At 38.1% G+C, this 72089-nt stretch overlaps 1 protein-coding gene across 1 annotated transcript; it reads right to left on the reverse strand.

The window, feature by feature from the left end:
* Nucleotides 1-10530: 10530 nt before the first annotated feature.
* ube2e3 (ubiquitin-conjugating enzyme E2E 3) lies at nucleotides 10531-56788 on the reverse strand. Its single transcript, XM_084421987.1, has 6 exons — nucleotides 56256-56788; nucleotides 54523-54729; nucleotides 53466-53516; nucleotides 18975-19107; nucleotides 14050-14197; nucleotides 10531-11344 (listed from the first exon to the last, which is right to left on the reverse strand). The coding sequence occupies exons 2-6, from the start codon at nucleotides 54720-54722 to the stop codon at nucleotides 11247-11249; spliced, it is 630 nt and encodes a 209-aa protein (XP_084278113.1). The 5' UTR covers nucleotides 54723-54729; nucleotides 56256-56788; the 3' UTR covers nucleotides 10531-11246.
* Between the last annotated feature and the right edge of the window lie 15301 nt (nucleotides 56789-72089).

Genomic DNA, 72089 nt, shown 5'->3' on the forward strand with positions numbered 1-72089 from the left:
TGCCATAAAGTACCTTTTAGTAAACCGCTCTTAAAAGAAGCTCTTCTTAGTGTGAAAAACATTTAAAAAAAAAAAAATCGCAAGAACATTTTTACTATAAAGAACCTTTTGAGAAATAGAACGGTTTCATAGACAACCATTAATGGGAACCATTGTTGCCAATAAAAAACCTTAATTTTAAAGAGTGTATTGAACTAACATTTCTATTTAAATAAATGTTAAATAAAAAATTTGTGCACACTGTGCTTAACCCTAGGTTATCGTTATTCTAAACCCAGCTTTTTAACCCTGGAACATTTCACACTTGTAATTTAGTTTAGCACCGCTTTTTACCCGGGGTTATGAAACGCTGTGACATGAATATAACAGCTTATGAATACCCAGGATTAATACCCCAGGTAAATTACAAACAGAGTAAAACATAACCCAGATAACCCAGGATTCCGTTTACCTGGGGTTTAGAATGGCCCAGGGTTAACTATTTCAAGTGTGAAAAGCCTTCATGTGGTGTTCATTTTTGACTGAACTGTTTAAGTGGCAACATTTGAACATAATATATTCCGATTTTATAGAAGGAAAATGCATATGAAACTGGGTGAAAGAATCCAGAGTGAGCTCAATCATCACCCTGCATGACACTTTGACTTTTCCTCTTCATGATGGATGTCATAAAAACACACAAGCTTGGAAACTCCCACCATTTTTGGTACACTTTTGGTACCAATATGTACTTTTGAGGTACTAATATGCACTCTTTAGGTACAACGATGAAAGGGTAACGCCCCAGTGACGGCTTTTTTTTGTCTGAGAGTGGAACATAGTAATACAGATATTTATAATTACTACATACTCACCCTAACCCAAACTCTTCACTCTTAAAAATAAAGGTTCCAAAAAGCACGTTCCGCAGTAATGCCATAGTAAACTAGGTGAAAGAATCCAGAGTGAGCTCAATCATCACCCTGCATGACACTTCGACTTTTCCTCTTCATGATGGATGTCATAAAAACACACAAGCTTGGAAACTCCCACCATAAGACACAAAGACAGAAAGAGAGAGTGAGAGACGGTGTTGTTGCCTTGTTTTGAATGCCAATTAGGGGCTAAAATAATTAGGAGGCGACTGTCTGCCGACTGGTTCCTCACCACAAGCAATCTGTGTGTTTGAAGCCCAGATGAGCCTTTTTACAAGTTCTCACAAAGATCCATTGTTAGGGACATTCTGGACAAATGTGCCCTGACTAATTTGAAACATACTCTTTTAGGAATAAGATGCATTGGCTTTGAGTCTACAACAATGGGATCTGACCACAAGAAGTCACTTTGGTGTCAGAGATGATGTGTGTCATCAACACAGATACTTTCTGACAGATTCATTTTGGAGTCTAATTCCTCAAAGCCTGAGGATCAAAGTGGGACGGGTGATATATTAAGGTTATGCAGACAGACAGTTTTGTGTGTGAGAGGAGAAGTGAGAGGGGAAGGGTGTTTACTCTCACATTAACTATCTCACAGAAGGTGACATGCACACCATTAAGCAATGGATATGTTTTTAGTATAAGCAAAACCAATCTGAATCTGTATTTTAGTGAACATCATCAAAAACATGTCCAGGTTATATTACACTTTAAAAGCAAACTAAAGAAATGGGAATTTATTTGTAGATAAAAAAAATAAAAAAATAAATGTATTTATTTATTTATATAGATATAGATATAGAACATTTAAGTGCAAAACAGTCCTAAAAATACGATGTGTTTTATTTTATTCATTAACTCTTTTAAGTTGGACACATTCTTGATGGGTTTTGTGCGATTCGCCCATTCCCTCTTTGCAGTAGGCCTAATAAACATGTCATAAATAGATTCATGTTGTTCAGTCAAGACCTTCAATGATGAACATCTCTGGCGTCGAGCGTTTTGCCAAGAAACCGAAGAAGGATTTCTAATAGTTGCGCTGATGATTTTTCCCTGGCATCTTTCCTGCAGATATAGAGAAAGGGGATCGCAGGCACTTCTTAAAGTTGACAGGTTAACAGTGCAGTAATCCCAGCAGCAGCTGCGATCTGTGGAAGCATCTAGTGTTGGTGTGTGACTGCTAAAAACTGCCATTACAATAACCTCCCCGAGGAGCTACTTAGCGAGCTATCCGAGCATCATCATGAAGACAAAGGCTCTCCAATCTGTGGGCCAGAAGCCTCACGCATGTGGAATCAGTGCCATCTGTTGGCTGCGACAGCTTTACACTTAAAGCTCGCCCTATCGGCCAGGGAGAAGACAGGAACAAAAGCATTAAGAGTCTTAAGACTCATGTCAATAACAAACTGCATATTAGGAATTTTATTAAAGATAGGCTGGTCCAGATTTCCAGTCCAAATTATTTATAGCTGCACCATAAAGAAACCCAGCAAAATGCACACATTTGCAAAGCTATCTACATAGAAAAAAAGATACAAGATCTGCCACTGGGACGGTTCCCTTTCAAAAGGTTGTATTGTCCCATTTATGTACTAATATGTACACTTTTGGTACCAATATGTACTTTTGAGGTACTAATATGCACTCTTTAGGTACAACGATGAAAGGGTAACGCCCCAGTGACGGCTCTGAGAGTGGAACATAGTAATACAGATATTTATAATTACTACATACTCACCCTAACCCACACTCTTCACTCTTAAAAATAAAGGTTCCAAAAAGCACGTTCCGCAGTAATGCCTTAGTAAAAGAACCATTTTTGGTTCCCTTGAAGTACCTTTTAGTCAACAGTTCTTAAAAGAAAAGTGTAAAAATTTCTCAGTGTAAAGAACATTTAAAAAATATATAGAACCACTATATATAAAAAAATATATAGAACCACTATATATAAAAAAATATATAGAACCACTATAAAGAACCTTTTGTGGAATGTTAACGGTTCTTCATGGAACCATGCATGTCAATTAGGACACCACACATCTGAAAGACATAAAAATGTAAGATTAAGAAAGTGGTTTAGTGTGATTTAGCTAGCTTTTAAGAAAATTTTCAGCATTATTGATAAAACAATTTTAGAGAAACTAACGCTCTATGCGATCAGCTGTCTCAAAACACACGGTTGGTCTAAATATTATGATTCTGGAACATACTGGTTCGAGTGGGAGAGTTTCACACCTCTCAGTGCCTAAAATCAGAACACTTGTTAATGAAAGAATGTGCTGAGACTTAATTGGGGTCTACAGGGATTGTACTTCATCTCAAATTCCTCGAAATGCTTGTGTCGTGCATAAAAATAGAGTGAGGAGTATTACTGGTGCTGGAACACACAACTTTTAAATGTACTAATACAATATTATGTAAAAGCCAACTGTACTTACCTAACCTAAAAAGCAAAGTAGATTTGGGCTTGCCACACTTTATAGGGACATTTTAAAGGGATAGTTTACCCAAAAATGAAATTTCTGTCATTATTACTCACCCTCATGTTGTTCCAAACCCGTAAGACTTGCGTTCATCTTCAGAACACAAATGAAGATCTTTTTGATGAAATCTGAAAGCTTTCTGTCCCTCCATTGACAGTGTACTCAACTACCGCTTTGACTCTTCAAAAGTTCATAAAGAGATGGTAAAACTAATCCATATGAATAGAGCGGTTTAGTCTAAATTGTCTGAAGAGACACGATCGCTTCATATGATGAACAGATTGAATTTAGGCTTTTATTCATTCGGGAAATGTCTCGCCCCTCCATAACTGCGAGTTCTTGTGTTCATATGAATAAGGAAAGTGTCAATTTCATACCGATTCAGACCCTGACAATGACAAATAGTTTGCAACACTATTTATTTCTTTACTGTTTCAAATAAATGATGCATGCCTTTTGAACTTTCGATTCACCAAAGAATCTTGAAAAGAATGTATCCACAAAACTATTAAGCAACTATTAACCATTTTCAACATTGATAATAATAAGAAATGTTTCGTGAGCATTAAATCAGGATATTAGAATGATTTCTGAAAGATCCCCCTGTTTTTACTGTATTTTAATCAAATAAATGCAGTCTTGCTGATCATAAGAAACTTCATTCAAAAACATGCGAACAAACTTTTTGAATGTTTTAAAACTGGACTATTTGACTCAATCCCTTATAGCTGAAATACGACTTTCTGTGTGACAACCAGCCCTGGTCTATCCTATACAAATTATGGTGGCCAACTATAAACACTCATTTTCCTCTCGTGATATTGCATTTGTCTAAACAAAATTAGATTTCATATCTTTAGGAACATTGAGTTTTCCCCTCTATTTGCTTACTTAAAACCCAACAAACCGAATCTGATGAACACGCTCACTCACATACAGCCTTTATTTAGAGACGGTTAAAACACTTAAGAATGTTCTGCTGGGCAAATGCTGTGTGGTTTGGAGGAGGCAAGCACACAGGTCCTTGAAAAACAAAAGAGGAGGCTGGATAGTGGCAGGCGACGGGCCCCTGTCAGAGCGCCTCTATTGTCAGTCAGGATGAGGGCAGTCATACTAATCCACGGCTCACTTCATCTCAATTAAGCCTTTGTGCTCTCCACTTGTACCCGCACACAAGAGGCCTGTGACGCCCCTATCACTGCGGCTCGCGTTCATAGGCCTATACACACTTGAACTCACTGACGGAACGCCTCCACCCCCATTCCTTTGTCTCAAAGGTATTAACTAGCACGGGAAAAGAGGGGTTAATAGCCAGAACACTGCTTATGAGAATGTAATGATAGCTTAAGAAAATCAGCTTAAAGGACGTTAACCCTTATTATAAAACAGATAGTTCTTTGATTGGATGAGCCATCATGAAATAGGGATAAAGGCACACTTGTGACTGTAAGTGAATGTTTGAACTAGTAGAAGAACTGCTAATTCTGATGATGATGATGATAATAATAATAATAATGTATAATTCATTCATATTAATAATAACAATAATATTAACAGCAATAATAACAACAATAATAATATTAATAACTTAATTAATAATCATTAATATTACCAATAATAAAATATTTTTTAACTAATTAAATGAATTCATAATAATACAAATAATAAATGTTTATTTTCACTGAAAGTAGTTCATTAAAATTATTATTAATAATATTTTAACAATAAATAATAATAACAATAACACATTTTTATTTAATTCAAATCAATATACTCCATTAATATTAAGATAAACTAATTCAACTAATATAGTTCATTATTAATAATAATAATAATGATATATTAACAATAAATAGTATAACAACAATAAATAATCATTAATAATTATTAATAGTAATAATATTATTAATAATAAAATGTTCGAATAAACCGTTTAAACCAGTTGTATTCATTAATAATAATAATAATAATAAATATAGCTGTAAGCAGTGATTATCGGGGCTACGCCCAGCAAGCGTAGTGCAGAGCTACAAGAACGAAAAGGAAAAGAACAGAATGTACCAAATGTACACTTTCATGACCAGCGCAGATGAGATTTGTTTGCATAGCCTTCTGCAATACGGTTGAAGGAAATAATTGAATAACTGAAATTACACAACATTACACACAATTTTATAAAGTTGTGCCACACAGGACTCGACCCCACAGTCTCTGGGTCAGGTGCCTGTCAGTCATCTCATTGCACCACTGGGAAGACATGTTTTCACTCTATAGTTCAAGTGAGATTCAACTGTATAGATGAAGATGTAGTATATAAATGCACTGCATGTTTAATAAGTTCAGATGAGATCATTCTCAGAAAGACACCATGTCTGGGACAGAAGCAACTTTTGCACCACTTCTGGCCACTGTACCTGTTGTGGTCTGCGCATGTGCCACACAGGATTCAAACCCAAGACCTGAATGGTTCGGGGCTCGTGGCACGTGGTATTGCAGATTGAGCCACTCAGTTGACGCTGATTCAGCAGGCTGCCGAGGAGAGCTTTCAGTGTGAGAATGAGCACACAAAAGCATTACTTAGCATGTTAACCAGATTAGCATGGTAAGCTAACTTAATGCTAAGATGGATTATGGTTAATTGATAGCTGAAGAGCCACATTAGAAAGATTGGCAAATGGTTAGCATGATAACCAATTAGCATGCCAAGCTAACTAACAATAAGACAAAAAAAAAAAAAACACAGGCACAATCGACTTGGGAGATATGATTCAGGAACTGTAGCAAATATCAAAATTCAGTCCAAAAATCATCAGTACATTTTGGACAAAACTGAACAAAATTTGTAGGAGTAACAGCAAAAAACTGTTTTTTATTTACAATATGGCAGACAGGCACATTGATGGAATATGACGAATGACACATTGTCAGAATCGGCATAAGCCAGGGAATGAAACGACAGGAAACTACATTTGGACAATGTTTTCAAAAGTTTTGGGAAAAATCCTTATATCTCTGGAACACTAAGTGGCGCTGTGTTCAAACTTCTCAGGTACCTTCAGGACATGCTTTTGATGATCCTACTAATGCTGTGCCGATATGTCAAATTGTTTAAAATATATTGCAATTCATGATTCAAGCGGACTGATGGTTCGTCTTATCCTGGCAAAATCGGTATCCTCGGATTCGGCATGACACAAGTAATACATAGATCGTGATTTCTGACAAAGTAATCAAAAGTTATGAGCAAAAATAGCAATTTTTCAGATCTTATGATCAGTTAGTGGCGCTGTTCCCAAATTTGGCATGGACCCTTCAGATCATGGTTCCAATGAAGCGTTCCAATTTTCGTTTTGATTGCTCAAAGTTGGTCCGAGATACAGCCTCTGAACTCATTTTGAGTCGATATTGTTAAGTACATGACTTTGTAACTTTTGAACAAAGAGGAAAAAAAACAATTCTGTTCAGTCATTTCGTTGCGGCTCAGTTCAAAGATCATCTGAGCCAATTTTCATAAGAATTTGACTAAATTTGCTTGCGAAAAAAACCAGAATAGTACTTTTCAAAATGGCCACTACTCTAATGGGCCGAGTCTTAATGTAGGATATTGAATGTGATCAGCATGTTGAGAGGAACCAGGTGTACTAAGTTTAATTTTTTCTCGAACAAAGAGTTCAAAAGTTATAACCATTTGAAAAGTGACATTTTGAACTGGTGGTGCTGCTATAGAGTTGCTCCTAGAAACCCCAAAGTAGGCCAGATTACTATTTAATTACCATCAGTACAAGTGTGCCAATTTTCATAATTTTCCTACATACAGTTCATAGGGCTGCCATTGTCTCCCATTTGTGAAGAACAATAATAAAATGAACAATTACAGTAGGGGTTACAGCCCCTAATAATAATACAACAATATCCCATAGTTAATGCATTAACTATGGGATATTGTTGTGTATATATATATATATATAAGTGCTAACATTTTACAATAAGGTCTCATTTGCTAAAATGCATTAAAACTACATTAGAGAACATGCACTTTCAATGAACAATACTTCTACAGCATTTATTAATCTTATTTAATGTTAATCTCAACATTCACTAACACATTAAGATCAAAAGTTATATCTGTTAACATTAGATAAAGCACTGTGACCAAACATTTTTATTAATTAAAATTAACATAGATAATGAATGCTATAAAATATTTCTCATGGTTAGTTGACGTAATGCATCAACTGTTAACAAATGAGCCCTTATTGTAAATTGCCATCATATAAGTTAATGTATCATGAAAATGAATTAACATCAAGTAGTAGCCCTATATTTATCAACTGCCATTATCAGTGCTGTAGAAAGTGGTTCATTGTTAGTTTATGGTAGACAATGCATTAATGTTAACAAGCTGAACATTACCGTAAAGTGTTGCCAATAAGTTTTAAGCTATTTAACAACGTTGTCTTATTATCCTTCTTTCTATTACTGCCTTTTTAAAAAGCAATAAGCCACTTGTGACTGTCTGTTACAATGATTTTTACCAAGGAGGAGTTTTCTTTCACAATAACACACAGTCATGAGTGGGTTATTGCTTTGGTAAACTTGATTAAACTATAGGACACATCTGAGCACAAATGGATCCACGTGCAAGCCATCCCACATTAATAATGCCACAAAGAATACATCTGATAAAGAAAGCACATTCATTCATAACACCTCAAGGCCAAGGGGATTTGTGCAGGGATGAAGCGAGGTTAGAGTGAGATCTCCTTTTGTACTCTAACAGACATAAATCATAACGGAGGTCATGTCTGTCCTCTCCGCCCTGATCACAGCAGAGCGTCCCGTCTCATTATTCACAGAATCTGAGGCTGTTTGACACACCGCTGGTTTTGTAGTGTGTGTGTGTGTGCTTCATCAGTATTCCACCCCTCTCATCAACCATGGACGTAAAACTAATCTTTTCCTTAATGCACTATTTCACGTTCTACCTGCCGCAGGTCATTTGATGAGACCGGTCCCTGATGGGATCAATCAAATGAATAAATAATCAAAGGCAAACTCAAATAACAGCCACACTAAATATATAGAACATCGTCGGCGAGAGGAACGGACGTCATGGTTTGTCTCCCTCGTGTGGCCACGTGATGTTCTGTCTCCAACAGGTTCTTCGTTAACAATTAATTACCATTTGACATATTTTAGAAAAATAGTGAAGTCATCAAAATCCAAAAAGGAATTCCCTGCTGGACACGTGTTGACTTTTTTTTTTTTTTTTATCCAAACCAACTCATCTACTAAAATTAATAAATATGATTAAATATTAGGGGGAAAAACTGCAAAAAGAAGTATAAATGTATATAAAGTTAAATAAATGTAAATAAATAATGAAAATATATTTACAAATAATAATAACAAATGTATGCATATAATTTAAACTCTTCATATTTAGCTTGTGTGTTTGTTTAAATTCTAAGATTTTTAGACCAAAAGAAACATGAATACAGTCCAATGTGTGTGTGTGTGTGTGTGTGTGTGTTAACTGCTAATCTCTGTTACTGTAATTTCCTATTATCACTTTAAAGCTGCTTTGAAACAATATATATTGCTAAAAGCGCTATATAAATGAAGGTGACTTGACGACTTAATTTTGCTGTGCAATATTTTTGTGGAAATCATGATATATATTTTCTTTGATGATAGGAAGTTTTAAAGAATAGCATTTATTTCAAATATATATACACTTTCTGCTATTTGCACTATATAAAATGTACCTAAAAATGGCGTGCATGTGTTGCACTCACATGCAACACGAGGCCATGTGCATTAATTGTTGCATATAATGCATAATAAAGGTGTAGTATTCAGGTAAGAAAGCTAGTACTCCAACACAGCCTCAGAGAGTCCATTGAGACTCACAAAATAATAATAATAAAAAATTAAAAAAGCACCACACATCATAAAACGGATGATTAACTGATAACTGACAAACAATAAAATAATCAACCCCTGCATGAGACTGGATGGATCTCGATCACCTCCCAGCTAAGTGTGATTAAGAAAGGTGCCACCAGGGGGCTGCAAACATTCAAGTTGGGACAGGCAGCAGTTCGCATTCCCCTGCCCTCCTGGGTGTAAATCTGACACTATCAACACAGGTCAGAATGAATCTCAGTTCACTCACAGCCAAAGAGAAAGTGAGTCGAGACCAATGTTCTTTTGGGAGCGACCCTAAAAAAAAAATCTCATCTCACTCTGACTACAGAAACATCCAGAAGGCAGAGCCAATATGAATGTGAGATGTACACAAGAGACCAAGTGACCCCTTCATGGATGCCAAAAATGACATAACAGTGCTAATGAATGTCATACCCACGTGTTTTGCGGAGTGAGCAACTCTACAAGTCAGCTGTGGACTAATATGACCCTAAATGAACAGGAAGTATTCTCAAAATGGTAGTTTTTGATGGACATCTGCTTGTGTCAGTCATACATGAGTGGAAACTAAAGAGTTCAGGGTTTAGCTGAACATCATTATGTAAGCTGGGTTCTCCATTGATGGCCATTGAAAAAACAAAACATATTCTGATGAAATGTTTTGCAAGCAATATGCAAACTGTATGCAATATGCTTACAGTAGGTATGTTGCATACATCTTTAATTATATGATATATACCATTTTAAAACTGTGTAAACAACTTAAACTTAAACACAATTTAAATTGTGATGATTATAAAGCTGTGGAATAACACGCCCCCCGATGAGATGCAGAAAACACAATTTTTTTTTACACAATCAATGATTTAAAAAAATTATTAGTTGCCAGCGAAAAGTGGAAATGAACCAAAATGTCACTGAACACAACAGAAAATGCCTAATATTTAACAAACGTGAATAAAATGCCAGGTCAGTTATTTTATGCAACCTTAAAGGGGGTTAAAAAAGCCCTAAAAATGCATTCATAAATGTAAGGAAAAAGATCCAAATAAGAGCCTTTAAAAATCTAATAAAGAATTTAAGTAATAAAGTAATTATGACCTGTTTACAAGCGTCCATGCGTCACTTTTGAGCTGATCGGATCTTAATGCCGGTGTAAGCGGTGCAGCGGAGAACACAGAACACACACAAACACTTGACCCGGGGGACAGTTTTTTTTATTGTGTTTGAGGGGATGTTACAGTGGTTGCTCATTTCAGCTGAGCTACAAAACGTTCAATGAGATCGCTTCATTACAAACTGACAAAGGTATAACAGATTCACAACAGCATGTACCACAGAACTGGAAATGAGTGTGGGTCTCATATAAATGACATCATTTCTAATAATCTACAGCTTGTTTTTTTTCTTTTTTTGTCATTTTTTTGTCATTTTTTTGACTTCATACAGATAATGAATTAGGCTAAAATGCACCATAATATTTGGTTGACTTTAGGAACATTTTCCTTATTACATCACAAAATACATTTTTTTTTTATATCCCAAAGAAGCAAGACTTGCAAGTAGGCTTTTAAACAGAACTAAATCTACAGCTACAAAATTCTACTCCGGCAGCCTTTACACCTTGGCGGGTCCTGTCTGCGCTCCCAGTCCGTATCGGGTAAAAACACGGGGTAGAATCAGTATGACATTTACACAGAAGTCCGTATTGTAAAGGCTATAAAGATTTGTTGCACGTTGTAAAGTTGCCTCTCCTGGATCTTTACACTCCTGCGGGTGATGGAGACTGGGGCGGCGGAGGAGGAGAAGAGTGTGGGAAGGAGGGGTGGACAAAGGGAATCTGGGAAGAAGGGGGTGGGGTGGGTGGGGTGGATGGGGGGGGGTGATCGGGGTCTAGGTGTCAGCGGCCCGTCGTCTATGTGGCGTATCTCTTGGTCCACTGTCGAGCTATCCTGTCATGCTCTGCTCTGTTGGTCAGGTACTGAGTAGCTATGCTTCCCACCAGAGGATCCGCTGAGAGACGACAGGGGGAAAAGAGAGAAGAAAAGAGAGAAGAACAGAGAGGAAAAAAAAGTGAGACGTTCTTATACCCAGGAGTCAACGAGAACACAGTCTTCTGAAAGATGCAGACAGGCGCTGGGGAAGGACACAGAGAGAGAGTAGTGGGAAGCGAGCCATCTTTGAGAGTAAATGAAAGAGCTGTGTGGGTTTCAACAGTCACATCTGTCATGTGCTGACTCAGCTGACACAACAATGTCAGAGATGTTTGAGTTCGCAGAGGATTCCAAACTGTAGGCCTGTTCCGAAAGGTCGGTGTTCCCTTACTTCAAGCAACACAACGATGAAGACTTTAAATGAACGTGACTAGACAAATGCGACATTAAGCATAACGTTTAGTCATCAGCTTCTAATTCATTCATAGATTAATGTGATCAATCTTTTCTAGATTCAAGCAATTCACTTAACAAAATGTAGACTATATTAGTATTATTTATATCCTATTATAGTATTAGGTCATATTTTGAATTAGCCTTTGTTTTTATATTTTCATTTCCATTTAGTTTAAGTTTTAGTCATTTTATTATGTGCTTATTATGTGTTGTTGTTTTTTATCTTTTTGTTTATCTTTCATTTGTTTTTATTTCAGTTGAAGTAAAATTACTTTAGTAATTTCAGTATTTCAGCAAACTTTTATATTTGAGTTAGTTTTACGAGTCAAATATTTTTGAGTTCAAGTTTTTCGGCTAATATTTATATTTTATTTTAGCATTATTTCAATTAATGTAGGACATGTTTTTAGGTCGAGACACTTTGCCATTCAAACAGTTATTTTTCATTTGATTTTAGGGTTAGTCGACGGTAAACTCTCTGCTGGCATAACGGGAATCAAATTAAAGAACTATTTTTTTTCCAGTTTAATTTTAATTTATCTTTATTTGCCCATGGACAGCAATGGCCAAAAGTGATGTCCAGAGGGGATATTTGTTTTTTATGATCTTAAAAGTCCGATTAAATTATAAAAATATGAGGAAAATATTTTATATTGGTTAAGGTATTTATTTGACAAAATTATCTGAAAAAAAAAAAAGGCAATCTAAAGCAACAGGTTTAATTTTTCTATGAAAAAACAAAACAAAAAACACAAAAAAACAAAGCTCACAGGAGAAAAACAAATACATGCATTGACTTAATCAGTTATTGAAATTTTGTTGATTCTCTCTTATTTTTGCATGCGTTCATAATTTCTTTGTATGACAGCCTGGTCAAAAATGATGTCCGCACAATTTGGCATATTTTACGGTGTTATCAAAAATGAAACAATTGACTCCAAGCACAACTACGCAATATGCTTGCAAAATCATCAAAACGTTCATTATATTTGAATAAATGGATAAGTCAATTTTCCAACTTTTAGCCAATGCTGTATTTTCGATCACTCTTTGCTCCTGATTCTGCCCATTTAAGGCATTGTCAGTGTAAAAGCAAATACATTGCGGAATATATCCTGCCGAGTTTAACCTTAACCATTGTTTAACACAGCTGAACTGACTAATCAGTGTTTCTCCAGGAGCAGGACTGGACACACAGGGGTCTTCAGTCAAATAAATAAGGTAAATCTATCAAAAGTGTAAATGAATTTGAAAAAATGTCACATGGTCAAATTCATTATCTAATCAAATGATCTGGTGGGTGTAGTCTTCCAGATGTCACAGTGACTGAGGCCTACTAGTGAACCTGAGTAATGTAATCATGTACTAAATGAGGTACGAAATAGAGAGTGAACGTTGTGACTGTCATTTAGTGTATATACCAGGTAGGGAAGTTATTTAAGGAAGTGTGATTGTGTTAGTTGCTCTCTCTCTCTCTAGCCTTTGTTGCCAGGCGTGTGGGTTATTCCCGGTTGAGTGCTGTTGGAAGGTTGTTGTAGCACCGCATTGAAAATGAGCCGCTAATGCTACATGTAATGGCACTTTTTTTATTTTTACTTTTGATGCTTACGATTATTATTTTTGAGGAATATGTTTTCTCCTCATTGAATTTCGTAAAGCATCGGAAAGTTGTGTTGCGAGTGATTCACATGTAAATGGAGCGTTTTGTGAGGGAGCTTTTCCCAATTCGGTGAGGTAATCTTGTGGTTTAAACACTAATTGGAGACTAAACTAATGAGGAGGATTTTGGAGTAGGGAGTTCCTGGAGAGCTCGAGTTGCTGATTTATTTTGTAAATATTGCTTGTGTTTAAGAATATTTTGTTAAAATAGTAGATTTTTATGGGGTATGAATTCAAAAGTTTTTTTTTTTTTCTTTTTTTTACTTTGTGAACTTTGGAATCCATGTGATTATTTTTTCTTATGCCTGTTTTCCTCGTGTGGTTGACTATCATTTTTTTGTCTGTAACAAAAAAGATTTTGACCCAAAAAATTACAATTCAATCATCCTTCCCTCACGCTCATGTCATTCCTAACCTGTTTCAATCTTCTGTGGAGCACAAAATATGGTTTGAAAATGGTTTGGGTCCAAACTACATATTTATTTATTTCCATTCACAGAGAAAATGTTCAAAATATCTTCTTTTGTGTTCCACAGACAAAAGCCATACAGGTTTAAGGCAGAGTAAATGATGGCAGAATTTTCATTTTTGTTGTTATGGCCCGAACAACACTCCTATTATCCAATTATTGGAAAAATTTTCTTGTCAGCCTTGAGTTGCGGTACTCACCTGGATTGCAGTCTGTCAGCAGAGAACAGATGGAAAGCAGGACCTTCGAGATGGTCAGAGCTGGGCTCCAGTTATCCTTCAGGATGTCCAGGCAGATCACACCCTGACTGTTGATGTTGCAATGATAGATCCTCGTACGGAACGTGACCTGCACAGGAGGAAACCGACACGGTCACAAAACAAGTCTATCTGAAAAGGGATTATGTTAGCTCACCAGTCCAGAACCACACTTTAATACTCTGGATGCGTTTTAACAGGGCTTGTTATATAGGGGGCTTTTGAGAGCTGGATCACAGCTTTCATTCTCATTAACAGCACTCTCAGAGCCTGGGCTGAATCCTGAAAGCTATTGATCCATTGAGACATCGAGAGCCAAGCAAGCTTAACCTGACCCAGCTTTCCAACTGTGTCAGTAGCCCTTATCTAGAGTATTGGCGACTTATAGCCCTGGCTTACAGGACCAGCGGGACACCGCTGACTGCAGTACTGTGGGACGGCCCGTGTCTGCCGGATAAGGGTCAAGGGATAGTCCGGGTCATGCATTAGTATGTTCCCTTTGCACATAAAGAGTGCTTCTTGTTTGTCGACTGCATCTCACTCTGCCCCCTGCAGCAAATACTAAGATGTCCGTCACATGATGCAGCATAAACAGAGCGACCAAAATAACCATGCCTGCCTGGCACAATGTGGGTATTGTATGAACACGGTGATCTAGGAGTCCGACTCGTTCGAAAACACAGCCAGCATGACACGGGCAGCCAGTGTCAGGCCTCACGGACAACGCTGGGAAACAAAACAAGAGAGAGTTCATGACACTTCCCTATGAAGAGAAAACCTAGTGAGCTGCCTAGCATTTTAAAGCACACAACCAATGCAAAGACTGTTCCTGAAAGTGGCCAGCTGTCTTCTAAGATGGTCACATTTAGGCAAACAATACAGAGAAATACCTTGCACGCATAAAAAAATAAAAAAAATAAATATGAACTAATATCATAAACAGACAATAAAAAAAAAAAATTCCACACACTAACATAGCTTGAAATAACATAATATTTACTGTTTTGGTCATCCCTTCGTGAAGCATTCCTGAGCCGCATTTAGGCAGAAATATTAATCCAAGATGCTTGACAAGTCAACAGAAATGTTGAATGTAAATGTAAAAGTAAAAATAAATGTAAAATGTTCTGCATAAAATATTTACTATACAACAAAGCCATACACTTAATAAATATATATAAAAAAATAAATAATCTAATATAATGATAAAATAATAACAATAATTTAATAATACCATATTAAAATAATTCGTTTTTTAAATAAACATTTATATTAATTTGATATCGCATTTGTCATAACAAAGAATAACTATCCCTAATACTGCTCTCATTACCATTATCCAAGTCATTATGGTATTTTAGAGAATATATGTATACACACACATGAGTGTTTCTATAATTGGAGATACATTTTGCATTTCAAAAAGTTGAGGGAAAATTTGTTCTCTAACATAAATTATTTCCATTATCTTATTAAAAACATATACAATTTTATTAATTTTAGAAAATGTTATAGCCTATAAGTTAGGCTGCTACTTTTTTTTTTTTTTTTTTTTATGAAAAAAAAACATTTCTTTATAGTATTGTTGGTCAACTCTGTTGCTGTCAACATTGTTACTCTTCCTTGGCAAGTAACAGAATTGACAATTTATAACTTTTTAGCCCAAAACTCGACTTGCTAGCATAAATGCTAAGAGCACATAGCACTAATGAAATCATGATTAAAAGAAACAATGATAAATTCTGTTTTCTTTTTGATATTGTAGTAACAATTTTGACGTTTTACAAAATAACTCTTGGTGTAAGAACTTTTTAGATTAAAATGTTTTCTCAGAGAGAGCACACATGCCTTTCAGTGCTTCAATCTTATCAGTGAGGGAAAGTGACATCATTTCCTGTATCTTACATAGTTGCAGGAGATAATTCCACCAAGTATGGAATGGTAAAAGAAATGACATTTACATTTTTAAAATGTTTAACCGATTTAATGTTGTAGAATTAGGAAAATGAATATTTAAGGCTTTTATAAATAAAATAAATTAAATATTACCAAAAGAAGAGTAAAATAAAATATTTATTACACAATGATGCATGATGGAAAAAATACATGACTAATTTGGACAACAAGAAATCATGATTTTCAGCTATTTAAGACACTTTTTACAGGAAATATTGTATTATATTATGGCCTGTAACATCTTGTGATCCATGACAAATGACCATTTGAAAAAAGCAGAAAAAAATTACTTTGGACACCAAAAATATGTATTATGCCCACACACCACTATTTTTTTTTTTTTCATCTGATCAGTCAGTCTGATAATTTTATTTAAAAAACAACTTACTTCTAAGTTCAAAGGCATATGACTGCTAGAAAACTTGCTGAAGGTTGAATCCGTTTGAAAGTTGGCCATGATCAGATCTTTATTGAATTATCAGCTTTTATGCTATTAGGGAATAGCATAATTAGCTAAGCAACAAAGTCATCTATCTGTGCAAGTAGACAGTCAAGTGGGGTTTTGGAGATTCAAACAGACAGACAGAAAAAAAAAAAAAAAAACAAGACACAAGCTAAAAGACAAATAGCTCTTTTTAAAAACACACAATGACCCAACCAAACCGCTCTGTAAACAAGCCAATGCATTAGAGCCTTTCACAGATCGAGTTAATCGATACTCTTATTTCTAGATCTACTTTTAAGAAGAAACGCCTGTCTCTCTGTCTTTTCCGCCCTGCTTCCAAACACAGAGAGACTCATTCACAAAAGCACAGATTAGTGGACCACAAACCAAGCCACAGCGCTCAGCGAGCGAGAGCAGGCAGCGACTTCACAGAGCACAGACCCTAAACCAACGTAGGCGAGATCGGCCCCCAAGTTACCCTGCGTTTCATCTGGTGACAAAAGAATGAGGGGGTGTGGGCCGCTGGCTCTGCCCAGCATCCACCGCAGAGGATGAATCCTGTTTATAATTAGTGGATTAGAGCTTTGCATTGTCTTGATCTGAACAAAGAGCCCCCACCAGCCCATGAGCTTTATATAAACTTGTTGTTTACAGATGACACTGACGGTTGAGATGAGGGCCAGACTGAGGCGGAGAGCCGCTCAGTTCATAGAGGCACAAATTCACAAACATGCTGAGGAAGGAGATTCGGATGCTAATTAATCCGAGATGGCGTGGTTGACACTTCACGTTTATAGCCCGAGCAGGAGTTAACCAGCTTCCCTAAACCACATTTACATTGCGGCATCGGGCTAGTTTACGCTGGAAATAGCCGGTGCTCTGAAGGAGTATGTACAGCCATCCAGCACACAAAATAGCAGACAAACACAATCGTTCAGCATCACATTATCCTTGAGGCATTTTTAACAGAGGTCAATACCTGTTCTGAATGATCCGTTACAGAGTGTCCTTGGTAGACCTAATAAATCTTAATTAAAGGCCACTGCTCTTTTGTTAAACCGACTATAGGCTAATAATAGCACACGCAGTTAGGTGTCTACTTGTGAAAATGTATAATAGTTTAATTGCTTTTTCCACTGCAAATTACACTACTGGTCCAAAGTTTGGAATAATTAGGATTTTCTTTTTGTTGAAATACTTTAATACTATTCAGAAAGGACACATTAAATTGATGAAAAGTGACCGTAAATACATTTATAAATGTTACAAAAGATTTCCATTTCAAATAAATGCTGTTCATTTAACTTTCTATTTCTATTAAACTAAAAAATGTAATACAGTTTCCACAAAAATATTAAGCAGCAAAAAGGGTTTTCAACATTATTAATAACTGACCACCAAAAATTATTGATAATAACTGAGGACCACATCGAATATTATTAACTTATATAATGCTTAACTGATAATTTACATTCATATATGTTAGAAATGTCATGGGACTTATAAGCTCAAAAACAGTATCAAATGGCTGATACAGCCGTTTTAAGTTCTGCCCCATATTCAAGAACAAATCTGAAGTATTCACTTTGAAGTGCTTCCAAATACATTCCAATCCATTTGATTTTGCATTTAGATTGAGAGCTTGTTGTGAAGCCTAATGAGCTGCCTATGCAGGTTCTAAAACCATGATTATGCTGCATTCTAAAACGCAGCGTTTTGGCAAGTATTTCACGCATCATACACTTATGAAGTTCCATTTCAGTCAGGATTCTCCCTTAGAAAGCAGCAGCCATATGTAGGCACTACACACTAGACAGCATTGCAGCTCACTAGCTTTTGAAACAGAGCCTAACCTCTGCCCTGGTACACTTGCCTGTAATTTTCAAGTGAGCTCAAAAACATGAAGGTAGATCTATTAGAGCAGGATTGAGAATCCCCCCTTTTAAAGGTGCAGTAAGCGATTTCTGAAAAACGCTGTTAAAAGTGGAAATAGATCACTGGAAATATCACTGGAAAAAGATCAGGCAAGAGCTTTAGGACCCGTGTTAATATCAGAAAAGCTTTCCAGCACTGAAGAGACAGAAGCGGGAGGGCCTAAAAAAAAACAGATACAGAGATTACGTTGTTTCTGGTTTTGAGTGTTTGCTGCTGGGCGACTAACAACCAACTCTTGCTTGCAAATACTTGTGTACTGTATGTTTGTTTTTTGTTCTTTCTTGATGTTCGTTTGTCATCTTTGCTTTATTTTTCACAAAGCTTTATTTTGCTTCGCTGCTGCTATGATAAAAAGACATGCATTTTTGCACTGCGTGTTTGTTTTGGGGCGAAGCAATGAAGATATGGGTGTGTTTGTTTGGGTTGATTTCAAACATTAACAGTATTCAAAAACAATTCTCAGAAATCGCTTAATTCAACTCTAATACCTAAAAATAGTGAATAAAAAGGAAGAGATGCTTCCAGACTGTACCTTTGGTGGCTTGAAGGGGTAATCGGAAGAGAAGGTGATATCCAGAAAGAACACGCCCCCCTCATAGACTGAGCCTGGAGGGCCCAAGATGGTGGATCTCCATTCATAGATATTGTCGCCCTTGGGTCCCGCACTGAAAAAACACAAACACAGACCAATATGCTTTAGTGTCATACATCCAGACTAAAATGTCGTCCGATATTTGGCCATTTTGAGAATACAGCTCTGGCAATTGACAGATTCATCCCTTATGTCAGTTCCAATGTCTACCAACATCCAAACGGATAATAATAAATGATAACATGTTATTAACAGACTCTAGTATTAGAATAGAATAGAATAGAATCGGGCATTTATATAGCGCTTTCATATGTACTACTGTACACCCAAAGCGCTTTACAATCATGTCAGGGGATCTCTCCTCAACCACCACCAGTGTGCAGCATCCACTTGGATGATGCGACGGCAGCCACAGTACAACGGCGCCAGTGCGCTCACCACACACCGGATATAGGTGGAGAGAGGAGAGAGAGTGATAGAGCCAATTCAATGTAAGGGGATTATTAGGAGGCCATGATTGGTAAGGGCCAATGGTGTGTGGCCATGACACCGGGGTTACGCCCCTACTCTTTACGAGAAATGCCATGGGATTTTTAATGACCACAGAGAGTCAGGACCTCGGTTTAACGTCTCATCCGAAGGACGGATTACATGCATGACACCACAACACACTTTTTAATGCAGCACAGAGGTGGCATGAATATATGTGCAGATGGACAACAATCGCAGGACACAATGTATCACTTGAAAGGTGATCATTCTTGGCCACAGACAAAGAAAACAAGACGTGCACTGATTGACAATGACACATTTAGGGCCCTATTTTAACGATCTGAAACGCAAGAATCAAACGCAAAACGCAAGTAACTTTGTGGGCGGATCTCGGGCGCTGTTGCTATTATACCGGTGGGATAAATGACTCTTGCGTCTGATGAAAATCTAAAATGGGTTGGTCTGAAGTAGCTACATTACTCATAGGTGTGGTTTGGGCGTAACGTGAAATAAACCAATCAGAGCGTCATCTCACATTCCCTTTAAGGTACTACTCAACCGTTTGGTAGACCACACTTTAAGTCACTATATTTTATTGAAAAATGCATCAAGCTTAACTCAACCTGAATGAGCCATCTCTATCGTTTGGTGTAGTTGTGCAATGCTAAAAAAATCCACTAGATGGCACTGTGTCTGTGAGCAGCATGCCTTTTCAGTGTTCCTTCAAACAGCACGTGACACAGCGAAAATTTACTCATCCTTTGATGACGCATATCGGCGGGACTTTTAAAGGTAAAACTATTTTGTTGACATATTATCGTTTCAGAGGAGTTGTTAAACAGAATTATGTAACTTAATTAAACAAAAATAAGTCTTATAAGGGTCAAATAATTTTTTCAAAACATGCTCTACCAAACGGTTGAGTTGTCATTTTATGGTAGAGAAGTTAGCTAATGTTGGTAAAATTAGCTAATGTTGGTAAAATGAGCTATTTACAATGAACAAAAGGGTTAGTGTTGTTAAAATGATTAATTTTATATTATTCAATTACATATTTGATGAAAAATATTTGATCAATATAATTTTTTCACTATTTCTGGGAGAGCGGGCACAAAGTAACACTTTTTGACTTTCTCAGTTTGTGTAAATCTACTTATGGTTCAGAGTATTTATTTTTCCCCAAATTAATTTCCCACATGTCTAGTACAATTATGTGGTTTTGTTTTATTAATACAGTATATACTTTTTTCTTGATAAGAAAGAAGATACCCCGAAAGAATGGAGGTGAAATGTGACAACATGCCCCATAGGTGGGGTACATTGTAACATGTGAGGGGCACATTGTAACATGACCATAAAACAGCTTAAAATGTTATCTGATCTAATAAAAAAAATATACAAGACAGACTAAAATATTTTCTAAATAAAATACAATTATTAACTTTTTCATATAAAATAATGGCATTTATTACGGAGTCCCTAGTCCCACTTTGTCAAAAAAAAAAAAAAAACTATCTTGTGGTCTCAAGATAGTAACTCGTGGCCTCAAGATAGTAACTCGTGGCCTCAAGATAATAACTCGTGGCCTCAAGATAGTAACTCGTGGCCTCAAAATAGTAACTCGTGGCCTCAAGATAGTATCTCGTGGCCTCAAGATAGTAACTCGTGGCCTCAAGATAGTAACTTGTGGCCTCAAGATAGTATCTCGTGGCCTCAAGATAGTATCTCGTGGCCTCAAGATAGTAACTCGTGGCCTCAAGATAGTAACTCGTGGCCTCAAGATAGTTTCTCGTGGCCTCAAGATAGTAACTCGTGGCCTCAGGATACTATCTCGTGGCCTCAAGATAGTAACTCGTGGCCTCAAGATAGTAACTCGTGGCCTCAAGATAGTATCTCGTGGCCTCAAGATAGTATCTCGTGGCCTCAAGATAGTAACTCGTGGCCTCAGGATACTATCTCGTGGCCTCAAGATAGTAACTCGTGGCCTCAAGATAGTAACTCGTGGCCTCAGGATAGTATCGCGTGGCCTCAGGATACTATCTCGTGGCCTCAAGATAGTAACTCGTGGCCTCAAGATAGTAACTCGTGGCCTCAGGATAGTATCTCGTGGCCTCAGGATAGTATCTCGTGGCCTCAAGATAGTAACTCGTGGCCTCAAGATAGTAACTCGTGGCCTCAGGATACTATCTCGTGGCCTCAGGATAGTAACTCGTGGCCTCAAGATAGTAACTCGTGGCCTCAAGATAGTATCTCGTGGCCTCAAGATAGTAACTCGTGGCCTCAGGATACTATCTCGTGGCCTCAAGATAGTAACTCGTGGCCTCAAGATAGTAACTCGTGGCCTCAAGATAGTATCTCGTGGCCTCAAGATAGTATCTCGTGGCCTCAAGATAGTAACTCGTGGCCTCAGGATACTATCTCGTGGCCTCAAGATAGTAACTCGTGGCCTCAAGATAGTAACTCGTGGCCTCAGGATAGTATCGCGTGGCCTCAGGATACTATCTCGTGGCCTCAAGATAGTAACTCGTGGCCTCAAGATAGTAACTCGTGGCCTCAGGATAGTATCTCGTGGCCTCAGGATAGTATCTCGTGGCCTCAAGATAGTAACTCGTGGCCTCAAGATAGTAACTCGTGGCCTCAGGATACTATCTCGTGGCCTCAGGATAGTAACTCGTGGCCTCAAGATAGTAACTCGTGGCCTCAAGATAGTAACTCGTGGCCTCAAGATAGTAACTCGTGGCCTCAGGATACTATCTCGTGGCCTCAGGATAGTAACTCGTGGCCTCAAGATAGTAACTCGTGGCCTCAAGATAGTAACTCGTGGCCTCAGGATACTATCTCGTGGCCTCAAGATAGTAACTCGTGGCCTCAAGATAGTATCTCGTGGCCTCAAGATAGTAACTCATGGCCCCAGGATACTATCTCGTGGCCTCAGGATACTATCTCGTGGCCTCAGGATACTATCTCGTGGCCTCAAGATAGTAACTCATGGCCCCAGGATACTATCTCGTGGCCTCAGGATACTATCTAGTGGCCTCAAGATAGTATCTCGTGGCCTCAAGATAGTATCTCGTGGCCTCAAGATAGTAACTCGTGGCCTCAGGATACTATCTCGTGGCCTCAAGATAGTAACTCGTGGCCTCAAGATAGTAACTCGTGGCCTCAAGATAGTATCTCGTGGCCTCAAGATAGTATCTCGTGGCCTCAAGATAGTAACTCGTGGCCTCAGGATACTATCTCGTGGCCTCAAGATAGTAACTCGTGGCCTCAAGATAGTAACTCGTGGCCTCAGGATAGTATCGCGTGGCCTCAGGATACTATCTCGTGGCCTCAAGATAGTAACTCGTGGCCTCAAGATAGTAACTCGTGGCCTCAGGATAGTATCTCGTGGCCTCAGGATAGTATCTCGTGGCCTCAAGATAGTAACTCGTGGCCTCAAGATAGTAACTCGTGGCCTCAGGATACTATCTCGTGGCCTCAGGATAGTAACTCGTGGCCTCAAGATAGTAACTCGTGGCCTCAAGATAGTAACTCGTGGCCTCAAGATAGTAACTCGTGGCCTCAGGATACTATCTCGTGGCCTCAGGATAGTAACTCGTGGCCTCAAGATAGTAACTCGTGGCCTCAAGATAGTAACTCGTGGCCTCAGGATACTATCTCGTGGCCTCAAGATAGTAACTCGTGGCCTCAAGATAGTATCTCGTGGCCTCAAGATAGTAACTCATGGCCCCAGGATACTATCTCGTGGCCTCAGGATACTATCTCGTGGCCTCAGGATACTATCTCGTGGCCTCAAGATAGTAACTCATGGCCCCAGGATACTATCTCGTGGCCTCAGGATACTATCTAGTGGCCTCAAGATAGTATCTCGTGGCCTCAAGATAGTAACTCGTGGCCTCAGGATACTAACTCGTGGCCTCAAAATAGTAACTCGTGGCCTCAAGATAGTAACTCGTGGCCTCAAGATAGTAACTCGTGGCCTCAAATAGTAACTCGTGGCCACAAGATAGTAACTCGTGGCCTCAAGATAGTAACTCGTGGCCTCAGGATAGTATCTCGTGGCCTCAAGATAGTAACTCGTGGCCTCAAGATAGTATCTCGTGGCCTCAAGATAGTAACTCGTGGCCTCAAGATAGTAACTCGTGGCCTCAAGATAGTAACTCGTGGCCTCAGGATACTATCTCGTGGCCTCAAGATAGTAACTCGTGGCCTCAGGATACTATCTCGTGGCCTCAAGATAGTAACTCGTGGCCACAAGATAGTAACTCGTGGCCACAAGATACTATCTCGTGGCCTCAAGATACTATCTTTTTTTGACAAAGTGGGACTAGGGGGGCTCTGTACTAATCAAATCTTGGGTGAGGTTTTACACACACACACACACACACACACACACACACACACACACACACACACACACACACACACACACACACACACACACACACACACACACACACACACACACACACACACACACACACACACACACACACACACACACACACTTGATATGTTTGGAGCCATCAATAGCAGCCATCAGATTTTTTATTGGTCAAGAAATTGCACTTAATATGACTTGTTCTGAATTTTGGTCTTTTATTATGAACAGACATCTCAACCGTTTGGTAGAGGACTGTATCTAAAATACTGTAGGGTCTAATTTCAAAAAAAAAATTTGATTGTTGTTATTGTTATCATAATTGAATAAAAAATGCAAAGAAATAATTTTTCCTTTGCTTTTTTCATGGTGCGTACCTCAAAGGGTTAAAAGCAGGCGCGCTTGTTCCATGGCGGATTGCTATTATAACGGCGGATATGCCAGGTGCACGCCAGGAGCGGTTCACAGCCGAGGAGACCGACGTACTCGTCAGGGCCGTGAAAGACAGAGAAGTGACATTGTATGGGGATGGCTTCGGTTAAACAGGCGTATAATAATTTGGGTAAATGTGTAAGCTAGATTTATGCCTATTTTTTCACATCTTCATGGACACCACAATGATTTCCCTTGTGTGGTAATATTTTTCCTTGTAATTATGTATGGTTTGCAAAAATGAGAGAAGCAAAGTGTATGCGCATTGTGCACACGCTACATTATGGCCAAGCATGCGCCCTTAAAATAGCATCTGAATAATGCGCCACTGACTTTAGACTAGGTTTTTCCTGGCCTGTGGCGGAATTGTTTTCTGAAACTGCAAAATAGCACCAGGGAACATTTGAGCCGGAACACGCCTCCTCTTTTCGCTGAACCGCCCCCGGGAGCGCAAGTTCATTCCCTAATTTCCCGACGTGCGTCTGTGGAGGGAAAAGTCCGCTGTGCGTAGGGTGCAAAATAGGAATGATACATGCGTCGGTGTACAATGTCAATTGCGCTGGGTGCAAGATAAGGCCCTCAGGGTCATTCAGATGTGGCATTGAACAATATTAATGAAATAAAATGGCAGGTTAATTCAATTTATAAAAACAATGTAACAGCTATTAAAATAGTCATGAAACTGAAGCTGAGTTAGTATTTTCTTCCCTATCATGATGTGTATCAGAGTAAAATGGCCTTGAACAAGAAAAAATTATAATAATTAGGACGGGAGTCGCGGGACTTGATTTTATCAATGGGGAATTGATTGGATGGTTGTGGAATGCTTTTCCGGTGATCTCATGTGATTGACAGGTTGTCCTGCCCTCACAAGTGTTGTCAATTTTGATTCCATCGTGCTTTTGATTATATACTGTATCGACAGGTCAGAGCAGAACTATGTTAGTACGGCAGAATCTTTAGACTGAAAACGCATCAGGGATTGTTTTGAAATGACCTAAAATCGGAGCAAATTATGTGGTGCCTAAAAGAACAAGCCGAATATCTGCAACACAGGTCATGGAGAAGGACAGTCAGATTGAGGTCAGACTGAGATAAAGGGACAACCACACAAATATGGCTACTCAGAGTGATGGTCTGCTGGAGAGACCTGCCTCTAATGGAGGAGACAGGTGAATGTAGCAGGCACTTATCCCCGGCATCTATTGCTCAATTAGCATGTGATGAAACGCTCGTCTCTGCCAGCAAGTCACCAGCCTACACACACACTGGATATCCACTCATGCTTCAGAGCGAGAGAAGACGGCTGTCAAACCCAACTCTGCATAAAGTGGAGGGCCAAGAATAAGCGGGATTACAGCAAAGCGGAAAGATAATAGGAACGGACGGCGTGAAGAGTAACAGAACAATTCATTGGCGCCATGTAGCCTAATTCTTTGAGCCTGATAAATTATTCGGGACTCTCTCGCACCGCAGCGAGGGTGAAAAAACGCACTGAATACAGGAGAGAGCAATAAATGGCAAATTAAGCAAAAGCAACCTGCTACATAGATCATTTAACTGCACAAACACATGCGGGTTGACTTTGGCCATCGCTTATCGCCATAAAATCAACACATGACATTTAGAGAGGATTTAGATCACGTCAAAGTGAATCATATAACCGTAAAAAAAAAATGAGGGAGATAGAAAAATCTTTTTAACGCCTCTAAACATCAATCTGACAGGCCTTCAGCAGGGTGTTTAGTAAAAGCGAAGTGAGCTTCATGCCAGCGTAACGCTTTCCCCCGGTCCTGTCAGGGGTTTTTAGTATTACCACAGAGCAACTAAATTCAGATGAAAGGAAATTTGCAATCTCACCATAAGGATGTGAAAAACTACTTCATTTTATAATCGATTAGTCGGTGGGTTGCCTGAACTCTATAGTTGACAGGCTGTCTTAAAAAAACATTTAAGTCCATCCAACCCCAAACAGAAGCATTTCTTATGCAGAGAGTAAAGATGCCTAAAGATGAGTTTTTTTTTTTTTTTTTTAGTTAAAGGTAGGGTAGGTAATCCTTTTTCTAAAAAAAAAACATTCCAAATTTGTTTAAACTGTCTTTATATATCAATACATAATTAAAATGTAAGTACTCTGAAAAAGAAAATATAAAAATCGAGTGACTGTAGACCTTTTAATCTGCAATAAACACAGCTCATTATTTCCATTCACTCCACCCCCTCCCTTCTGAGCTCCTTCCAAAGCCACGCCCCCAAAACACATGAACGCGCGACGCCAAACGCTCAGCTGGAACAAGACGCATTTATTACCTGAGACGAGTGGAGAGGAAGGAGCGCAGTACATACAGTGACATCATGTCAGAATCACATGTAATAAAATACCTAACTTTATCACTATGAATATAAACAAATAAGATTTCTTTTAGTACTCACTATCAAGCTAGCATATCGATAATGGTAAAGTTTCATTCGGTAACGAGCTATATTTATAAGGCAAAACTAAAAACAGGTTGATACACGTTTTTCCATTACCATCAGTTACACTGTGATGAAGGTGAATTTCGTGTAAGATTCATAACATATACGGTGTTTTGCATGTAAGAGTTTCCATGATGAAAACATTGTTGACTCTAATGAAGACTAACGTACACTCCGAGTCCGGAGACAAGTACCGCATCGTCGGTTCGAGGACAGGTCCGGGGTTGAGGGCGAAGCAGAGGAGGTCGTTCAAGAGTGCGGGCAGGGTCCGAGGAAGTAGTTTTTGCCTTGTTTGCCTTCGCTGACTGCATATGCAGGTGCTTTGAGCTGAATATTTCCGGGAACGGTGACATGTGATGAGTGCACGCAGGGCAGCGCGCGCAGTGGGGCTCAGGCACGAGACATGAAGGCATCTGATTGGTTCTTTACATTCGCACCGAATGGCAGTGATTGGTCAGAGTTTTTACTGTCCTACAGCTGCTACAGAGGTCTGATTTTTTTCATTCCTTTTTCTAAACACATAATGTATTGACTACTATCAGGATGGAAGGACCATTTCACCCAGTATAAAAAAAAGTGTTTCTGAACAGGATTACCTACCCTACCTTTAAAAAAAGCATAATATACTCAACGGTTCAAAAGTTTGGGTTCAGTTGTGTGTGTGTGTGTGTGTGTGTGTGTGTGTGTGTGTGTGTGTGTGTGTGTGTGTATATATATATATGTATATAAACGGTTAGTTCCAATCCTTGATTCTGATTCGTCAAAAGCAGTGTTTTATTCATGTTAAAACACGGCTATGACCGCTTCACCCAACGGTTCTATGTATCACTACACAACACCCCTAGCAACCACTCTTAGCAACATAAACAAAGGTTTGTTCTCATTGATATTGTTCATTGAAGCTTGTAGAGTATACCTGCATTTACAGTAGATATAGCATTTTCCTTCAGGTTAGTCCTATATTCATAATTTAAAAAAAATCTGTTTGAATGTCCACTGCAATATCTTATCCTTTTAACTGTTAAGGGGTTTTCCGTGCCAAACTTTCCAATGATTTATATGAGAGAGAGATAGGTGGGCCTGTTAAGATTTTAAGTCACCCCTGAACACAGCATCATTTCCAGTTGTAACACTCATAAATACTAATACATGTTGTGTTTTACTAATCTGCAATATGCAAAATTATCTGACATGGATGACAAACCAAATCTCGAGAAAATCTTGGGAAAGCTGCCGCATCTGTCAATTCACTTTCATTTGTTAACAAGCTGATCATGACCTCTTCAATATGGTGGATGCACAGACGTATCGCAGTAATGAGCAGCTGCTGCTAATGTGGCTCTATGCATCAACATCTATGGTAAAGTGTCTGCCTGCCCTCTTGTTGCTGGACTGTGAAGATTTGAAGCAATTATGTTGACGTTGAAGAGCCACTCGTAACAGATTTAGCAAACTCTTAACAAGAACATAACAGTGGCAAATGATTGAAAAAAGCCACTGTTAATAGCCGAACGAGTCCTCTAGACTCTAATGAATTCTTGGCAATGAAGTGGACAATCCTGTTTGTTGAGGCCAAGGCTGACACATGCTTCTCGGAAACACAATCACCTCCACATGGTCTCCAGAAAATACAAGAGATTCATACAGGAGAAGGCAAGTTAAAAGGATCAAAACTACACAGAAATTATACAGAGTAAAATGATATAGGCTACGTTCACAAAGCAGCAGAATATATCATACATTTTATTTTAGAGTGCTAAATATGGTTAAGATTAGTTTTTAATGAGGATGATAAACACAATCTGAACCGTACTGAAAGGAACTCTTAGTCTTCAATATACCTGAGCTGCAATGAAAACTAAATTAAAACACTAAATGAAAAAAATTTTATTAACTGATTTTCCCCCAATTACACTGATTTATTTCAAATTAAACTAAAATACAGTTTCATGACTACGAATAACTAACATATAAAGGCAACAAATTTGTTACATAATATGTTATAAATCTACACCAATAAACCAAAAATAGAAAATTCTCAAGAAACTAAAAAAAACTAAAACTAACAATGACAGAATGAAAAATAAACACACACACACAGTCTCACACACATACATATATATATATATAAAAATAAAAATAAACCCTGGTCTGGGTGCAACCCTAAGGAGCTCTTAATGGGACATGTTCATGGTTAAAAAATGAGATTGGAGAAAAATATTCCCCCAAGAAACTTTTGCGTTCACTCAACTTTTGAGTTCTCAATGAAACTTTGCGCTTGCTCGAAAACCTTTTTTGATGTAAACTTTTGTGGGAGGAAAACCGATATTTCAATGCTTCTGGAAGCGAGCGCAAAGTTTCTCGAGGAAACGCAATTCTTCTGTGAGAGAACACAAAAGCATTGAATAATTTTTCTTCCAATTTCATAATTCTTTTCCCATCATTCCCCATGTCCCCTTAGAGGCTCACTAAAAACCCAAATACTCAAGTCAATTGTGTCAACCCAGAATGAATCTCAAATTCATTCTGGAGATTTCTCTCTTCAGCAGATTGCCACCGTCTCAAAGGTTTTTTGTAGGGGTTTCAGGTAAACCTGATGCAGGTACAAGGAGGAACGCCTGCGTTCCATAACCACATTTATGATGCAATTACAGCAAATACCCTGTGTTGATGTTATATAACCTGGTAAGTATGTTAGCGCTGAATTTCAGGCAGTAATCCTGCTCACAAACAGGGGCGACCTCGATAATCCAGCGACCCTATGGAAGGCAGCTCTGTCACCGCTGAGATTGGCTCTGGGCTCGGGTATTGTGTAATCCAGCACTCCCTAGAGGCGCACACACACTATAATCACCTCAAATGTGTTTGCAGTTCGCCCACTTCCTGTAGCACACATTTCTCTCTGCAGAGACTGCTTTAATGACCAAGCAAGGACTTGTTATCCTTTAACGCTTCAGAGCAAACTCCAACCATTTAACAAAACAAGCTTCCGTTCAGATTCTTACACACTCTTGAAAGAAGCAAGACTTTATGATATTAAGCTACCGCTGTGGCTGGGGAATCGAAGCCTGTTGGCTCACCAATTTATCAGCTTGTCTATGAAGAGCTCCAGGTGTAGCGGATTACACAGAAGATAGTCCTGAGAAACTAATTAAGTAAACCTAAGTGCAAACATATACCATTTATCAATCTCCATCTATCATTTCAGATTACCCAGAGAGAAGGCGAGGGCAGGCGAAGTACTGGAGAATGGAGTCATAATTCTGCACGGTGGTCTTGTATTCATTTATATCAAAAGTCTACCTGAGAAACTCCTGCCTCACAAAGAAACCAAAGGTTCCACTAATAGTGAAATAGTACTGTTCGCCTCCCACAGTTTGGCATGTCTGTGCCACGGTTAATCTCCCATCCACCGACGCCTCTGAAAATACAAAAGTTAATGGTTTATGAACCTTAGAGTGTCAATTTTAAAAGGTAATTATGGTAATTTCCTGTACAAAAAAAGCCTTCCTGTAGACTAGAGTATGGCGCTAACAGCGCTAACCCGGTCATGGGTAAGATTCCCGGGGAAAGCAAGGACTGACAAAATGTGTACCTTGAATGCAATGTAAGTCGATTTGGATAGAAGCGTCTGCCAAATGCACACATGTAAAATGTAAATTGAACGGTTCCAATTCCTTAGAGGGTCCATAAACAATGGAAAAGCAGTACAATGAAATGAACTAACTCATACTGTGCGAACAACCCCTTACAGTCTTTTACCAATTTATAGCATAACAACATTTAAACTAAAAATATGATAAGGTTTTATTGAATTATTTTATAAATACTATTGTCAAAACTTACAAAGTGTATCTTTAGAAAATACACAGATCTTCACAGACATTCATCCGGGTTTGGAATAACCTGGCTTGGAATAAAAACCTTGGAATACGGCTTGATTCCCAAATCTGTTGCTGTAGTTACAGGGAGGAAAAATACACTGAAAAGGGATTTAATAAGTAATTTAATTGCACCACAATAACGAGTGTCCAATTGATGTACGCTCAACAGCTGTACGAATTCGCTCACTCGTTTTCATTCACTCCTTTAAGTGAACTGTATTAGTGGACTAACGTAGGGAATAGTGATTGAGGGTGTAGGGGGTGATTGCGAATTCAGCCCACTTCTCATGGCAGTTGTTACATTTTGTTCTGAAGGCTGAACCTGCGCTCTGCTGCCACACTGGAGCGCACTCGCCACCAACTGGACACGAGTGGGATTGGGAATTACAAGTTACAATAGATCACACTCAGTGTAATCTGTCAAAATGACAGATGGCCTTCAGATTTTTTCATCACTGCTAATAAAAATTCAGCCAACGATGGAAACTATTTGGTTAACGCAACCTCTGGAGTCCGCACATCCTCCCAATCACTTCTCACGGTGCTAGTATACAACAGAACCTGTTATAAGAGCTCACTGGAGATGTATTCATCATGATTATTACTTAGTAATATCAGCAATTGACAAAATAGGCAAGCTGGGCTTAAACCCAAGTCACCCACATCAGCATCACAGTCCAATATATCCATGCATGTGTGAACCACTAAGCCATGGCTCAAACAATCAATTCCATAAAACAGCAACATCAAAAATCCTCTTCATAGTCATAAATTTACATAGATAGATCCATTATAAATTTGGAAGTAACCATTCAAATATATGTTCTCACACTTCACAGCAGGGCACAGAGGAATATGTCAGCAATTAAAACATAATATTAATAAAACCATACTCGCTTTACATGCTGCAATAAATCACACGCCACTCAACATTACATTTCCCAGCGAACACACACAGAAATGTCAGGTAATATTCTGCGGCGGAGTCAATGACCCGATGCTGATTTTAAAATTGGCCACAATTAATGCACTAACCTCTGGGGCTGGGCTTTATACTTTCTCTTTCAGCTATCAACCCCCCGTTCCTCTTCTCCTGCTGGCATACACAACTATAATCAACTGCCTGCCAGGGTCCCACTCTGTTATTTATCTGACAATTGGAATAAAGTCATGGTCAGACATGTAATTATGATGACATTATATGAATAACTATAATTTCAGCTTTTAAAATGTCAAATTCAGGGCAATTTATTACCATACAAAGAGCGAAAGAGAAGGATAAAACAGAACATCATCATTTGTCAACATCAGTAAGCTATGAAGAAGAAAAAAAAGAGAGTGAAAAAAATTCACTATCAGGGAAACACCATTTTATATCACTTGTTAATATATTTCCGGCAAGCTGGCGAAGGACATATTGACACTTCAGGCTTTTTTTTGCATTACAGCCATGAACTATGATTTGCTACTTGAAATTGTTAGTTAGATGCTGTTAGCAGGTATTATTAGGGGGAGGGACTTTCTCATTCTAGGACAATTTTTTTATTTTTCGTTTGGATGCCAATGGGTTTGTTTACGCCCACAAGTGTAAGAGGAGTCATCCATATTTTTTGGCTTTCAGGAGAGAAATTTTGTTTATCTGCTAAATGTTAATTTATCAATGGTTACAAGTATACTACCACTCAAAATTCCATAAGTCCATAAGAATTTTATTTAAAAAAAAAAAAACTTTTATTCAAAAAGGATGCATTAAATTGATCAAAAGTGACGATAAAGACATTAATAAATGTTACAAAGGTTTTTAAATAAATGCTGTTCTTTTGAACTTTATGTTCATCAAATAATCCTAAAAAAAGCATCACCCTTTCCACACAAATATATGAAGCAGCACAATGTTGATCATTTTTATAACATTAATAAGAAGAAATATGTCTTGAGCATATTAGAATGATTTCTGAAGGATCATGTGACACTGAAGACTTGAGTAATGATGCTGAAAATTCAGCTTTGGGGTGGATTACTTTTTAAAATATATATTTTAAAAACTTTATTTTCACTTTTTATTTCATGTACTTGACATATAGGCTACTTGCGGTCTTTGCTCATGAAGTTTACGAAACCACAGTGTTTACCATTTGTCATAGTATGATTCAAACGGCTTCTAAAAAGCGTCCTCTTTGTGGTCGGGTGACCTCTTTTGCTACCTGATGATCTATGGGGCATTACGTTACCAAAGCAAGGACAGCTGACACACAACGGACTGAGGAACACAAGAGCAGCATTTGGCACAGAGCTTGACAACTACTTCATTGCAAAACATATACATAAAACTCAAGAAAATACATAGGAAGTTCACAGACATTAATAACGCCTTCCTAAGAATCTTAGTGTCATTGCACATCTAGTTCATATTCATGGTGTTCTACACACAAACCTCTTTGGAGGATAAGTGCTTGTTCATATGCTAATTCACTGCTGAGGAACTGAGTGGGATGTTTCTTAAAGCTTTTGCTTTCCTCTGAAGATATATAAAGGGAGAATGTGAGGAACAGACTATAATTTCAGTCTTTATTTGAAATGTAAGTCGTTTTTTTCCCCATTTTCAATCTTATTCGCATATATTCAAACTTGCCAGGGGAAGATGCTACGCATCAGGATATCAGTGATACCATAAATCATTAGTTCTTGTGTTGCAAGTTTGAATATGCGCAAATGAAAATGAGATTCCAGAGGGCACGATTTTCAGTTAATAACGGTTTAAATTTTGGTAATTTGAACAAGCTGATTATTATTTGGACAGATGATTGAAGCATATTTTTCTCTTAGTGTGGGTAACATTAAACTTGCCTCATTTCAATACTGCATGAAGTAAAGACAGCATTAAAAATGTAACACCAGAGACTTCAATTCACTGGAAAAGCACCTTAAAGTAATACTATTATTCTGCTATAGCAGAATGACATATTCGACAAAAGCAACTCAAAGATAAAAGATGGAGCTTATCTGACTGATGCTTTCCAGAAGAAGCATGACACAATCGCATAAACCCATCACAAACATCCTGTGACATCAAATATATGCGGAACCACTCTCACACCCTGTATACACACACGTTAGATCAATCTGGTCCATTTATCAAGCAGAAAGCATGAGATCTTGCTCTCTTTCAACACTATTCCTGCAGACATTGATTTAGAGCAGGTTATTGAAATGCAGCACTGTACTTGCTAAACTGTTCAGTGGGAATTAATGAGATACCCTCAGTGTTTCACTAAGACGGAATGCACACTGATGGTTGTGCTGTAATCTAATCAGCTGTGAATGTAAGTAGCAATGCTTTTCAGATGCGGTTGTAATTTTTCATTCAGACCGTGACCGAGTTTATATTCCCTTTTTATCGCCGTACATTATTTAACGGTAGACGCATTGTTTTACATCAGCGAGCCAATGAAAGTTATTAATGTAGGGAAAAGAACATAATGAACATGTGGAGAAAATATTACCGACTGATACCTTTTATAATCTGTCCACTTTAGCAAGAGCAATCCAAGTACGCAGGTGGAGGAATAACTTTATATTTGTATCATGTATATTTATTATATATAAAGTTTTTTTATATATATATAATATTATCTTAAATATTTCACTAATATATATATATATATATATATATATATATATATATATATATATATATAATATTATATATAACACATATACATACACTCACCTAAAGGATAAGGATTATTAGGAACACCTGTTCAATTTCTCATTAATGCAATTATCTAATCAACCAATCACATGGCAGTTGCTTCAATGCATTTAGGGGTGTGGTCCTGGTCAAGACAATCTCCTGAACTCCAAACTGAATGTCAGAATGGGAAGGAAAGGTGATTTAAGCAATTTTGAGCGTGGCATGGTTGTTGGTGCCAGACGGGCCGGTCTGAGTATTTCACAATCTGCTCAGTTACTGGGATTTTCACGCACAACCATTTCTAGGGTTTACAAAGAATGGTGTGAAAAGGGAAAAACATCCAGTATGCGGCAGTCCTGTGGGCGAAAATGCCTTGTTGATGCTAGAGGTCAGAGGAGAATGGGCCGACTGATTCAAGCTGATAGAAGAGCAACTTTGACTGAAATATCCACTCGTTACAACCGAGGTATGCAGCAAAGCATTTGTGAAGCCACAACATGCACAACCTTGAGGCGGATGGGCTACAACAGCAGAAGACCCCACCGGGTACCACTCATCTCCACTACAAATAGGAAAAAGAGGCTACAATTTGCACGAGCTCACCAAAATTGGACAGTTGAAGACTGGAAAAATGTTGCCTGGTCTGATGAGTCTCGATTTCTGTTGAGACATTCAGATGGTAGAGTCAGAATTTGGCGTAAACAGAATGAGAACATGGATCCATCATGCCTTGTTACCACTGTGTAGGCTGGTGGTGGTGGTGTAATGGTGTGGGGGATGTTTTCTTGGCACACTTTAGGCCCCTTAGTGCCAATTGGGCATCGTTTAAATGCCACGGCCTACCTGAGCATTGTTTCTGACCATGTCCATCCCTTTATGACCACCAATATACCCATCCTCTGATGGCTACTTCCAGCAGGATAATGCACCATGTCACAAAGCTCGAATCATTTCAAATTGGTTTCTTGAACATGACAATGAGTTCACTGTACTAAAATGGCCCCCACAGTCACCAGATCTCACCCCAATAGAGCATCTTTGGGATGTGGTGGAACGGGAGCTTCGTGCCCTGGATGTGCATCCCACAAAACTCCATCAACTGCAAGATGCTATCCTATCAATATGGGCCAACATTTCTAAAGAATGCTTTCAGCACCTTGTTGAATCAATGCCACGTAGAATTAAGGCAGTTCTGAAGGCGAAAGGGGGTCAAACACAGTATTAGTATGGTGTTCCTAATAATCCTTTAGGTGAGTGTATATATATAGTATGTATGTTAATTAATAAAGATGAACCTACTGATATATAAAAAATTTAATATAATAGTAAAATATTCTAAAGATAACATTTTATATACGTTAAATATGTATATATGGAAATACAATTTTATCTTTGAAATAATTTATTTGACAAAACTAATGATATATGGAAATACAATTTTAAGTAAAACGTGTGTATATTAATGTGTTATATATATACAAATACATAATTATCAGCAACATTCAGATCTCCAATAAAGAGGTTGTTTGGTTGATACCAATACCAATGTTGTGTGCCCTGGAATCCTTACTATTGGTGGAGATGGGCCTATTGATTTCAGTGGTCTGAAGTGCATTGATACAGGACCCCTGGACGAGTGCTGCCTCTCTCTGCTCAGCATGAAAAGCCACTAAGGCAAAAATAAGCCCTGAGTCAATATGGCCAGTGTGTATAAATAAACCTGTGCTGAGACATCAGTAGGCGAAGCGTTCACCCGCCGCATCTGCCTGTGATGATGATGATGTAGAGCAGATTGATGAAGGCTGACAGCTCAGATAAGCAGCGCGAGCGGCCGGGCTGCCCTCTGCCAAGCAGAGGAACAGGAAGTGGAATAAGTTAAGCAATGCCCACTCTTTTTGATGTCAAGAGAAAGGAGCTGGAATTTTTATACAGGGGTTAAGAAAGATGATTTGAGAAATGCTTATGCCCATTAAAACAACAGAAATCAGATGCTGGATTTTATACATATCCTATGAATCAGTGTCCGAAAGCGTATTATGTGGAACGAACACTTTTTCTTCCAAAATATACATTTACATATTATAGATTTAAATACACATTTTAAATTAAAAATACTAGTTACACATTCAACAAAGCTCGCCTTAGGGACAGTGAATACAGATATCTAACAGCAAACTACATCGCTATGGCATCTGGTAATAAAACCCATAGCCATATAGGCTTAAACAAAATAAAATGTGTCAAAATTACTGTGGGTATCTTTGTTACTTAAGGTTTTGCAGCAAGTCCTAGTTAATTTCTTTCTCTATTAAGGGTGAAGTTCACCCAGCCGTGCCGGTTAAGAACTAGTGTGTGATTTGATGAAGTTGCTCTGTCTGGGCTGAACGCTGACAGTGATTCATTACACTGAGCGTGAGTTTGCTATGCTGAATGTGAGGTCTGAGAGCGCACGATGACAGGACTGTAGGCAGTGATTCAGAGACAACAGAGAATGAGAGAGCATGATAACACACTCAACAAAAGGATCAAATTGATATGCATGTTGTATCTGCAGGAATAGTTGTTTTTAAGCCATTTCATAGCACAGTGCAATCAAAATTCTTTAATGCAGGAAGTAAAACTCAGTAAAAAAAAAATCTAGTTAAAAATCCACAACAATATTAACTAAATGAACTAAAACTAAAAGGGATAAAACTGAATATATGCATAAATAAACCAATAAATAGTATAATTTTGCACAATGTTTGTTTCAAAAAGATCACGATTCTGAACAGACAATTTTATAAAATAACGTAATTTACTAGAGGTTCTGACAAAATGTTAATTGCTGTAGTCTACTTAAAATGTAAAAAAAAAACTCGGTTTGAATGAATGATTCAATGACTCACGGATTTTAATGTTTCGGTGTGATTTTGTCAAAGGTTTAATATAAGCATTGTCATATAGGAATGAGATTGCGTGTGTGTGTGTGTGTGTGTGTGTGTGTGTTAAAACCGAGATTGCAATCTTTTAATTAATCGTGCAACTAAATAGTAAAAAAAAGTTTGTTTGTTTTTTCCTAAAAGTTTTGAAGCTTGGTAAATGTCATGCAGACACATGCAAGAAACTAGTCCACAGCCAAGTCACCATGAAGTCAAATTGACAAATCTTTTTTTTTTTTTTGAGAATATTGCAGTGTTTATTATAAATTACTTTTTTCTCAGCAAATATTTTTATATTTTTGTGCCCTCGTAATTTTTAATCAAAAACAATCTCTTCTCCTCCCAACTCCCAACGACTTGGCCTACATTATTCTCGTTCAAGAAGTCGTTTTACACAGATCGCAATTTCTATTTCATGCCAAATGTAACTTTATACTGGAAGCAAAACAATGTTGAATATAAATATGGAATATACGTCCCAATGTCAATGAGCAAAAGTCAAAGGAAATTTTACAGATCAGTTTGGATGCAAAGGACTAGACACTGAGTTTAGACAGTTTATATAAAACAATAACAGTAATCATAATCTGTTCACAGAAATTTAAACATTCCTCTGCCGTTATCTTAACCCCAGCATTAATCTGTTCAGTCAATGTTTTGAGTCCAGAATTATCATCACTTTATTTATAAATATATATCTATATATAGTCCAAATAGAAGGATTTTTCATTTCATGCGGGCATTACTCAAACACTTATGAATGAAGAGATTTCCATTGTTAGGCTACAATGAGCTACAATTACTCCAATCACAATTACTGTAATTCTGTGCTGTATTGAAGAAAAACAAACATTATTATGAATCCTCCAGCGTGCCCGTCTGATTCTGGATAATATCTGCAATAAACACCCGAGACCCCTGAGTGAGAGGTGTGTGTGTCACCTCTATTAAGAAGCACTTGCTACAGGAAGTGGTTTTCTCGACTCCTTGCAATATTTACAGCAGCTTTTAAGCGCTAACCACACAGAGTCCATGTTCAGAGTACGCGCCACATAACTGTGAGAGAGTCACTGCTGCAAATGGCCTACACGTATTAGTGCTTATTGTAAAGTCATCTGTTAGCAAATTAGGGTGGGCGGTATGACCACGGTATGTCTTATATCACAGTATGAGTCATATTAGAAATCACAGTAATGATTTATCACAATATGATTAACTTTCCTCAAAATTCAAATGAAGAAGTGTTTATATATTAAATAACCATTAATAAATAGTCCAGTCAATTGTTGAAGAATATGTATGTACAATTACAGCCAATATCCTAGTAATATGCATGCTAAGCAACTAGTTAATATGAGAATAAAATGAGAATTGTACCCTAAACTAAAGAGTCACCGATTTAAAAATAATAATAATACTTTTATTCAGAAAGCATTACATTTATCAAAAGTGACATCAAAAGATTTTTACATTGTAAAAAAAAAAAAAAAAAAATTTCAAATGAATGTTGTTCATTTTAACTTTCATCCTTGGGGAAAAAAGTATCAGTTTTCCCAAAAATATTAAGTAGCACAACTATTTTCAAAATCAGCATATTAGAATGATTTCTGAAGGATCATGTGACACTGAAGACTGGCGTAATGATGCTGAAAATTCAGCTTAGCACAGGAATTAATTAAATGTTTAAATGTATTCAAATAAAAAGTAATAATATTAATATTTCACAATAAAAAAAACATTTTTACTGTATTTTCGATTAAATAAATGCAGCCTTGGTGAACATAAGATACTTCATTCAAAAACATTTTTAAAACTCTTGTATAAAGCTACAAATTTATAAACGATATCGCAAAAATCTTTAGTAGTTGCATTTCCAGCTCAGCCCTCACTTGTAACATGCAAAACATCCACATGCTTCATGAGTGAGAACCTAATCCAATCTGCGGCATGACACCTTAGCGGGTTATGACATGGCAGGACCTTCTGTATGTGTGTTTTCCTGGGCTTAAAGGACACGTCCTGCTCCAGCGGTGCGTTTTAAGGCAGCTTCACCCCGCTAAACACGTCAAGCCCACCATCAGCCTAAGATCTCACAATCATGAAATCACCAGAGCACTAAACAAGCAGACTAAAACTTCCATCCAAGAAAGAAGAATAGAGAAGAGAGAAAGACAGAGAATTACCGGGATCTTTGAGCTCCCTCAGCTGAGACCTGTTGCCATGGGATCTGTCAGGATTTTTAAAGGGTTAGTTCACCCAAAACTGAACATTCTGTCATTAATTACTCACCCTGATGTCGTTCCAAACCCGTATGACTTTCGTTCATCTTCAGAAACACAAATGAAGATCTTTTTGATGAAATCTGAGAGCTTTCTGTCCCTCCATTGACAGTCTACGCAACTACCACTTTTAAGCCCCAGTAAAGTAGTAAAGGCATCATAAAAGTAATCCATGTGACCCAAGTGGTTTAACCTCAATTTTATGAAGCAACACGAGTGCTTTGTTTGCGCAGAAAAAACACAATTTACCACTTTATGAAAAATATTATTCCAGAATTTTGGGGTGAATTAACCCTTTAATAGTGGATTGTGAGATATCTGATGGCCATTAAGAGCGGCAACTGACCAGGGTTTCCCAAACTGGGGTTGTACAATTGAAATTATTAAAATTAAAATTAAAATTAAATAATAATAAATAAATAAAAACTTACTAAAAATATATTACTAAATAATACAAAAGTACATACATCATGCTAAAATAACACTGATCTAAAAATGCATTTTGATGATCCATTTTATGATGTACTGAAAAATATGACCGAATAGGGGAGAGAAATGGAGTTTTCATTTGTGGGTGAATTATTCCTTTTGAAATCTACTCTGTACAAATCAACACAAACAAATTCTTTAAAATAACATGAACTTAAAAAAACAATACACAAAAACAGCCTTGATCTGGTCACACACCAAGTAGGTTGAACATGCATGTGCTATCGACTGAAGTATAGAAACCTGTCTGAAAACCAGTGGCGTTTTGAAGGACGTCTCCTTGACAAGCCACTTTGAGCTGAAGAAAAGAACCTTTGTGGAGTTCAAAGGGGAGAACTGTGATAATGCCTAATCGATTTGAGCTGACATGCTTTGAAGGCGATCCTCCCTTTGTGTGTGTGTGTGTGTGTGTGTGTTGGAAAGAGACTGCGTTCGGCCTAAGGGCCTGCCTGCTTTTGTCCCAGTCGCGCAGAGCAGCGAGGCTCTCTTTAGGACCCCTGGCTCTCCTTTGTCCTACATACACACAAGCATGCTCGGTGTAAATGGTGGGTGAGCATGTGTGACACTCAGTCAGGTGAGCAAAAAATTTGCTTATATGACATGTTAAAGCTACCATAACAGTCCTGACATGATACTCGAATCCAATGGAACGTTCCTACACAACTACACCATTCTCAAAACTATAACTGCATTTAAATCAAACGCTTTTTGGACAAGAGCATTGAAATCATCCTTAAACAGAATAGTTCACCCCCCAAAACTGGAAACTGTCAACATTTACTCACCCTCATGTTGTTCCAAACCTTTACAACTTTCCTTCTTCTATGAAACACAAATTTCACAATCTGTGAGATTAAAATGAAAGAAGCAATAAAGCATTGAGTTGTTGTGACTCCATATCAAGATATCTGATAAAATTTGGCTACACATTTTCTCGCTTTACATAAGGACATGTTGGCAGACTTACTGCATCTGTCTGAAATAGTTCTTACTAAATCCGAGACCGCTTAATGTCACAAGACAGCACTATAAACACACACAATAAAACTGTCATGATTTGTTTCTCCATTAGAGCAACAGGTAAAACCTGAAAATCACAGGAAGATGAAAGCTGCCTAATTAATTAAAGAAATAGGGCGAAAGTTGATTTCTGGCACAGTGAATTTACACTACAATAACTCATATTCATTTATTGCTACTCTGAACTGTCATTAACAGTTACACACATTTAAAGTACCTACAGTCAAGTTAACCTTTTGGAAAAAGTAGTTACTCTACAAAAAACTAAAAAAGTATCTAACAAAGTTGAAGCTGAATAGTAGCATTGTGTCATAAAAAATGACCCACAGTGACGAATGGATTCAATAAAATAAATCAGATTTCTCAATGGTATGTGAGGGAGAGAGGAAAATAGAAGAGTGCAATTAATTATTGTCTCACCTCGCTATCCTGCAAAGCTGCATGACAAAAGACACACCAACGCTGAAAAGTGTTTTTTTTTTTTTTAAGAAATGGATACTTTTGTTCAGTAAGCAACATTACGTCAATCAAATTACTGTCCTTATGAAAATTTAACAAAAAAATCAGTTTCCACAAAAATATTAAACAGCACAACTGTTTTCATTCAATTCAATTCTGCCATGAGGAATAAATTATATTTTAAAATAGAAAACAGTTATTTAAAACCTTTGAAAAGTAGCTCTTTAAGGCAAAGCTACACTTTACTACACTAGTAGACTTCCCAAATCTGCTCATTATTCATCAGTCTTCATCTAAAACACAAGCCAAAGGAAAATGAACAGTACAGTTGTGAAGAATGAAGAAATCACTGAGCTTTATTGAGCATTTAAGTCTACACTCAAGATAACTGTGAAATCAGTTGAATAGGAGCTAATTTCGTTTTACCACAAAGCAAATAACCCAGCAGCGAGCGGCGGGAATCATAATATGCGGCCCCAGAGAGCCCAAGCGTCATGGGGGCTATAGTGCAGCAGTAATGGCCTAACAAGGTTACGTCTCCATAGGAGACACAGCAAATGGGGGGTTGGTTTGAGAGCAAACAACAGAGTGGCTGACACCCCATATTAAACAGTGTGTTCAAGTATCGGTGGTGTTATAAATAAATAATAACCGACTTTAACGAGCCTGAACGGGAATGATTCTTGCTTTATAAGCCTTTTAATGATCTTCAGCCCTTAAATAGAGATCTATGATTTCTGGGATGTGAAAAATGTGGACTGAATCACAGATTCCAGGCATAAAAATGGAATTTACTGTATTGCGGAATGTCACAGAATTTGGCAAATTTTGGATGAATAAATCAGAGGTTGCACTTAAAGGGTTAGTTCACCCAAAAATGAACCTTTCGTCATCAATTACTCACCCTCATGTCATTCATGTCACAAATGAATATATTTTGAAATGAAAACAGAGATTTCTGTCCCTCTAGTCAGTCTAGTCACCCAAGACTCTCATGCTTTAAAACGTTCATAAAGAGATTGTAAAATGAATATGAATCTTTGGAAGAGACAATATTAGCCTTTTATTCACATGTAAACATTGATCAGCAAACATACATGGAGAATTCAAATTTGGTAATAGGAAGCTCAAGCATGCTCGCTTGACGCAAGAGTTCTGCGCAGGTGCCCGACGGGTAAACCGCTAAAATATGATGTAACGGGTGGAATAATATCTGATCATTTGCGGTGCGGGTCGGGAATCAATAGGCACGGGCGGACTGCTTGTCCAATAGCCAAGACTATTTCGACTCAATTCGGTACCCACTGATGGACAGCTGCTTTCAAACGGTCCCGTGTTTATTTGTGTTCACACTCTGTAGTCTAAAGAACGTCAAAGGTTTCCAATTGCATCACGCTTTGCAGCATTAACCACAGCAGCGTTTGTGCACTGCAACTAAAGTGATTGACAGCTTCAGTCAAATAACCTATTCCCAAATTGAATAACATTTTTATTTTTCATGCTGCTAAGAGGACCAACGGCCACATAGAGTATACACTGCAGCGTTTCAGGAGAGACAGAGTGAATTTGCTGAAATATCCCTGATATTATGACAGTAAAGGCTCATACCTCCAAGCGTCTGTATAGCCTATGGTATGATTTAACAAATGTGCATAATCATGGACAATTGTTCAAAATAGCCTGTATGGGCAGATTATTCACATGATGTAGGCGAAAGTTTTGTAATGTTTACACGACAGATGCATATTCTCATATTTTTTTCTTTTAATTATTACCATGTTGGGCTGCGTGTCTATTTTTTTTAAATGCATCAACTCAAAATGCATAATGTTGGTTAGATTGCTTGTGTTACATGAGAAAATTATTTGTTCTACCTGATGTAGATGATTTAATGCAAGTGCAGATGAGGACAGGTCGCGGTCTTTATGTCAAACGGGTCGGGTACAGAATTACATCAGTGCTGCTCTCGGAGAACGGGTCGTTAAGTACTGCGGGTGCGGGTTTACCAAAGACTCTGTTTGATGCTCAACAACCAATGAGGTTCATCATCACAGGTTTCTCTAGCATTTTTGAGCTTCCACAAGAACCAATGAAGTTTGCTGTTACGTGTCAAACAAGGAAGGTTGAGCTTTCGTTTATGTTCGTTGATCACTGTTTATGGGTGAGTAATTGACAGAACTTTTATAGTTGGCAAACTATCCCTTTAATCAAATCATGATACAGACTAGTGTATATGAATATTATTAAAGTGCAAAAAGACCCAGGCCCACAAAACCATACAGATGATACAACATGCCTTTACACATCCCGACCAATCTGTGAAACAAGATTGGTAACCACCACAACCACATTAAGAGATGTATAGGACAGCACATTTGATGTAATGGCGCCAGAGAACAAGCCTAGTGTGTGTGTGTGTGTGTGTATGAAAAGGTTCTGGTTATCACAGTCACAGTGTGAGGTGCAATGGGGTGGTTATCTAAAGACCAGGCCAAACGGTCGAGCCATGACATGACTCTCCCGTCTTATCAGCAGTGGGTGATGTAGCGATGGCCCTCAGCGGTGTGGGAGTGGGGGTGGGGGAGGATCATGCACCATTAACAGGCAAGGCGGACACAAGAATCCAACAGACATGTTCTGCTTATGTACACACATGCTTTTGACATCCAAATGTTAGAAGAGTGCTACATTTGCATTTCCAGAGAGAAAAAAAAAATCAGACAGTTCTGGACAGGGATGTGCAAAACTACATATTTAAAAAAGCAGCTATTCAGTGGGTTGTGTGAATGAATAGCAATTGGATAAGGAAATGGAAACCCTGTGCAATTAGCCTGGTTTCAGGTTCAACTGACACAAATCTGAAAATGAATTCTAGGGTTAATATTGCTGCTAGAGAAGAAGGGGCTCCAAACTCGCTTAAATTTGGCTTCTTTTGCCTTATGAATATGTTTTCATTCCATTACAATGCACAAGGACATTTCTTTTAGCCACCGAATTATATGACGGGACTATTTTTACTGACACAGCAATGTTTGTGGAGAGCAGCTCCAAACTGATTGTGATGATTCTCATTTGTAAGTCTATCTGTTAAATGAATAAATGCAAATGTAAAAAAAAAAAAAAAAAAAAACTGAGATGTGATGCAATGGCCATTTAAATGTGAGTGGCTTTAGCAGGGTTGAATTTAAAAAGATGCTATTTTTTCTAGGAGAATTTTGTCCAGCATGCTAGCATGTTAACTTAACTAAACCTTAAAATACAAAAACAAAACATTACAAAAAAAGAGAGAAAAAAATAAATACATATAAACTAGTTCTAAAAGTAAAAAGCATTTAAAATTACGTTAATAACACACTTGCGATTGCATATAAGTTGAATTCGTATTAATGGTTCCCACATTCTTTATCAGATGAATATCTGTTTCCAGTCTTTTGTGAATAGTAATACAGTATCAAGATTTTATACAAAAACAAATAGGCTAACGTAGAGACTAAAAAGGAAGAATTCACAATATAGCAATTTCCAAGACATACATGCATTTTTTAAACTCCCATGACTATGGAAACTCTGTGCACAGTAAACACAAACACTCATCTAATCTTTTTCAAGATATTGGCTCAATTTTAGGAAATCAGATGACAAGCGCATGGCTTCTTTTTATCACAGTGAGGGTAGAACGTTCTTAAAAAAATAACAGCTTCAACAAAGCGCAGTCAAAGCACTAACACCCATCTGCAGAAATAAACATGCCAGCTTCCTCAGGCAGTCTCAGAGACAGGGGCGAGGGATATCGCTGACTATTGATAGACGCGGCTCAGACCATTTCGCCTTTGTGAGCGCTGACACAATAGAAGTAATGTCTGCAGTTCCAGTCAAAGGAAATGACTGCCCAACCATTCCCTTTATCAAGCACAAAAGCAACAAACAAGTAAAAAAAAAGAATTCTTCACCATTCTAGACACTTATTTTAATAACACGCTAAGGAATAAGACATGTTGAGAAAGCTATATATTATCAGAGCTCTGGACTATCAGCATGCCTAAAGGAAATCTGCAGACCTTTTCTGCAATGATTTTGGGGGAAAATATGGAGAGTTCTGTGGATATAGGATTTAAATATGGTAAAAATATATGTTAAACAGACCAGAATGTACTACGCTCTTATTGGTAGCAAAAAGCATAGTAAATTAGCCAAAGTATGTAAAATAAACACAAATTAGTATTTATTTTGATTTACTTATTTGTGGCCTTATTCTTCACCTTATAAAGTCACTTTGCATAAGAGTGTCTGCTAAATTAATTAATGCGAATGTAAAAAAACACCTTGAGATGTGTGGCTTAAGCAGGGATGAATTTAAAAATGTTTAACTCTTTCCCCGCCAGCGATAAAAAATAAATAAAAAAAAACGTCCAAAGTTTCACAGTGCTATAGCTCATCCTGGGTCGACATTTCATTCTGTAACATTAGGCAGTTTTGATTTATCTGCTGTTTAATGTTGATGATCGCCTTATTTTACATAAGCGTCTGCTTACATATGCTATTGCTTGTTTCTGCTTCTTCTCCACATGTCTTTTGATCTGGAGATTCAGTACTCTTTCAGAAGATGCCTAATAGCGCCCCCTATCATATAAAAGTAAAAACACGGAAAGCTGGAAAATTAAGTCAATGGCGGGGAAGCTTTGTCTCATAAATGACAGATATTTCCATCAATGGCAGGGAAAGAGCTAAAAAGAATTTTGCCCAGCATGCTATCAGCATGTTAACCGACAAATACAAAAATCAAATATAACAGATGTGTAAAACCTATTTTACTTCCTTTATTTAACGTTTCATGTGAAATACATCACATTAAAGAGAACCAGCGTAGTCTATGGGGAAAAAATATTTCATGCATCAAGCTATTTGGCTATTAGTTAACGTTATCCAGTAGCCTAAATGGCCTAGAAGAGGTGGAAGGGGGGAATCACAATTTGATTAAAGATTACAAAGAGACAAATTTTCATTGAAATAACGTCCACCCATGATTCATTCACAATAAGACCAGAACCGTGCGTTAAGTAAATCGGATACATTTTTGTGTTGACTACCACCTCATTGAGCGGTACTGTTCTGTTTCGTGTGAAAGACGGGTGTCTTGTGACGGCTGTGAGGCTGTCCGCAGGACATTCTCTGACACAACACCAATAAAAAAAAAAAAGCCCCACAGTGAATCTGACAGCTGGACCAGAGCCAGGGCATGATAAACGCTGTCACTGTCACAAGCCTGTAATAAATGTGAGCTTCACCGAGGGAAAGAGAAAAAAAGAGAGATACGGAGAGAGAGACAGAGAAGAAAGAAAGCGGGTTAAGGAAGACCCCCTGAGAAAACGAGCCGTTGCTGAAGGGCTACCTTTCAATTTAGACAAAGGGTTGCTGAGCATTGAATACATTTGCAGGATTTTTCAGTGTACAAACTGCCTGCGGAGAGTCTGACCCGTGTGTAATAGCGCTGAGAGGACCATCAGCACAGGCTACGTGAGAACCCGGGCCATAATTGGCGACGTGATTGCTTTCTGTGATTCATGAGTATGCATCAGATCTCAATTACACAATCTTGCCAAGAGTCCTCTTTAAATATTTACTCAGAGCGTCTCAGCACGCAGGCTTGCAGCGTGCGCTGCTTCCATCCATTGTCTTTGCACTTTTTTATTCAGGCATAATGAAGGGGAGTTACTGTGGCAGTCTGCAATAATAACCACGATGATGGTATGTTATGCCGTACAGGCCGCAAAGTTCCTGAACCTTACTTTTGTAATGAGTCTCTTCATTAGTCTAAACACCGTAACTGTGGGACGCAATTCCCTTAAACTGTGTCTCTGTGTTGCAGTGCGAGGACAGAAATAAAAATAAAATTGCTTTCTGTTTTAATCTAAGGTCTAGTTTTTCGGTCCATAAATTTTATATTATTGTTCCAATATTTGCAGAGCAGGACAAAAAAAGACAGTGTGTGAAATCTACAGCAGTGGCCTGAATTACAAATCAATAAAGAAAACAAGCCGAACACTTCCAGGTCAATAGATGAATCCACAGTGGAACACTTGTGTAAAAAAAAAAAAAAAAAAAAACTATTAGTTATGATATGGCAGAAATCAGTACAAGTATTTTTACATCATGGTAATAGCATAAATAAAGATAACTTGAAATAGATTTGAAATGAATGGTTAATATATTAAACAATTAAATAAATATTATTTAATAAGGCATATTTTTGCATAATTTAGAGAATTAAATATTTTAGGTACTCCATCTCATATAATAATTTTTATTTGGAACTTAATAGATGCAAACCAAAAGATTCTTAATAAATGAAATAATCAATGAAATCTCAATGAAATCCATTTCATTTTCATGAAATGATTTCATTTGTCAAGAGTTATTTAATAAAGATGTATGAATTGTAGCTCACCTTCAGCATTATAATTATTTTACCCATGCCGGACAGAAATTGAGATGGCACCGCTGCAAGCATGTCATGTACAGTATGCCATACCTCTTACAGCAAGCACGTCTTTATGCGCTGTCAGATTGGTCCCTGAGATCGGCAAATTGAGAGATCCCTGATCGAGTCATTAGAAGTGATTAATCGAAGGACAGCGATCGGTAGCCGATCGATCGGAGCACCCCTAGCCAACATTCCTGCCTGAACACATGGTTCACACACTGGTGAGACTGTACACCAATGATGCAGAGCGTTTGAGTAAACCAATGTTGAGATTAAATTAAAACAGCATAGTAAATGATAAACATTAAAGCAATAACATGGCACACTCCTTATTAAGTAAGAAGAACAAAATTAAACCCAGAAATCCTGGAGCGGATTGTCTACAGCCGTCGTTTCAAACTGTTGCATCAGCACTGTGGTTAAACACCTTCATCCAGGGCTGCTGACATGTTTAACAAGTCGAATACTGTGTCACTGTAGCCACAGGTCACGTAAACTCTAGACAGAATAAAAAAAACCACCACAACAGAAGCATGAAAGCTCAATTCTCAACTGAGAGGGTTTTGATAATGAGGGCCAATATGGCAACTCATTACTCAGAGGAATTCTATCAAAGAAAAGAAAAGAAAAATTCCACGTGTAATGCTTTAAGCAGCACAAACACACTAGGGCTGGTTGATACACGATATTTACTGTACATGCAATACTAATTTGTTGGTAATGTATAATTCAACTAACATTGTGATTATTTTATTGTGTTTTTTATTTGCCCACTCAGTTTCTGAAAAACCACATCAGTAAGCTAGATTCACAGCTGCTTCTTATACAGCAAGTTTTAGAGAATTAAACCGTTTTAATATTGTCTCTGATTTAAACCTCAGCAGCAAAAATGCAGAGTGCAATGAATGTTAATTTGAAATGTTTGCTTCAATTAATCGGTTCCATGATTCAACTTGAGTCATCATACAAGTTCACACACGTTTTTAAAGAATTTAAAGATCTTTAATCATTTACTCTTTACTAAAAAAGTAAATCAACCTTCTACAGGATAAGCTATATAATTGATATTAAAAAACTAAGATATTTTCATATAGCCTAGTCCTAACACACACACACACACACACTTCAGGGATAAACAAGGCTGAACAGATGTACTGTAACACACCAAGCAAGCTCATATCAAAGCCGCTTACTTCCTCAAACATACACACTCTGGTTATTAAGAGCCTTAGGGGAATTATTTACAACTCATACATGTTATATTCTTACAAATGTGACAATTCAAACAGTAAACCACTGCTGAAGTTACAGAGCGGTCGTTGAGTATATAAACAAATGCACTTTCATCCGCAAGTAGCTTCAATGGGACTATAGGGCAAGGATCCTTTTTGCACTTCTTCCTCTTTCTGCCTGTTCAGCATGGACACAAGGCTTCAATAGCACTCATCATTCATCTTTAGAGGCGATTTGAGTTTTACTGTTTATTTTTATGAAGACATGCAAATTTGAGCTGGGAAGCAGTCGGTCTCCCGCTCCACGGCATGAATTTTAATAGATTGCTTAAAAACTCAGAGCGCTCTCCACATCGCTGTTAAAAATCTGCTTCTTAGTAAGAATCTAATTGTAAATTACAGTGACAGGGCAAGTAGCTGGACAGAAACTGGAAGGAAAATGCAGAAAGTCAGGCAGCACCTGAAGCATTTGAATTTGTCTCTGGATAAGTGAATCACTATACCCATTTTCCCCTTTAGTCATGCTGGAACACATCATTTCAAACATGTTAGCGTAACTCTGCCTGCCTAAACACTTATTACAACAGCAGCGTGAAACCAGTGACAAAAGTGCAGTTTACCCTATCAATCTCTGATGGAGAGCTGACAGAAAAACCAGAGCACTGCTTGATTAAAAGAATATCTCACCCAAAACATTCTCTCGAGATGGCTGTATACTGTGCACATGAGTCTAGCGGTTTTTGAACGTCCATTTGGCTATAATAAATAGGGGTGGAAATCTTTAGGCACCTCACGGTCCAATTATTCAGTAATTCCAGTCTTACTTCCTGCACAAACCGTAGGATTGTAACAAATTTGCATAATGCCAGTCTATGGTCTTCATTGGCTGCCTCTGAACAATGTCTACTTTGACTCGCCCTCAAGCACTGTAGTTGTAGCCGAGGCCTGGAAGAGTTTGTTTCGTGTTATCAACATGTTAAGAAGACAAGCAAATCCCCTTTGCATGCACTTCCAAGGGATGAGGACTCTGTCTCAAATTGATACGGTAAAACCGACGCCATCGTCATTGTTCGTATCACTGTGTATTAAGTGCTAAGGAAGATCCAGAGCTGAAATTCAGGTATGGTAACGGTAAAGTTTAATTTACAACATGCGCTGTAAGTGGTAGACCAATAGCAACAGACTGGGCAATCTGACCAATCAGAGCAGAGTAGGCTCTCGGAAAGGAGGGGTTTAGAGAGAACGGATCCTTTATCGAACCATTTCAGAGATGATGCTGCAATGTATATTATTAGAAAATGCTAACTTTTTTTTTTTACCCTTGGATTCATGTAGGGGACCCCCAAAACTAAAATAGGAACTTTCAAAATAGCACTGCATGGGCACTTTACTCGCTTACATGAAGCCGAGCACAGCTGCATGCCGTGAGCAAGCATCCTTCAGACATCTATCAATATAAGTGAGTTTCGCGTATCGAATATATACTGCATTTCAAACGGCATAAATTATGCCTACATATAGCATTTAGAATAGAACACAATGAAATATCAGCTGGTGAAACTGCACATTGTCAAGCAAAGAGCACAGAGCATATCCTGTGCAAATCTGAAGTTTCATAATCTTTGAAGATTGAATCACAAAGCAATGGAGAATCGTTTTTTTCCCCCCACCCCCAATAATAAATGCGTAATTTCAGGAGTTGAAATACAGTGCATGAGTCATATGGACTACTTCATAATGTTTTTTGGGTGTTTTTAATCATTTATGGCACTTGACAGCATCCGGTCACTGTAAACTTCACACTATGGAAAGAGCTGTGAAATAAAATGCATAAAAAGTGTCTACTTTTGTTGTGCCCAGAACAAATAACAGCATAAGCACAGGTTAGGAATGACATGAGGGTAAATAACTGATAGAATTTTCATTTCATTCATGTAATGAAGCCCAGACCTACCGTAAGAAATAAACCCAGAGCCATATGAAAGCCTAGACTGATATGTTCCCAGAGATACTATGTGATGTGGCACATTACCAACAAATCAGTATAATATGTCAGCCTCCAGGTAAACTGTGCTCAAGGGAAATGCTGTCTGAGAAAAGAGCCAGTGAGGGAGCTAATGATGAACGTTACTGGATAAACATCTCAGTGTGCTGAACTGTGTGGCTGCACAGATCCGACCATGAAAAGCCACCAAATCCCTGCATTGTCAATTACCATTATCAGCATCTCTGGCTCACGGCTCCAAGCTGCTGAACTGATCTCACGGCTGGCAGAGCGCACGCTGTGTTGTGCCCTCTCAGAAAAAGCATGGCATATTCGTTTCTCAACATTTGCACTTAGGAGCAGTTCACCCAAAAATGGAAATTATGTATTCTTTTCCTATACCTCAAGTAGTTTCAAACCCATAGGACTTTCTTTCTTCAGTGAAACATAAAAGGGGAAAAAAATCTGATCCTGGCTGCTATTTTTTTTTGCAATTACAAATAACTCTACTTAGTTAAACATCAAATCTGGATTTAATTCATAGAGAAATTAAAGAATGATACAGTCAAAATATAATGAATCTCATGCATAAATACTTCTGCCTAAACTGTCATCTGGGTCAGGTACTTAAATTTGTAAAAAGATAATCACATCATGGTACATTTTTGAACCCTAGTGTGCAGTATCAGTAGTGCATGACCTGTCAAGCGAGCCGAGACCAGTTGCTGGAGGTGTTTTTGACATGACGTTGGATCAAATGAATGTGCTGTATTCAATGCCTGCTTTTGGACATTGGACTTGCTCTCAGCTTTATCAGATGTTGGGTAACTGAGACACTCTAGCACTCTACTTGACTGCTAAATTAACAAAAAGCAACAAGGCCAAATGCATTTGTTGCACACAGCAGGTATAAGATTTTTTGGATGGTTCAGATTCTACCCAAACTACCAACCAATGGGGATTTTTCAATACCACAAATTGTGGGCAATATACTGTTCAAAAGTTTGGGGTCTGTAAGACGTGTTAAATGTTTTTGAAAGAAGTCTCACCAAGGCTTAATCCAATTTAAAATGTATTTAATGTATTAAATGTATATAAATAAAATGTATTCCTGTGATGATAAAGGAATCATTTCTCCAGTCTACAGCGTCACATGATCCTTCAGAAATCATTCTAATATGCTGATTTGATGTTCAGGAAACATTTCTTGATGAATAGAAAGTGTAAAAGAACAGCATTTGTATGAAATCATGAAGACATTTATAATATTACAAAAGACTTGTGTCCATTTTGATCAATACATCCTTGCTGAATAAAAGTATACATTTTTACTAACCCCAAACCTTTGAACAGTATACACTTTATTTAAGCAACTGAGATGTAGGCATTTAAAAGTCAAGTATGCCATTTCTGTTCCATCACTAAACTGAACTGCAAACTGCCAAATGTGCAGTTTACAACCAATACTGATAATCTCAAAACGATCAGTATATCAGTCTATCACTAAAATATGATCTCAATAAATGCAATCTCATACTATCAAACCACCTCAGATATAGCCAATACATGACACAACATCTATAAAATCTTGTTTGAGAGGCATAAATCAATAAGCATAAATCTCTGCCAATATTACAGAAAGCCAAAACACATATCCATTATGGACTTTTAACATTATAACCAACCAGAGGAGACTCTTCCAATAAAAGCCCAATGAATGAAAGCACTTTAAAAGACCAAGAAACAATCAGAAAATTGCCATCCTTCAAAGAAAAGAAGGGGGAAAAAAACAAGAGCAACAGAGCAGATTTTAAAAGCTCCCTCATCTTGTTCTGGCATCTCTAGGTCAGCTCATTAAAACAGATGGGGGTTCAGCAGTAAGTTCAGCATGAGGATGTGAAATCAAAGCCATATGCTTTGGAGCAGCATCTGCCATATTATTACAAACACAACAGCACCAAGACCACAGGAACATCAGTAACAATAATGCTTGGAGAAAAAAAAAAGAAAAAAAAAGCCCTATCCTTCCTAACCCTTTGAAGCCGAGGAGCAAAATGCCACATCCGTCCTGAGCGAATCCATCAGTTTAAAAGCAGTCTAAAAACTCCCAACAGTTAGTGCTGAAAGTCAATTCTTTCCTACAGCGATTCTTTTTTAAACCAGCCCATAAAGAAATCAAATGACAGCATGCGTTAAATAACATACCTGCAGTTGGGTGGAGGATCCAGAGTGATTTCTGCAAGCTCTTTCTGGATTCTGCGAGAGAGAAGCGAGGGAGAGAAAAGAGAAAGGGAGAGATGGTGAGAAAGCTGTGAGAATTGCAAGCAGCCGGGGAATTACACTGCCCTCTACCTCTGCTGCGTTTACTGCACGGCTGGCTCTCCCTTCAGCACAGCTAACATGGCTGCTTCCTCTTTGTTCTCGGAGGCATAACCCGAATCCCATAACAGGAAAACTTTGCCGTGGTCGTTTCTGCCTTTCTCTCCATTGCACACCGTTGATTTTCACCTCGGCTCAAAGCCCTCTGCCCTTAGTTCACACCCCACCCCTCGTCTACGCGTTTAAGTCACTTTAAGCACAAAAGATTTTCTTTTAAAGCTTATATGCAAATGAGGTAGAGGGAGGGAGGGGGGTGTGCTTCGGCATATTTGACAAGAGCTTTAATGCACTGCTCGGGTGCTGTTACTAAAGCATTATCAACAGCATGTAAGGGAGCCAGGGCAGGATTTTTGACATTTTCTAAGAATAACTGTTTGATCTTTCATTCCTCCCACATTGAGAAAAGTCTATGGCGTTTTAATGATTGCTGATATGGATTGATTGGTTAACGTTGTTTTTAGCGCCAAATCCACCTCGCTATGAAATTTATGGGTAGAATCGTTGTATTTGCAAAAAAAAAGCATCTTGGTTAAAACAGAGACCACGAGGCAGAGCGATTTGACTCGCTTCTCTTGCTCCTCACAATAACTTTGTGTAGAAGTTTCCGATGTCTCAGGAGAACTTTTGCTTGGTGTGCTTCATTAAATATAAGCCGATGACACATCATACGGTTTCTTTGCTCAAGCAGTTAAGTCATTTTCTAAGCTTAGTGCTTTTGTTCTCAAGCACGGCGCAAAAACAGCAAAACCGTTAATTGGCACATTGCAAAAATAAACTTGAAACACTTGATGATTAAAAAAAGGAGTGTTGACAGAATACATGCCTGACTTTACAAAATGACATTTAATCCTCAAACCAGCTAGAGAGTGAGTGGCATCTTTACCTCTTCGCACTGGAGGATAATTTGGCTGTTGTTTTGCTGGACAGTTTGGTGGATTTCTTCTGCTGTTGTGGAGGCGTGGGTTGTTTTCGCTCCTCTTGTTCCTCTGATTCTGGCACCGGAGGATCTCTCTGATCCGCATCGGAACTACCGCTGCTGGTGCTGGGACTTTCATCATCTGACCGTTGTCTTTCACTGGACATTTTCCACCTTTGTAAAGGACAACAAGAGGTTCTGAACTAGGGCTGACTGGGATCACAGAATAGCCCAAAGTTCTTCTGGGGTTTAAGAAAATCACAAATGTTGCCTGGAACCCTAAGCCTTAAGTTTCTAAATACAAACAGAAGCAATATTTGATGAGATTGCCAGGAAAATAAGCAAACACTCAAGTGACGCATCACAGAAATTTCTTTAAGCTCTTTAAACATTTATTTCTGTATCTATTTTGATCCACTTCAGCTTTACTAGTACTTAGTTATTAGAAACACTGGTATCTGTACCAGTTTCTACAAGTAACACTTTCTTGTTAAAAGTCATAAGTGTGCACAAGTCAGAAAGGCTACTTTAAAGTTCAAATTAAAAATGACTAGTAAGATGTAAGTAACAACTAGAATACACACAAGTCTCTTAATAATTAGGCCTTTCTAGGAAACAAAAATAAATTAGCAACTATATGAATAGATATAAGAAACAAAAAAATAATAGTCACAGGTATCTAATGAACAGGTACAAGTAAAACTTGAAATGGTACCAGCAACAGCTGGATTGCATACTATCTGGAAGTGAATAGCTGATATCTGAATCACAGATTATCATAGAATTGAACTGCATAAACATGCAACTAATAAAAAAAGAAATAGTTAGGTGTCACTATTGGAATGAATACTAGTAATGAATAAACACTATAGCAACTAGTCACAACTAGTATCTTGATACATTGATACTTACTACTAGTAAACGTTAAAAATAGGTATTCGTTTAAAGAATGAACGCTACAATCAAAACGACTCCAATATTTGGACTCTGAAAACACAAGCAACCCCATAGCCGATCCAATTACATCAAACTGTTGTCATTCAGAAGGACAAAACGTCAAGCCACAGACACACCAACTTAATCCATTATCGACTGAGCTGATAGTATTTGTAAATAGCGCAGCGGCAACATTGTTGCAACCATTATGACGTTTCACATGGATCCGCGATACATTGTATCAGTTTTGCGCTTAATGTTACAAGCTGCAGAGCGACCATCACACGTTCACAAAACCCTCCTCTGCAAAAACAGCCTTGAGTTTTTTCGCTTTCCATCTGCTGAATAGGTGCAAGTGGCTGAGCTTATGAGACTAAACGAGAAAAACACACGGCTGTTCCAGCAGAATCTATCGCTGAGAAGAAGGAGATTTCAAGAGCTGCAAAGGAAAGCAATAATTGCACCTATTCGCAGCATGTCCACCCCCTTCACTTTAGGAGAACAAGGCGATATCGCGAGCGGATTGCGAGGAAAATTCGAGTCGTTTAACGCACGCCGGGGCGAAAAGATTCAGATTGGATCTTTTAAAATCCTTTGTAAGAGGTTTGTTATGGTAGGAGGCACTCCAGTATCAGCATGGTGTACCAACTGATGCGTGAAGTCAGTTTCGAGCTCCCCTCTCTTCAGAGCTGAAAACACTAAGAAAGGACGATGTTACCCCGCCTAATGTGGACTCTACGACACCCTTAGAGCTTCTCCTTTACCTTAGACGTGGTCCTGTCCTGATCTGGGGTGGTTAGGAGTGTTAAAAATCCAGTTGAAATGGAGCCGGGAAGACGACGGGCTCCGGCCGAGCTGTGAACATTGGAGAGTAGGAAGGAGAGGAGGCGCTGCAGTTTTACTCGGAACCGACGGGTGGCGCTGTACAGCGCGTGGACATAAGCGTCTACCGCGTTGGATGGTCCCACACGACCAACGTGAATCTGTATCACTTCTCGATATGCTCCACCTGAGATGGATTTAAAATTGTGACACCATGCGTGTGGAGAAGACAAGAAGACATCACCGGCGACCGTCTTGTCTCGTGTCGTCGAGAACGAGGGGATGTTGTGGCGTCAGGAGGAAGTTTTGACATGTTGTTGTTGTGAGGGCTCCATGGTGAGAGCAATCAGCTCACGGAAACTTTGAGCGTGGGTGAGAAGTTTGGCTGGAATTCCAGTGCAGGTGGGAGTCCCTGTGCAGCACTGCATGACTTACTGCATGACTTCTCTATTGTCTGCTTCACTACAGTCTGTACGACTTCTCTATACTCTATAGAGTGTACTTCTCTATGCTGAGTATGCTGTTCTACCTCTCTATAGTCAGTATTACAGTTTCTGCTCTGCTCAGTGGTATAGTCTGCATTCGTTTTTTATAGTCTACAATACCTTTTGCTATGGACAATAGTATATGACTTATCTAGTGCCATTAAAAATAGTCTACTGCTGGGACTTCTATAGTCTATATAACATTGTGCGCTATGGTACTACATGACTTCTAGTCAATAGTACATTGTGCTTTATAATAATACACGACTTAGTAATCTATTCTGCTCTTTAGTGTGTAGTGTGACTCTATGGTCAGAAGAGTGTTCTTCTCTATTAGTATTCTACATGATGTTTTACTTCTAAGTAGTCTATATTTCTGCTGTATGATACTTCATGACTTGTCTATAGTCTCATTAATATAGGCCTGTTACTGCTATGTTCTGTCTGTGTTGTCTGTAAAGTATATTGTATGATTTCTCTGTAGTGTTATTTATATGCTACTGCTGAACTTGTCTAAAGTAGTTTAACATTAGACTTCTTACTGCTCTCTATAGCCTATATTACATTCTGCTCTACAGTATATACTTCTTGACTTCTAATAGTACATTCTGCTTTATATTAGTAGTCCACACTTTGTACTGTATGGCTTCTCATTTGTCTACACTGAAGTCTGTACTGTTATAGTATATACTTTTTGGCTTTTTACTGTCAGTAAATACTGTTGCTGCATCCTAATTCTCCTACCTATACTATGATCTAAAAGAATGTACTGTTTTTGTGAAGAAAAAGTACATCATTTTGAGTGCTTCGTCATAGCTAAGGCTTTAACTGAAAGCTCTGTCGCTTAGTTACATGCATCCTGTCACCGTTTAAACTGCCCTGTCAATCATCTTGTCACAGTAAAAATCCTCCACATTCAATTTAATTTAATGTCCTACCATTTCGGAGAGAAATGTAGTAGCACGTTGATCTGCCAGTTGTGGGTCTTTCATGCGGAGAATTCTCCTAATGTTATTGTAATTTGCATAATGATGCTTTTAAAAGATAATGACCAAACATATCTTTACAAAAGTTCACAATGCTGTTGCAGATTAAATATAATGTGGATAGCATTGAAAAAATATCTTTTCGTCAGGTTAGATACTGATTATTAATCACTCAAACCCCTTTATCAAAACCTCTCTACTTAACCTTTGGACTTGCACATCCGTCATGTTTGTAGTTTTGTAGTTCTAATCTAATCCTTGTCCAACGCGTAATGGGTTGTGGGCAACATTAGCCGTTAGAGTGTGCACAGATCTGCACTTCGGATTCTTACCGTAGACCATCCGGGTATGTTTGGAATACGCATTTCAAAATAATATGATTTGGGACACACTAATTCTAATTTCAAATACTATTTAGGACGCTTAGTATGCGAATTGGGACGCAGCATGTATTTCTAGCAGGTGTCTCCAACCTTGCACCTGGATAGCTACAGGCTTAATCCGAAATCGCCCCCTAAACCCTCTATCACTATTCCCTACGTTAGTCCATTAATTCAGTTCATTTTCATTAATCCGGCTGTACACTCGGTTGAAGAATGGTTGGAATTGAAGTCCGCAGGATGGTAGCTCTCCAAGAGCAGGACTGGAGATCCCTACTCTTTAGTATGCTTCTTGACTTCTCTGTTGTCTACAATCTGTGTGGCTGTATACTGTATATACAGCTTGACTTCTCTATAGTTAGTTAATAGTATATACTTATTCTAATGTGTGATGTCTCTAAAGTATATAGTACATACTGCATTCTAATTACTGTATTTTTAGCATGACTTATCTGTAGTTTAAAGTAGGCCAACATGTTGCTCTACAATATATTTACTTTTCTATAGTGAATAGTGTATTGCTTTATATGTAGTACAATATATTCTGTACTAGCATATATTAGCATACTAAAGTACTATAAATGCTCTTTATAGTATAGTACATACTGCTCTAAAGCATATACCTACACTGTTTGAGTTCTGTGTAATCTATTGCAGGCCCTATTGCTCTAGTTCTTAACAAGTTGTTCTGGATGGACTTGTTCCAACAACATGTTCTGCATTTTTAATAGTCTATACAGTCTATAGTACTTTACTTATGTATATAGTATAGAATACTATAAGTCATAGTCTGTAGTATAGTATATGAGTTATGACGTATAGTATAGAATTCTTCAGTACATTCTGTTTTCCCTCAATGTAATGAACTGAGTATGCACTGTTAGTGTAGCCAATACAATTTTAAAAAGCTCATTGTTCATTTATTATATTAAATCTGAATAGAAATATTCAGACACTCCACTATAGATGGAATTGTCTGTTTTTTGTAATGAATGGTTTGACATGTTAAGGAACACTGCCTAATTATTTCCCTTGCTGGATGGTTAGTCATCCTTCCTCTGACAGCATTTAAAAATAGCGATGAGGTTGCATGTGTATTTCTGTACAGTAAGGCCACTCAGGTATCTCCAAAAAGCACAATTTATTCTGCATTACTACTAGTGGCCACCCACCTAGCTTTAGATAGCATTAGATAGATACATTTATTTTGCTGATGACATTATTCAAGTTCCTTGAACTGTTTATGCGTGCATTGATGATCATCTTGACACAAACTGGTTAAAACGGCTCAGAAAAGTGAAGAAAAGGTCTAACATAATTTGTTTGCAGGTAGTAAGTATGACTTTAAGTGTCCGGGCACTTTTTCAGAGCCCTCATCTGTGATAAACTGTGATTGTTCTTTGTCAGTGGACTGATATGTTAATCTCTGTATCTTTTGTATGCCTCGTAGGAACTCGTTTTCAGTTTCGCCTGCTTTGAAATGTTAGATTAAAGAACACTTTCGAAGCAAATGATGTCGTGCTTCAGTAAACCAGAGAGCTGCGAGTGCAACGCTGTTTTTTCCCCGTCTGCTACAAGGCCGTCACTCTAAGCACATTCTAAGTGATAATCTCCAGGTGAGATGGGAGCAGGGCAGGTTTAGGAGGCTGTCTTAGTTTTTTCTATTTTTTCAGAGCCTCGGCAGCGTGATGTGTGCGGGTGTCTCACTTCTTGTGCTTATCGTGTGTGACAGCGCATTGACAGCAGGGGGAAGGAAAAGAAAACAGAACCGTGTGGGTTTGTGCTTACCACTGGATGTCAAAAAAATGACACAGGAGCTCAGAGTGAAATACAAAAGGCATGATATGAATCAAATTTTAGAGGAGATATAAAACACTTTAGATGGCTTGTGAGGACAGGAATGTTGAAATTAAGAAACGACAGATTAGAAGCGACTACCTGTGAACAATGTCTACTTTGACCCGCCCTCAAACACTGTAGTTGTAGTCGAGGCCAAGAGTTCGTTTTGTGTTGTTGCCCTTCCAAAGGATGAGGACTCTCACTTAAATTGATGCGGTAAAATTGACTGCATCGTAAATGTTTATATCACTGTGTGTAAAAGTGCTGTGGAAGCCTCTAATCCTGAAATTCAGATATGTTTCTGACACGCACTGTATGCAGTAGACCAGGAGTCCTGGAGGGCCACTGTCCTGCAAAGTTTAGCTCCAACCTCAATTAAACACACATGAACCAGCTAATCAAGGTCTATGCATACTAGAAACTTCCAGGCTGGTGTGTTGAGGAAAACTGGAGCTACTGTAAACTCTGCAGGACATTGGCCCTCCAGGACCAACCTTGGACACCCCTTGCGGAAGGCCAATCACAACAGACTGGGCCAATCAGAACCGAGTAGGCTCTTAGAAAGGCGGGGTTTAGAAAGATTAAATCGTTTGCAGACACTGTGAGAAAAGCAGTGATGCTGCAATAGATATCATGAGAAAATTAAAGTGTTTTTTGACCTAGGATGCATGTAAACCATATTGTAGAAGACCTCCAAAACTAAATCAGGAGGCCTTAAAATAGAATAATAGGGGCACTTTAAATCTATTAAGTGTGACTGCTATCTTTAAAAAGGTCTTGACAAAACAATTCAATAATGCTTTCTCTCTAAACGACGGTTTTATAGTAATATTGTTTTAAAAACCCTTACATGCAAGCAGTGGCTTGAATACTTTTTCTCATGCAATTCAATGCATTAGCCAATCAAAACAATTGCCGTTTACGGACAGCCTTAAAGGACACATCCCCTAAAACTGATCTTTTTGGACAGAGGGCCAGAATGAGTGTTGAAAATAATATTTTTTGAGAATATATGACACTTTTAATACAATCAAGGAACATATTAAAATAATAATAAAAAATCAATTTCATTATGGAATTGTTTTGCAACCCATTTTACTTCCATACCTTAACGTTTCAGTGTGAAGCAAGAAAAAATGTAGGATGAGACTTGATTTTATCCATTGTGAATTGCTTAAATTGTTAAGAGTGGACACAACCGATGAATTATTGACAGTAAGTCTTTAAATGTGCATTAGGAAAGTAAAAAGAGTCCATTTTGATATCAATATCATGTTGAACTAAAGGGATAGTTCACCCTAAAAGTCATCATTTACTCACCCTGGTGTTGTTCTAATGCCGAATGCTGTTCTTTTTTCTTTTTTTTCGGACCAAGAAAGAAAAAAAAAAAAAAAGAAAGAAAAAGACCCACTCACACTCATTCATAATAGCAGTGATTAGCGACCAGCATCAAGCTTTTAAAAAAGACGCAAAATGATCACAGAAGGATCCCATGCAACACGTGCCGTATATTCCAAGTGGGAAAATGCAGCACGTGTTGGGACATTTCGTTTTATTTCTCCTTTTGTGGTCAGAAAAAGAAAAAATGGCATACTGAATTAGAACAGCACCAGGGTGAGTAAATGAGACTTAATGTTCATTTTAGGGTGAACTCTCCCCTTAAACACATGAATTATGATTTATGATTCATGATTCCTTTTATTTCCTTTTCTCTATATATTTATAGCACAAGATGGCCTATAAATGCCATGTTGCATTTAGGGAAGCTGTTTCTGATTGAATATACTCGTGTGTGTACTGGAAAATGCGCTGAATGACATATACAGGAAGGAAAGAGCATTGGGACAGACAATAATAGTGCCGATAACAAGGGAGCTGTTATGGATATTGTGCTTGCCAAGAGAAATTCACTTTAGAGGTTTTTTGGGGGGTCTATAACAATGAATGATGCAGTATTTTGGATACTGAAAATCCATGTGGGGTTGTGGTTGACCTACAACCATTTGTGCAAACTGTTTGAATGCTCAAATCCTCTGCAACTCAAAGCCGTTTAAAACCTGATATGATGAAAAAAAGAGCCCTGTGGTAAATATCAAGTTTACTTTACCCAGAGCATCGGTAAAAAACATACAACACTGCCTCCACTAAAAATCCATGTTTCGTGCCTTAAAGGTTAAACGAGAGTAAATTTTGGGATTGCTTTAACCCAAAATGATTGTGCTCTTGAATATTAATGAGCTCCTAATTAGGCTGTCAGCATACAGAGGCAGAAATGGACATTAATATTTAATACCACAGCTGGTTGCTGTTCCTATTGCAGTGAAGTTTTACCGATTCATGACAACACTTCATAATAGCACTAGAGGACTGGCTTTTGAAAGTCAGCTTTACTTTATACCATGTGCATTTAGTAGATGAGATGTGTTTATGCATATTCCGTAGTGTTGAAAGAGAGTCTCTATAACTAATTCAATTAGCGTTGTTTAAAAATATCTTGCAGGAACAGGGCGTTTTGCTCCAACGGCTTTTGTATGCAGATACTACTAAGAGAGCAGCTGTGTGCAATCTGTTCTGCATTTCCTGACCTCACAGGTTCAATGATGGGCCACTTTTCATACGGCACTGTGGATGCGCTGAAGTGCGACGCTGAGGAGCTGCTCAAGTGTGAGAGACCAGTCACTGAGGCTTTTTACAGAGACCCGTCTGAATAGGAGCTTGGGTGAACTTATGAACACATGTCTGATGTCAGAAGGAGGAACAGCACACCGGGCTCTACATTGTGACACAATACTGAGCTTATTGACACTGGCTCGGAGCCTCGAAATGTCCAAAATGCTTAGTAGTTCTAGGAATGCTGCGAAGTATATGCTGTATACCAATGTTTCCAAACCTTTTTTGTCTTGTGTGCTCATATAGACAACTGATCATGTGTGATCAGTAAGACATCAAGTACCCATTTAACAATACCTGTCTGTCTGTCTGTCTGTCTGTCTGTTGATCTATATCTCTGTTTATCTATCTATCTATCTATCTATCTATCTATCTATCTATCTATCTATCTATCTATCTATCTATCTGTCTGTCTGTCTGTCTGTTTGTCGATCTATCTGTCTTTCTGTCTGTCTGTCTCTTGATCTGTCTATCTGTTTTTACATCTGTCTATCTATCTGTTTTTTCTATCTGTGTCTGTCTGTCTGTTGATCTATCTGTCTATCTATATCTGTGTATCTGTTTGTCTATCTGTCTGTCTGTTGACCTATCTATATGTCTATCTGTTGATTGGTCTGGACGAACTTGTGCGGACAACATGTTTTGAATTTTTATAAGAATTACTATAAGTCATAGTATATGACTTATGACTTATAGTATAGAATTCGACAGTACATTCTGTTTTCCCTCAATGTAATGAACTGAGTATGCACTGTAGACAAGTGTATTAAAGTGAAGTGTCTATCTTTTTGTCTATCTGTTGATCTATCGATATGTATGTCTGTCTATCTATCTATCTATCTCTTTCTGTTTATCTGTCTCCATCCATCCATCCATCCATCCATCCAAAATATGATTATTATTATTTAATTTTTAATATATTTGTCACATCTGTGTACTGGAAGCTCCATTTGCCAGAAAAAAATTCCTTGTGTTCATGAGCAATACTTGGCAATAAATCTTTTTCTGATTCTGATAAACATAGACTGACCAAGTAGCTTTTGTCTATTTTCAGGCAAGGATACAAGGATACATTTGTAGTTAGTGTTGATTGGCTGTACAGGTACATTTGAGCGGAACACCTTCACATAGAGATGATTTGGGTGTGCATTATGCTATTTACTTGCCCCAGACTCACCCTCCCTCATTTAGAATAATAAAAACTTTAAGCGCTATAAGCTCCGTTATCAGCATTGTTATGCACAGGACATCACAGTAGGCAGGAGTCACTGCGGTTACACCCACTGAGTGGCAAAGTTGGTGTTCAGCTTGAATTCCGTGAAAGCACACAAAACACATTTAAAATGGGAAAGTGCTTTGCGACTGACTGTACAAATAGATTCAACAAGTAATCGGAGCTGTCTTTTCACAGACTTCTGAAAGCTACAGAAAAGAGAAGCAAATGGATCGCTGCATTTCACAGAAACAGCTGGATCCAGGCAGCGAAACGTGGATTTGCAGTTAACATTTTGTGTCAGATATGTTGAATATTGGGGTAAAATTATACCCTAGGTTATATATTGTATTGATAACTCATCATTTAAATATTTACCATCTTATATTCTGCGTAACTAAAGTTTGTCTGCGTTTATTAAAAAACATCCATTATGAGCCTTGTGATCTACAAAGAGATAATGTTGGATAATGTTCTACAAACCCAGTTTTCCTTACAAAGCAAGTTTAGATGAATAAATAAATAGGCGCACAAAGCAGTTCTTAAATTCAGTTAACACTGCTCTGTAGCCTATCATCTTCCAGATGGTAGCAGCTTAATTATCCAGATAACTTTAAAAAGAAAAGTTTACAAAATATATTGAAACAACCAGAATATCCATTAATGTTCTCATCACTTAAATTTCACCAACAAATCCCTTTTTTAAGTCAAGTCGAATTTATTTGTAGGCCTATAGCTTCACAATACACATGGTTTCCAAGCAGCTTTACAGAAAGTCATATCGTTATGTCTATAATGCCTTAGTGCTTTAAAGGTCCCGTATTATGCCCCTTTTCACAAGATGTAAAATAAGTCTCTGATGTCCCCAGAGTGTGTATGTGAAGTTTTAGCTCAAAATACCCAACAGATCATTTTTTACAGCATGTTTAAATTGTCATTTTTTGGGGCTCAGGAAAACGCGCTGTTTTAGTGTGTGCCCTTTAAATGCAAATGAGCTGCTGCTACACGGCACAGGGGGCGGAGCTTCATGAGCTCACGCTCAGTCTCAGGACAATTTCATCTCACGGAATGATTATAATATCAGAAACTCTCAGTAACGGTGTTAATTTCGACCCGGAGTCGGACAATAATGCCTACAGAGTCAGAGTGCTGTATGGAGATGGAACAGGTATAGTTTAGTAGTTACATTACGGTTATAACGTATTTGTCATCTGCTTGTATGTATCCATTATTAATAGCCTACAAGTCTGCTGTTTCGGACCAGGTCCGAATGATGATCAAACATATACTGATGAGTTTAATAAAGTTTATTGTACATCACACAAAAGATGAAGCGTCAGTTTTACTTCAGAAAATCACCGTAAGAGCTGAGTAAACACAGTAAGTTATAAGAAGTGCCCAAGTACATAAACGAATTTCGGTAGAGTTGAGGGAGCATTTTCTTTAAAAACAAAATAATTCCATCTCGTCTTGGCTGCCTCAGATTTCGGGGGTAAATAGAGAGTGCTATGTGGATTAATACATCCAGCCACACAACACCTACAACGCTTGGGAGACATTCTCGTCAGCAGCTGTGAACTCGATCAGGGCGGGTCTATGTTAAAACGGCAGTGTCTGTCAACACTCGTGGGCGGGGCCTGTGGCTTTAGTGACGTCACTAAAACAGCATTCTGAAAACAGGTCGTTGGGAGACACTGCTGATGATTTATGGGGATTAATAAAAAAGGAGTGAGTGGTTTTTTATCACTATTGGCTGGTTGTGTACACACACTGCCAACACACATTTATGTCCAAACAGCATGCAAAAGTGAATTTTGCATAATAGGGGACCTTTAACAAGTTTTAGGGTTGGGCAATATGACAATATATAAAAATGATATAAGTAATCATCAGGATTTAGCTCTATCTATATTTTATTTATACTGTTTAGCAGATCAAGCATTCACAGGCTTTGCTTTATGTGTTTCCCATGGTGTCAATAAATGTCAACCCAATTCCTGGCCACATGTCAATGTCCATGGACCACTGGTTCTTTGGTAAGCTGTAAAGAGCACTGTCGAGTCCAACTGCCTTTAATTTAAGCAGATAATCGTTTGTTTTACTCCCGTTTTCTTTTCCCCAACTAAAGCCAGTCGTGTGACGTCAATGCATGACGTCAATGCATACCCTGCTCTATTTCTCATCATGCGTTTAGCTTTCGCAGTTTGTGAAGATCATCTGCAGTGCTTGGCTCTGAAAACCCATCATGAAAGTATTTCGTTGTGCATGACATTACAGCATTTGTACCCAGCATGCACCTGGTGGTGATCGTTATGCATATAACTTGCTATTCTCAATTTCAAACATACCTATGTCAGCCTTAGAAATAAAGCATTTAAGTGTATGAGATAAATTTCTTCAGATAAATTCAGATGATTCCTCACTATTGTTCTGATAACAGCCATCTTTCTGATCTTTTTGATTCTGTCGCAGACAGGCACTGCACTCACTCACTGCTTTTGTAAACAAGATTTTATGCTAAAAGTAAATATTTTTCTGTTACCAACAGAGAAGAAATTGATAACTGGTCATTTATGTATTGTCTAATCTTTGTTCTGTCTGTTCAAACTGCGCTAGACTTGTGAGCGTGTGTGTGTGTTTGTTTGTGTTGTGCAAATTTGCATGGAAGTATGCCAGACACTTGCAGCAGAGATAAGGCCTCATTGATTGATGGGATTCCAGTGAATGGTGCCCTGTCTGCAGTGGAAAAAATCTGGAGTCTCTATTTTCAGCAGAAAAAAACATAGTGCCTCATCTATTGGAAGCTACTGTTTGGATGTTTGTGTTTTCTTTTAGTTGTCAATGAAACATTCCACTAGGATGGGACATTTTTTCAATTAGTCTACCTACCTACTCAGATAATCAACCAAGGTCTTGGGAGTGGGTTGGTAATGTACATTGGCTCTATTTTTAATTGTCAGTCAATGTACATAAGCATCAGATGGACATTTTTAACCGTGCCACTGTGTCTCTTGTGCCATAATCTTTTTTATAAGATGGTGTTTCATAACTTTAAAAACACGCCTTGTTGAGACCTCTGAAAAATGTCAAATTGGTCAGTCTTTGGCTGGTTAGCACCTGCTGGATGATGCCGTAACTACATATTTTGTGGTCAAAAGCCTGTTTTTCCATTGACACTCAAACCTAGCCATGCATTCAGGAATTTTGTTTTGTTTTGCATGTATAATAAACCACAAGTATTTAATTATATCCTTGTAGTATGTAACAGATAATTTGTACTTTTATAATTTTCACTATTTGTTTTTGTTGACATTACAGTTCAGGATAGTCGCTAGAGAAGGCAATGGGATTGTGCTCATTCCAGTGTTATTTTAGAATTACATACATTCTATTATAGTACAATATAGTGCAATATGTGCCATTCACCATGTAGAAAATAGTAAATGAGTGAAAAAGTGAGCAATTTTAGCCACAGCCTCAGGGAGCGGGACACTGTAGATTCTAGAGAGCATTTGATTGGACAGAAAATCTGATGAGAAGCTGATGTCATCAAAATCGTTGATTCACATTGGCAGAAGTGAGAGACTAAGTTTTGAATGCTTATATCTTCTAAATGTGAATTTTGTCATTGTTTTGGAGCACACTAGCTTATAGATAACAGTAAGACTAACTTGTTCATACAAAAATCCACTGAATCCGAGATGTGAAACTCTCAGGATAGAATCCTACACTGTCAGTCATTGGTGGTGTTCAAAGATTGGGAAAGTGGTTTACAATGATGGAGTGGAAACCTGATGTGGAGGGTGCCGTCCAGGAGTGTTTTATAGTCTTTTATTTGCCTCTGGTGTGATGCTTTAACGTGCCGCTGAACTCAAATCATCAACACCCCCCTCCCGTTCCTCTTTTCTTTCTGCATCTCCACCGGGTCCATTGTCCTCTGACAGCACAATTGCTACGCTGCTGCCGACTGTGTGTTCAAATGGAAATAGACTGAATTAATATTGTTACTTATGAGTGTTGAAGAATTTCACACCATACCTGCCTCACAGTGACAAACAGGAATATACTTACTACGTATAGTGCAATAAATGTGTTGTAGGATATACTATTATGTGACATTAGAATATGCTCATATATTTGACTGTGGTTCACTAGAATTGTAGAAACACACTACACTAGTACATGATGTGAATGCAGATTTTTATCCTTGGTACAGATGTACATGCTTAATGTATATTCTTGCATCACTGTGGTGGTAAAACAAATCACTTTTTAAGGACTACAACAAACGGCTGGTAGTGACTACATGACATTCCTCCCGGGTTAGTGACATCCCCAACCTTAAAATTTACATAAACCCCGCCCCCTGAACACAATTTATAGATTATCAAGACAGAATGTGCTAATCAATGACTAGAAGATAACTACACATAAGCTACATCATTTCATCAACTAACCATTCAGAATCGTCCTGTTGTATTCTACATGTTGTCACCTCTTCTTGTGTCTCGTCTCCATCATTGTCCGAATCCGGTTTGAACATAAAAGGCTAAACGGTTTTGAAATTTTCAGTGCATGTTTGTGTGAGTGCAAGCAGTTGAAGCTCCGCCCTCTGTGCTGGGAGCAGCAGCTCATTTGCATTTAAAGGAACAGACACAAAACAGTGCGTTTTTGCTCACCCTAAAAAATGGACAATTTTAACATGCTATATAAAAATATCTGTGGGGTATTTTGAGCTAAAACTTCACATACACACTGGGGACATCAAAGACTTATTTTACATCTTGTGAAAAGGGCATCATACCACCTCTTTAAGGTGACGTAGTTACACTGTAGCCTACTTACTCAAATAAGTACTGAGTAATATTAATTAACTGCATGTACTTATAGAGTTACAGTTAGGGTTAGGATTTGGTTTAGGGTTAGGGTTAATTAATTATGCATAATTTACTGTTTTTGCTATATACTATATTACATGTAGTAATGCGTAACTTAACGTCACATTAAAATAAAAAAGTGTTACCATCAATTGTTTTATTTGTGATAACACAATGAAACATGCCAAATTGTGGCTAAATAATATCTGTGTATGGCAGATTGGCCAAAAATTATGAACACGTGCAAAAACATATTAATTAACATATTAAAACATATTAATAACTGATTATGTTGTAATCAATGTGTGTGTTTTTTTTTCCTGTGAGCTTTTTGTTTTGCATTTTTTGCATAGTAAAATAAAACCTGTTGCTGTAGTTCACCTTTTCTGTTACTGTAGTTTGCTGTATTACTTATATGACTGAAATGGTAATAGAGATGGATGGATGGATGGATGGATGGATGGATGGATGGATGGATGGATGGATGGATGGATGGATAGATAGATAGATATGAGACAAAAGATTCTTGAATCAACTATTGGATAAGCCATATTTAGGAAGCCACATCTGAAGTAGCATATATACAACAAAAAGGTGCATTTACACTTTTTTTTTCTTTCTCATTTACTACAGAATCACTTATCACAACAACAAAATAAATTATCAAATATGACTGATTAAACAGCAAAGTTTGTATATGACTTAATTTGATCTTGTCAGAAATCCCTAAAGAAAACTAACTCAGATTTTGGGTAAGAAAGCCTCAGAGATTTGCAGTACACTAGTGCTTCAGACACATTTCGGAACGTAGCAATGTGTGAAATCAAGCTTTTTCACTCACATAGGTACATTTCGAGCCTTAGAATCTGAGGAGCCATTGTCCCTTGTTGATCTATTTTGTGTGTGTGTGTGTGTGTGTGTGTGTGCATGTTCAGTCTCTTTGTCTGGGTTTAGTTGTGGCTAAGAGACATCTCAGTGGAAGGTGTGCAGCGGTGGTTTGTGGCGACAGTGGGAAGTCGGCGCTGGTTATTTTTGTTGGCCGGTGCAGGCATTTCAAGAGGCGTCCCCAAGGCCACAGACAGACAGAGCGAGCCGACTCCAGCCCCTCTCCGTATGGAAGAGCAGCTGTATTATTCAGCTCCCACAAAGTGAAGTGCAGCCCCTCCTTTCTGACTGCTCACTGGCAGAGTTTGTTTTTAATCACTGCAATCTGCGGACACTTCTTCCCTGGCTCCCCTGATGGGTAATAGAATGTAATGGTGGGCTGATTCTAGGCTTGGCGTGGCTAGTAATTTTTTTTGGGAGATTTAGCTCACTCAGCCATGTAGGTTTCCACTTTTATAGCTTGTTTCTTTTGTGCTTTCACTACTTCAGTTTCTTCTTCCCTGTGGCAAAGATCTGCTTATACCAGCGTGAATTTCCAGGCTAGTGTAATATGCTGGTTAGTACTGGTTGCAATACCTTTCACCTGCAAAACGTAATTGGTGAAATGCACCAATTTGGTGGCGTTGAGAACTGCTCTCTCCTGATTAGGATGCAAAAAGCCTACGTTTCTGTGTAACTCAACAGCTGGGTTGTTGTAGTAATGCCGCTGCTGGGTTGTTGCGTCAGATGAGGGAGGGGTATATTGTTTCAGTGATATTGACCCATCCATTAACTCAAAAACAACCCAACCATGGAAAAACGAACCCCAAGAAAATGACCCAACAGGCTCAAACCAGCATTTGAGTTAGAGTGTATGTCTACTTAGTATGTACTGTATGTATGTATGTATGACATAAAAAATCGTACAATTCTTATTATTGTTTTTTTAAACGGAATATTACAGGATTTATTATAAATTATTTATCTTTACTTTGATTAATGTGCCTTCATAATCTTTAATCAAAATAACTTCCCCTCCCTCTTGCAGCGACATCTCTGATGATGTTTACTGGCGTGATGGCGGGACAATCTGTCACTCACATGAGATCGACCAATAGCAAACCACAGCCATTCAACCATCCAATCAATTCCACATGGACAAAACAAGTCCCGCCATACAATTTTTCTTGTTCAAGAAGCCGTTTCAACTGAAGAACTGAGCTTACTACAAGTTCCTGGTTTTGAAAAAATAATTAGGCACTGTCGTTATCTGACTCCATGTTTTAAAACACCCAAAAAAATTGTAAAACATTTTTGTGATTGGAGTGTGAAATTGCTTTACAGTTGTGTACCACTTTTTGATTATCAGGCTAACTGAGTCATAACGCATATATGTGAGGGCTCAAAACCTCCTGATTGACTTGTGTATTCTTTTTTCCTCTAGTTAAGCTACCATGTTCTGCAGGATGGGATCTTTGCATGTGTGTAGACCTCAAGTTCAGTATGGCAGGGGTCAAGACAGCCCCTTGAGGAGCTGCATTTCCTGTGAGTGGCTGAAGGCATGCGTCCTTCCATTGTTTTTCCCTGCCAAGGTTTTCTCTTGAACGCTGCGTTGTGGAGGCCTTTGTGTCATTTCGCAGTCATTTAAACAATGCTGTCTGCAAGATGAAGATTATAACAGATTACTGTTCAGAACCCTCGGCTCACCGCAGAGAGAGACACCACTTAGATCACGGATTTCCACAGAAGCTTCTGTTCTGCAACCTGAGGGACGTTTCAAAACAAATGCCATTTCTCTCATGACAGGCATATTTACAATCACCGCAGACTCCTTGCGTTTAAATCTCGAGATGATTTCTCGCATGAGAGCAGTGTTGAGTGAGAAATGGGTGTGAGTTGTGAACACGATGGGTGTGTGCTCTCTTTGTTGTCTTTAGAGTGTCTATAGGGATATTACTTCCAGTTTCTGCTGCTGAGGCCTGAGGCTAAAAGAGGGATTACAGGATATACACAAAGACAGTTGATTTTGAGTTTCATCACTGCAGTCTTTTTTTGGCCCTTTTGTCTTCCTTTGTGCCGTTGATTCATTCGTTTCTACACACACTCAATTAAGGAGGGCTGCCACATGGATATTGTGCTTTCATTTGTGTCAGGTCTGGATTGATAGCAGCTTTTCTGTCACTAGGCCAGAGGAAACTTTTGGTGCAAAGATTAATCTTTGGTTTAAGAAATGAGTGTACTGAATGTGCTGAATTTTTTATACTATTATAGTATTTATTTAATACTTTGAATTGGCTTTTAATTTTATGCACATTTTAGTGTATGTTTTAGTAATTTGGTTATGAGATTTTTTTTCATTTTTATTATTATTATTATTGAATTAAAACTGAAATAAAAACATTGCTAAATATAAAAAACTAACAACTAACAATTAACAATAATATCCCATTAGTTAACATTAG

This window comes from Rutilus rutilus (assembly GCF_951802725.1).
Source record: "Rutilus rutilus genome assembly, chromosome: 10".
Classification (NCBI taxonomy): Eukaryota; Metazoa; Chordata; class Actinopteri; order Cypriniformes; family Leuciscidae; genus Rutilus; species Rutilus rutilus.

What these genes read in the sequence shown, in the direction of transcription:
- ube2e3 (XM_084421987.1), bottom strand. Translation starts at nt 54,722, where the DNA reads ATGTCCAGTGAAAGACAACGGTCAGATGATGAAAGTCCCAGCACCAGC. An exon ending in GATCCTCCACCCAACTGCAG is followed by an intron (nt 19,108 to 53,465) that starts GTATGTTATTTA and finishes GTGTTTTTTCAG; the next exon opens with TGCGGGACCCAAGGGCGACA. An exon ending in ACCCCTTCAAGCCACCAAAG is followed by an intron (nt 14,198 to 18,974) that starts GTACAGTCTGGA and finishes CCTCCTGTGCAG; the next exon opens with GTCACGTTCCGTACGAGGAT.